This window comes from Myotis lucifugus, unplaced genomic scaffold (genome assembly GCF_000147115.1).
Source record: "Myotis lucifugus unplaced genomic scaffold, Myoluc2.0 scaffold_30, whole genome shotgun sequence".
NCBI lineage: Eukaryota > Metazoa > Chordata > Mammalia > Chiroptera > Vespertilionidae > Myotis > Myotis lucifugus.
The window spans coordinates 7,352,363-7,424,451 of record NW_005871078.1 but is presented as its reverse complement, the minus strand read 5'-3'; positions in this window follow the sequence as shown (position 1 = coordinate 7,424,451).

Below are 72,089 nucleotides of genomic sequence, written 5' to 3'. Positions count from 1 at the left end.
TTTGGCCCAACTTTTGCAGCCCCAGTTGCCCTTTAAAAGCATGACTTACTATACAGTCCCATCTTTCAGTTAAAAAAATAGTAAGAAATATGATCAGAACAAGGTTAATGAATTACAAGATAATTCTGAAATAATTTGTTTCACAGGATAAAACAAATACAGGATGGGGCAAAGTAGGTTTACAGCTGTATGCAAAACAGTTTATTCTTGTATTATTATTTATTAATTATTATATTATTTTCCATACAAACAACCATAAACCTATATTTGCTGACCCTGTAAGTTAAACACATTAGTGCAGATGAGAAAGAGGACTTCCAGCATAGGAAGACAGAGATTATTAACAGCAATAAAGTGGAACCAACCACTAACAAATAAAATGGTATGGCTGAAATTTCAAAAGCGTTATTCAAAGTGATAAAAGATACAGAGTACATTCTGTATCTTCATTGGAGTGGAGTTTACATGGGATTTGCATTTGTCAAAACACTGAACTGTACCTTTTAAGAGGTACATTTTACCATATGTAAACTATACAACAAAAAGTTTAAAAAATATTTACAAAAGAGACTTCATGGTGCTGAAAGATACTATCACTTTATGTTTAGAAACATAGAGGTAGTACTAACTTGTATCTTTAAAATGTTTAAAGTAATCACTGTAGAAAATTTCACATGTGTGTAGTGTGTGTATGTGTAAGTATGTGAGTGTGTGTGTGCACATATGTGTTTCAGTTCATTATTATTCCTGAACTCCAAAACACCCTGTATCTCATTAGTAATTTAAAATGTATTAAGTCAATTAGGGCAATGTGACTGAGGCCACCCATGGCCCTGTCTTGCACTACCTCAGCTTTTGTTATCTGAATGCCTAAACAACTCACATTATCTAAAGATTCATAGCTCAGTAACAGGATATGTTAGTGGAAGCTGCTCTCCTGATTGAGCCCAGGTCCTATCTTGTATGTAGATCAGAGAAACTTACAGTAGCTCGAATAGAACTAGGCACAGGTGACTTTCCACTGTCTTTCTCGTATACCACATGAAAAATAGACCCAGTACATGTGGAAGATATAGGAATACCTCTAATATGTCCAAAAAAGCTGGGAAAGGTTTCTAAGCTTGTCAAGCCCCAAAAACTTCTTTGACACCACACAACTATAGCTGTCCCAACATGTCTCTCAACAGGAGCGATGTGAGTTGTGGCCCACCCTAGGCTGGATTCTAAGCGGCATTGATCTTCCTCATCACTTCCCTTCAAGTGCAGATGCAACGGAGGTTTCAAAAGTAGTAAGAGAGTCCTAGTTCCATTGGAGTATCATTATAAGACAGACATTCTCCTTAGCTTCATATAATAAAAATCATATGTGATGTTTTCCTACTTATTTTAAAGTTTCCACTGAAATCTATGACTGAGAGATTAAAGCAGATAACAGTTACACAGAAGTTTGGCTTTGCTGGAACTGAGATAAGTCGAGAGGACATAACCCAGCCTCATTATAAGCTTGCTCCAGAGGCTCCTAGTGCATACCAGAGGACCAAACAATAACAGTAATAATAACCTCAGTGGAAAGCAGATGGGTTACTTTGCTGGCTTAGTTCCAGTCACTGGGAGAGGCACAAACTTCAGGGTTCTCTTAGATACATCTGGTTTGCTTAGGAAACCTAAAGCTCTCTGAATCTCACCACTCCCCCCACTTTTAACACAGAAAACTTGATCTGAAAGAGAAAGATGAGTGTATTTGAAGCTTAGTTGAAATGTAGCTGCAGGAAAATCATTCAACATAAGAGGAAAAAAGCCTCTAAAACACTGTAAGCTTTCTAATTGTTTCTTAGTGTTAAATTGTAAGCTGTATTTCATTGTTTTCTGAAGCTATACTCATAGTTTGAGTCTTTCAATGTCCTGGATTCTTAAATATTTCAAAAGCAATTTGTTAAATAATTTGATCAATAGAATTTTAGCAGGAATTCTGTATCTGCTGCTCTATGGCTCAATGAACCTGAGCCCACCCCTTGGCCTCCCCAAATGTCAGTGCTTTTATGATTAAGAAATAGGCCTGGCACACTCAGGGGCATGGGACCTGGCTTAAAAACAGCAAACAAAAATATCTAGGCGTTTACCTGCATTATCCCTCTTAATCCTTCAAACAGCTATGAGATAATGCTTAGTAACTCCATTTTTACCTATGAGGAAACTCTGGCATGAAAAGTTAAGTGACTTTCTTGTGGCCACAAAGCTACTAAGAGGAGGGGGAAAGTTGCTATGGAACACAAGCCTGCCTGTTTCCAAAGCCCTTCCCCTTCCCACTTTCTCCTCCTGCCTCTCTCCTCCTCTTTTAATAAGGACAATGAGGCCAGCACACAGTATTTTTCACTTTTCACAGTAGCCTCATATACGTGGTCTCATTTGATCATCACAACTCTTCTAGATGATAGGAAGGGCAGTGATTTTTGTTCAGTAATACAGGTATGGGAACAGGGGCTTAGAAACTTCCCAAGGTCACAACACTAAGAAATGTCAAATTAGGCACTGAATTCAGTCTCCTAATCTCATGTCAGTGTGCTTTTTCATTGTTGCTGTTGTGGTTTTTGTTAATCCTCACCCAAGTATATTTTTTCCATTGATTTTTTACAGAGAGTGGGGGGAGGGAAAGAGGGAGAGGGGGGAGAGAAGGAGAGAAACATCCATGCGAAAGAGACACATTGATTGGTTGCCTTACACATGCACCCTGACGGGGCCAGGGATCGAATCTGCAACCCAGGTACATGCCCTTGACCGGGAATCAAACCCGAGACCCTCAGGTGTGCAGTCTGACGCTCTAACCATTGGTAATACTCGCCAGGGCATTTTAATGTGCTTTTCATTACATCTTATTTTTAAAAATAAAATTAACCCTAAATATATAAAACCTACACATTTCTTATCTATTTCCATAGTCCGTGAATTCTTGAGCCCTGTGTGATCCTTTAGCAAAAATTTGCTTTTCAGTGGCACAGAGATTCTGTGTAGAAGAGTACAAACGTCTTAGCCAAGCACTTCCAACTCAGACATATCAGAGCCAGCTAGGGTTAAGGGCAGTGTGAGTAGTCAAGTCAGAAAGAAATCTGTGGCAAATGTATCTGTACTCACTTTAATGTCTTAAATGGTTGGTTCCCACAGTATTTGTCACTGGGCTTTCTGGTTCTTCCCATTCCTTGCTTTCATTATTCTAGGGAGCAAATCTTTTAGCACATCTGAAGCGTTTCCTTCCCAATGTTTTGGAAGAGAGAACCACAAAATAAAATACAGCCCTTGTTTATGGTGTTAGATTGCATTTCCCAAGACACAGAGGACTGCGGCTACTTATCATTTACGAGAAATTCTAAAAACCCTTCTCTCCTGAGCTCATCAGTAACGCCAAGAGGTAATAGCTCCATCTCCTTCCAGGGTCATTTCCTGTCTCTGTGAAATACAGTAAGTGATTGGGAGGTTCACTTAGGATGCTAGGCGTAAGAAGTAAATAGGAAATACCCAGCCACTCCTGAGTCGTGTCCTAGCCAAACCTTACTAGATGCTTTTAGCAAGGCACTTTTCTTAAAGCTGGGACTGCCATCACTTGCCCCACTGGCAGTGAGGCACATGAAATGGGAGTGGGTATTGAGGGCTTATGAACTGTCAGTGCTTACTATTCATGTGCATCACTTTCGTGATCCTCACTACTTAATCCTCACACTGCATGGTAAGTATTTTTCCTCCACATTTTTCAGATGTTGAAACTGGAGCTTAGAAACATTAAGTAACGGGCTCAAGATCATTCACCTAATATATGATGGGACCACAATTTGAAAAGTAAGCCTGTGATTCCAAAGTTGTTGTTCTAACTATTCTGCAGCTCTGTACTGGACTGGACTACCAGGTTCAAGCCTCGGACTAATGAAAGGACAGGGTCCTCTCATTGCCACGTGCAAGTCCCAGCTGGAAGGGCAGGGCCCTCCCAGCACAATCATAGCCAACGGCTGTGGTTGTAAGCTTGAACCTATGGTCCGAACACGTAGCCCCACGTGCCTTGTGATAGAGTTCGGGTGCATGTAGTTAAGTGAGAATGCTGTAAACAACATGATCACGCCCCTACTATGCCTCGTGGCATCTGCTATAAAATAAAGACACAGCTTGTGGGCGCTGGCGCTGTCACCTCATCAGGGAGCAGCGTCCCACCGAGACCCAGCTTTCATCCTCTTGTCTGTCTTTTCTCAATCCTCTCACCCCATCACTCAGGCTCACTGAACCAGGCTGAGCTGGCATGGCACATAAGGCGCCCTGGGGCTGAGTATGCCATGGCCGTGCCGGCTCCCCACAATTCTGCAGCTCTGTACTGTACTGGAATACTCTAGAATATACCACTCTAATATATACTTTACTATATTACCATATGCTAGGTTCAAGTATGCCCTACTGTACTATATCATATCACACTATGTTATGCTAAACCATAATACACCACTCTAATATATAACATACAATGTAATATACCACAATTATTATCCATACATGGATACACATCCATATAAACTATATGAATACTATAATATGTTACACTATGCTATATTATTTAGCATAAAGTAATTTAACAACTTAATTTAAATTAAATTAAATCAGCATCACTGTAGCTGGAGCATGCGTACATGGAAGAGGTGACTAACATTCCTGAACGGTTTACTGATCACATGGACAAGCCCACAGGATACCTGGATGAGGTGGGAAAGCTGCAGCATCAGAGAGTCTATTACCTGGGAAACTTTTCTTGGTTTTGCTCAGGAAATGCCACCGCATTTGGTTAATTGGAGATCCATTTTCACTTTGGGCTCCAAACTGAAAGATTTGGGAGGAAGATCTTTCCCTAAAGAGATTGTAAACACTCCTAATGTTCATAGTTTTGGAAGAATATATCCTAACATGGAATATATAAGAGCATGCTGTATAAATAACTCTTTTTATAATGTTAAAGAAAATTATTCTAAAATAAAGAATAATTTACTGAGTTATACAACCTTAGAAAATCAAGCTTTTCTTATTTTTTTCCTTTCAACTTGTGTTCAAATGAATATTTTTACATGTTCAAATGATAGCACAGAACTGATTTTATATTCAGCATTCATTACACCAAGCTTTGTTTTTTTTAAGTATTTTAATAGAAGAAGAAAGGTGCTTCAGGGGTCATATCAAAGATGAAAAGGCTGGTGAGGAGGCATGCCCAGAACTTGAACATGTTCAGTACCTAGCAACCTCAAAATACAAAGAAAGGAAAGATCAACCTCATCTAATGGTTTATTTCCTTGTATTTAAGCCACAAATTTAGAACCATGTTTACACTGACAGTGAACGAAAACAAGCAAGTAAAGCCCAGGAAATAATTCCTGTTCTTCTGGCCACGAAACCTTTGGCTTATTCACAGTTAAACGTTAGCCACCTGTGTGGGATTCACAGTCCTTCAATAACCTGCTAATGTTCATAAAATACCCTAGAACTAGCCAAGAAGGTATACTGAAATCAGAAGCTTCTGTCCATAGAAAAGGCACATCAATAGACAAGAGTGAGTGCTGGGAGAGCATAAAAAGCAGAGAGAGTTATAGCTGACAAAAGTGAATGAATGAATGAGGCTGCACTGTGCACTTTGTGGCAGCTAGAATGTCATGATTATGTATGTTGTGCTATGTATCATGTAGCCATCTGTCCCTTCACCCCCACCCCAAATGGAGCTTCTTGGGGAAATGTTAATAGCTATGTTTCCAAAAGTGTTTAAAAATTAGTTAACAAAAAGTGTTAAAACCAGCTTGGGATAATGAAGGCGCATGTATGAGAGTGATGAATGCCTCCCCGAGGAACTCTCAAGGAAGCCAGTGTGGAGTGGCGGGAATTGGTATTAGGTCCAGTCAGAACTTGACATCTTCACTAATGATCTGGAAAAGGGAGTGAATGACTCATTAATAAAATGCGCAGTTGAAGTGAAATGATTGATTGGATGCAAGAAAGCAGAGAAATTAGTGATGTTAGTAAAATGAGATGCAACTAAGGAAAATGCTCACTCATCTATATATACAGAAATCACCATTTGAAACTGAGTTAATGGGACCAATCAGTCTGGAAAGTGCGGCTGCCAGCAGAGGCCTGGAGGTGATGAAGGAAGAGGGTTAGACAGGAGACGGGAGGCCGAGCCAGTACAATCTGAGCTTCTCTCTGGAAAGACCTCATGACAGGTGGCCAGGGTTCACGCGCCTCTCACAGGTCCTGGCCCCAAGCCACTGGTGTCCACTCTGCCTCTGCCTGGTGGCCGCCCTGTCCTCCGACTTCCATCTCTGGCTTGGAAAGATGACCCCGGTTGGGCTTTCCATCACTGCTCTGAACAATGAGAACTTAATGGTGACCAACACTTTGCAGCTTTGGAGCAAGTATCTAGGTCAAGGGCAGAAGTATGGGCCCCAGACCCAGGAATGAAGGTTAGGAGTATTCCTGGGTAGACCTGGGAATTGTGTCTTCATCTGTGGCCTATAGCTTATTACCAGTTATCTAAGGTAAAAGTGGAACCAACCAAGGCCCAAACCACTTTTCATTCCAGCATTCTTAGCAAGTACATCATGGACTATCTGCTGTTTGCTGCTGGGTATCCCATCCATTAGCTTCTAGGCAAACCCAAATTATTCTGATTAAAATTTACATTTGGACTTACACTTGCCTTCAGCTCTATGCTGACCTTATTCCCTTTAGTTCCCCTATTAGTGGCCACTCCTGCTCAGGTCCTGCAGTGATTGCTGCTCATTAGTTAAGAAACAGTCATTTTAGCCATAGGGCAGGAAAGTGGGGAAGGAAACCCCTAGCTCCTCATTAATACGTATACACTCTCTCCCCCCAGTACATGGGTACACGAATCATTGCACTTAACTTTGCCAAATCAAGTCAAATCTGCATGTATTGGGAAGATGTCTAATATCTTAACTGACAAGAAGCTTGAGGGATGGATACAATGCAGGAAAGTTAAAGGGGTGCCTCTGGTCTCAAGTCCATCATGGTTCCCACCAAGAGGGTCACTTGATGTTAAAGCTCAGGTCCTGCCTCAAAGGTAGGTGTCATTGCTATTCACAGTCCTGTTACATATGGCACCCACTGCTTCTGTGACCACATGGCTTGGCTAGTGGTCCTACTAAGACTGAAGTCCTTTAAGGCTGAAGCACCATGAGTTCATGCCCCAGGCATCAATGTCCTGCACCTCCTAGGATTGGGGTAGATAGGTCTCTACCAGTGAACACCTAGGATTAGAAAAAAAAGGAAAAATAATTGGTTTGCCTTCTCTCCTTCACCTTCTTGAGCCTGAGCTTTAAAAAGGTTCCTAACCACCCTACTGGTGTGGCTCAGTGGTTGAGCATTGACCTATGAACCAGGAGGTCACGGTTGGATTCCTGGTAAGAGCACATGCCCAGGTTTTAGGCTCAATCCCCATAGGGGAGCAGCCGATCAATAATTCTCTCTCATCATTGATGTTTCTATCTCTCTCTCCCTCTCCCTTCCTTTCTGAAATCAATAAAAAAATATATTTTTTTTTTAAAAAAGACTCCTAACCTGCCCTGAGACAAGGGAACTTTATGCCTCTAGACCAGCGGTTCTCAACCTGTGGGTCGCGACCCCTTTGGTGGTCGAACGACCCTTTCACAGGGGTTGCCTAAGACCATCCTGCATCAGATATTTACATTATGATTCATAACAGTAGCAACATTACAGTTATGAAGTAGCAACGAAAATAATTTTATGGTTGGGTCACAACATGAGGAACTGTATTTAAAGGGCCAGAAGGTTGAGAACCACTGCTCTAGACCAAGAGCTTGCTCACCCTCTTGAATGGAGAGGGGGTGGGGGGAAATTCCTCCTTTCTCATTGTTGAGTGAATGTTTACATCGTGCTATCATATCATAGGGAAGTCCTTGTGTTATCCTGCCACATCGCTATATATACTGACACTGAGTTTGAGGCTTATGATTTTTACACCCTAAAAATAAAAATAGAAAGTTTCAGAATAAGATCTGGTCCATTATTTAACCAAAATACCATTGAAAGAAAGTATCCTTATTTTCTTAAGTCATCCATACAGTTTATTTTAAATTTATGGTTATTTAACATTTGGAACAGATAAGGAGTAACCGTGTGAACATGAGTATAAAATACTATATGCCAAAGTTTAGTTTGCCAAAGAAGAAATGGTAATGGTAAGCAGAATCGATATAGTTCTATGCATCTTAAATCAGAAAGTACCTGACAGGCTGTGGACTTGGATGGGGCCTTTCAGAGTTAGGGTTAAAATTAATTGGTTACTGGTCCAAAACTGACTTGTGGGACAAAGACCCCCTAGAAGCCCCTCACAGCACTTTAGTCCAGACCGCCTTCTGCTGAGTGCCTCTTTAGGGCACTGTGCCCAGGACACACATCCCTTCTTCTCTTGTAACGTTAAAGGACCCCGTTTGAAGGCCCAGCCCTCTGAGAATGCAGTGTGTGGACAACGCCTGGACCAGCTCTGATGGACTTAACTATGGAGGAGCCTTCTCTAGAGTCATAGTGACTACTGGAGCCAGAAGCATTGCTTTTTAAATCATCACTAGATGCCTCCGTCCAAGGTTTCAGAAGAAAAGACCTGACACTTACCCCTGCAGCCGTGGCTTCCGCTTTCCTGACAGGAAGCCTCCACTGTGGCCAGCCCAGAGCCCAGCTCTTCTGACTCCTGCTCCAGTGGTCCTTCCCTTGGAATCAGTACCGAGGCTGCTGCTGAGAGTACATTGACTGTCACCCTCAATTAACCTGACAGGATACAGTCCTCCCAACCCCTCCTGGGACCGAGAGAAAAGAAGAGGTTTGGGGTGGGAAAGTAAAAAAGGTTTTTATGTTCCTGGCTTTTCTTGCAGGTAAACCTCTTAGATAATTGCTGTCTTTATTGTTTCCAGGCACTTGGCTCATGTTATAGCAACACAAGTCTAGAAGGCTCTGTCAGCCCATTCATCAGCTTTCACGGGATGAGGACCTCTGGGAAACGTGGAAACCACTCAACAAATTGGGAATGTTAATGACAGGGTCCAAGTACACACCACATCGTGCACATTTCCTTCCTGGGCCTCCGCCCTCCCCCGCCCCCCCTGCTTAAAAGGATATGGAACATTATTGAGAAGAAAAGTTTTTTTAAAAGCACGTGTGAGCGTGTGTGCCTGTACCTGTGTTCACGAGCTCAAAGGGGAGGACTCAGCCAAAGCCACGGGGGATTTCTAAAGGAAGTGAGTCTTTCCCAGAGAACCATTTTCCCCTCTGGAAATGGACAATACACCACCCAGAATTATTACAATCTTTCCTGCAGTGATCGGTCATCAGATAGTTCCCCGTATGTAAATGAGTCTTATTACTTAATCACTTACTACTTTTTCTCCACACATCTGAATTTAGCTGAAAGATAAACCCTCTTCTAATTTTAGAATATGTTGAGCATTTTTACAATAAATTTACAATTTATAATTATTTCCCTGACTAATATCAACCATCCCAAGGTAGTGAGTCCAACCAACTTCACCTAACCTGCTCCTGGTGTAAGTTGCACATCAGTAGTCACACAACGCTCCAGCTTGCCATTTAGAAGTTAAACTGAAGGTTGACAAGTAAGTCAATACCTTGGCTTTCAGTGAGGAACACGGCTAGAAAACTTGGGAAAGACTGAATGGTGCCTATGTTGTCATTGTTCTTCCAGGTTGACATAGTCGCTTTTGCTGCTTTTATTCCAATAAACGCAAACTCTAGCCTAATTCTGTAATGATGGGCCTACATGTTTTGTTCCTCTAAGACTCCCTGTCCACAGAAGGCCTCTTACTTGCTCCAACACAGCCACAGTGAGCACACAGTGAGAAAAATATCTGAAACAAGAATTTCATGCAAACATTTGGAATTGACTCCAGCTGTTGTAATTGTGACTAAACACTAGTTGTTTTTAAAAATAAGTTGTCTGCATTAAATAAGTGACATTATTGTTTCGTATATTGTTAAGAAGGGAACCTTGAGTTTAATTTTGAAGTATATATTCTCACTTTTCTTGGGAAGTTTTCAGCAAGTTGTCTGTAGGCCTAAAGAAATTTGATGTTTTATTTACACTCAGAAGTAGAGGGAAAAACATATTTTTTACTCATAAATGATTATTAAAATCAGGTTCTAAGAAGTTCCCGAGGATATTTTACTCAGAATATGTGGGCATATGTGGTAGGAATAAGGAACCACCAAGTGATAAAAACCTAAAAACTATGATAGAAATGGTACTCAAAGATTTTTTTTCACTATCGATTACCCATCAGTAATTTTTAAGAGAGTGGGATACTGTAGTGTAGGGGAATGAATATATCTGTAGTTTGAAAATGTTCTTCCCATTAAGATGCAGATTTTACTGAAGCTGTTGGCAAACATCCTTTTTCAAAATGAATGGAAGTGATTATAAAAGAATATAAAATATCAGTGATTTTTTTATATTGATTACAGGTTGAAATGACATACTGAACATATTGACTTAATTAAAATACATTTTAATATTAATTTTACTACCCTCTTTTTTATTTTTAACATGGTTACTAAAACATTTACAATTACATATGTGACAACATACAATATATTTTTTTTGGACAGTGCTAGTCTAGACTTTGACTTCCAGAGGCAATTTACCAAAAAAGGAGGAATTTGCATAACAGAAGTAAGTGAAGGTACTAGGTAAAGACTGGACTACACATGAAATGCTTTCATGTGTAGACATTAATAGACAATATCTGTTAGGGTATATGTCACCCCACACACACACATCATGCTTTCTATGTGTGTATTTCCCCTCCTGCAAAAACATTGGTTCAGTTGGGAACGTTATGACTTGGTAATTTAATGCAAACTTCAGAAATCTCTTTTTATTGGATCTCTAGCTCAAGAAATGTTTAAAGACATTACATATTGTGCTCCTTTCTTTCTTTATTGGGGGGGAAGGGTAAGGCTGGTTTGACTACTGCAATCTTACAATTCAGGGTCTCAGATGAGTGGGTATTTCTGTAAAAGGGCCTTTCGTGAAAATTCTGAAAGTTCCATGTTTGCTCATTCTATTTATTTCAGCTATAACTGTCAATAAGCTCTCTGATGCCCTGAAGCGTCCTGGTGAGGTGGCAACTAATAGTGCCTCCATATGCATAGTCTGGGAAGTTGGTTCCTGGAGGCACCATGATGGCAAAAAACATTTGTGCCTGTTTTTTCCCAGCTCCGTTATGATCACAAAGGAAATCATCACCAGCAGCTGAGACTCACCTCCAGCTCTGCAGGACTTGCCTTTGGGGCTGTCATTTGCTCAGGAAGAACCGTGCAATGAGAGAGTGGAAGTATTTTGGGTTTGGGTTGCATTACACATGGAGTGATGAGAAAAAAATGGCTCAGCGCCCTTCTTCCTGTTCCTTCCATGACACCCACAATTTTTGAAAATTGGTACCCCGAGGTGTTTGAAGCAGCAAACATCACATGAGGTGCCTAGTAACAGGCTGACTCACTGCTGTGTTTGCAGAGGCCTCCCCACCATTATGGGATACAGAAAAATAATACATACTCAAATTTACAGAATAATTGGATGTTGGGAATAATTTTCACTGACGCATTGAATAGCTTATCTTTATAAATGATTGAGTTTTTCTGCTTTTCTCGTGGCATTTTAATGGTATTTATAATCTCTTTATAGCTAATTCAGATTCTTTATTTGGGGGTGTTTCCCCAGCTAAAAAAATATTTTTTACAAGCATGAACCCATCCTACTTCTATTCAGTAAATATAATTTTACACTGCCTGTGGCTCTTCAGCTGATATATAACTGTGAAAAAGCTGTCAAGAATTGTGAACTTGCTTTTGTTACGTATTGTTTTTCACTGTGCACTCCATTCACACCGAGGAACTCAATGACAGACAAAGCTAAATTGATTTTTTTCTTTCTACTTGAATTCAAATAATAACTGGTGAACCGGAATTAAAAAGCCACTAAAGCATTTTCCCTATCTTTATAAATGATATACCACATACCTGCTTGCAATTTATCTTTGTGAGCACAATTGCCTTTATTGAACATACAAGATGAACAGATCCTTTAAAGTTATTAAACATCATAATCATTACACATATGAATAAAGGCCCACAGTCTTTTATTGCAGAAAATTGGTACCCTAAGGTGTTTTAAGCAGCAAGCATCATTTGAGGTGCCTACTAACAAGCTGACTCACTATTCTTGCTCTAAATTTATATTTTACCTTTTCCTCACCCTGCCTTTCTGTTCATAGTATTTATGATGCAGACTCATGAATGCTGTGAGAGGACTATAAAAAAGTTAGTATGGCAGACAGTGTTACCTAGATATTATATTCCAAGTTACTTTATATAAGAATTCCAGTTCATCTGGGGGAAAAAAATGAAGTTATTTATTTCGAAGGTAGAGAGATTCTGTCTTTAACCTTCTGCTGATGATGCACTGGGATGGAATTGTCTGGCTCCCACCCATATGCCCATCACAAAAACCATAGGCAGTCTACGCTAAGCCAGCTGGGAAAGCTACCTGTGCATCTCAAATGGGACAAAGTCTTCCCTGGGGACACATGGGCATGACACGCTCTAGGAAATCAGTTCCCAGAGCCTTAACTTCCATCTGTACACTTTCTAAAATTGACCAGCCTGAGAACATACCATAGGCATGGCACCACGATGATTCTCTGCTCCCTCTTCCCTGTTCACAGAGAGCTTCATATATATATATATTGATTTCAGAGAGGAAGAGAAAGAGAGAGAGGGAAACATAAGTGATGAGAATCATTGATTGGCTGCCTCTTGCATGCCCCCTACTGGGGATCAAACCCACAACCCAGGCATGTGCCCTGACCAGGAATTGAACCATGATCCCCTTTGTTCATAGGTCAATGCTCAACCACTGAACCACATCGGCCGGGCTAGAGAACTTCTTTTCTTTATAAACATAAGTCAGCATTCTCACTCATCCAGTACTAAGTCCTCTCACTCACCCAGTACTAAGTCCTCACTTACAACTCTGATGCAAAAACCTGAGGCACCAGCAAAAAGACAATTTGAAGTGCTCAGGTCAACACACCAAAGTACACCGCATCTCTTTCTCCCAGTCTCTTTCTCAAAAGGGTAAAGCATGGCATTAGAAATAGGGCTTTTTTGGCCTGTGTTTGGAATGTTCTGAATTCAGACAGGAAATAGTTATCATAAAAATGGGTATCACAGGTTTATTAGAATTAAACATATGAAACTAGACTTAGTGACAGAAAGCACATCTGATTTGCAATTGGTTTCATAATAAAAACTGACTTTATTCATTAAGCTGGTAGATATCCTTCATAAATTGAATGAGTTAAGTCTCCATGTTTTAATGAGAATCTTTAATATTTGTATTATATGAAAATTATAATAAATACTAGGGGCCCAGTGCACAAATTCGTGCATCTTGAAAGGAATTGTGGGCTGTGAGGCTGCGGTGGGCACAGGGGCAGGTCTTGGCCCATCCTCCGTGCCCCAGCCTGGCTCCTCCTGCCACAGCCCCCAGGCCCCTCTCTCCGGCAGCCCTACTACTGCCGCTGCAGCTACCACATGCTGATGGCACCAGCCCCGCTCACACCTGCTGACGGCACAGAGCGATTGGGGCCGGTGCCAGCAGTGGGTGCAAGTGGTGGCTGCTGCCCCAATCGCCCCTCAGGAGCAGGGGGAGGTGGAGAAGCCCTCGGGGTGATCAGGACTGGCAGCCACCACTCGCACCCCCTGACAATGCTGAGCAATCAGGACCAGTGCCAGGCGCTGGCAGCGAGTGTGAGCAGGGCTGGCACTGGCAGTGGGTGCGAGTGAAGCTGTTGCCAGCAGCGGGTGTGAGAGGCAGCTGCCGGCCCTCACACTCCTCAGGTGCAGGGGGAGGTGGAGAAGCCCTGAAGGGCAATTGGGGCCAGCACTGGGTGCTGGCAGCGGGTGCAAATGGGGCTGGCACCAGCAGCAGGTGCAAGCACTGGATAGGACTGAGGCACGTGGGAGCAAAGAATTTTCAGTAACCACCAGAGGCTCTCCCTGATGACAGCAACTGGCGCCCCACCTTGGTCTGGTGCCCCCGCATACCTGCTCCACCATTCTGCCACGGCCGACACCCACCATGTCCCACTCTCTGCCGCCTGCTGCTGAAGCCTGCCATGTTTCGCATACTCCCCTGGTGGTCAGCGCATGTCATAGCAACTGTTTGTTCAGTTGTTCTGTTGTTCGGTCTATTTGCATATTAGGGTTTTATATACATAGATATTTTTAAATGTTTTATTTAAAATATTTTATATTTTTAAAGTATTCTTTTAAAGATGTAGGAAAATAACAGTATTTCCATTTTACAACCCATTCTAAGTTTGATGGATTAATCAAGTTGACTCTAAGTGACAGATATTAGATATAAGTAAAAATTCCTTTGCTAAAGGTAAAGCCTTATGGAATATTTCCCATGAATTGGGCCAATGAATGACTCTAATAACAGTTAGAAATCATTTTGCAACAGGTGGGTTCCACTTATTTGCTTTCAACAAAGGAATTGAGTTGTCAGCTGCTACAACATTAAAAACAATTTTTGATGATAAGCCACTATGTGAATTTTGGAACTTTGAAAGGAGTTCAAAGAACTGAGTCATTGCTAGCTTACAATTCCTCCCATTCTCATGTGCATGAACAATCTGTAAAAAAAAAAAAGGGGGGGGGGAAATTGTTTATACTGCCCACTGTTTTGTTCTGCCAATAGGTAATATTCATCCACAGATAGAAGATCAACAGCCCCAAAAGTGCATCTCTACATTTATATTTCATTATCAAAATGTGTTGTGTGTGTGGTTTGATCAAATATGTATTAATAACAAAGGTAATGACAACTTAAGTCAAATTAAACACTGCTTAAACCATTACAGCCTTACAGCTACAGGAAATTAAAATTGTTAAATTTATATACATATCTATGATAAGAAATAAAGCAATTAATACAAGATTTTTCCAGCATAAATACATAGTCCAATAAGAAAAAGTAGGAATAATAGAACAGAAATATTTCTTTCAAGGGAAAAAGAAGAATGTAAAATATCCCAGCTACTAAGGAAGAGTTTCTTCACATTTGTACAAATGAAAGATGAAGGAGTTTCACATCCCTGTGGCATTTAGATTCCACTGAGTACATTTAACACAGTGATATTAAGGTTTTATTTTAAAATGTCAGATACACAATGAACTGAAAATCCTTTCTATTTAAAAGTATGAGACATATTTAAACATTCATCTAAAAGATGAGAGAGCGTTTTTAAAAATTCTTTTATGAGGCAAAAAGGTAAACTGCTTCTGCTGTAAACTCTATAGAATTTCTGACAAGTGGTTGTTTGTTTGTTTTTTTAGTCAAGTGGAAACTAGTGCTTAGAGTGCCTTAGAACAATTAGTAGGAGAAGGATCAAATGTGTAGGGCAGGTAACCATCTTAGTACAACACTTGCTGAGAGTGCATGAAACTTCAGGTAACCTTGGGCAGAGTGATCTCAAGTTCATAGGGTGTAGGTTGGATTCTAAGGAAAATCCTATTAGTAAAATAGCCTGTTTAAAAGTTTCAGCAGGTTTGGGTGCTAAATGAAAAGAATCTATGGGCATAACAGAAAAGGGGCAAAAGATCCTGGGAGCAAATATTCATTTAGGGAAGGATGTTAGAGAAGGCCATTTGCATTCATAAGACGGGAGACGTGTAAGAAGAAGTCAGAAAATTGTTGGGAGACCAATTACACTGGGAAATTAAAAACAAGAGACTCGTTTTTAAAAAGTAGATCTCAGTTCAGGTTTCTAAAGAGGAAGAGAAAAAAAGGAAGATATGTACTTTGTACAAAACATAAGGATAAATTTTATTTTAAAATGTTTAAATCATGCAGGAATAAAAGGGGTAATGAAAAATAATTTCCCTTTGTTAAATCAGGAACAAAAAAAATAGGCCATAACTGAGAAAAGGAAGGATGGGAAATTTTAAAAAACACACCTTTTTTGGTATTCATCTGGCTTCCTTGGAGTATTTCAACTGCCATATTAATTAGACTCTCAGCAATGATTCAGTAAGTGCCCACTGGGTGCAAGGCGCTCTTTGGGTACCAGGAGGGTATGTAGCAGGCACACACTGGTCCGTGCTCACAAGCTGTTGAGAGTTCACAAAAGCAAAAGAACATAAAAATAACTAAGCTAGCAGATTGCTGTGTACAAACAAGAACCTCAATAGGGAGAGAAATTGATTCCAACTTGGGATGGCAGGGAAGAATCTATTCATTTACTCATTCTTTCCATAAATATTCGTGCACATGCTCCGTGCCAGCAGAGACCGCTCGGCGCTTCAGGGATCCTGTCCCCACCCACACATCAGGCCTGGTGACGCATAGAGGTGTCTCCCGACAGTGCAGAGGGCATGTGAAGTTTGCCCAGCTCCATCCACCTCCCAGGTCATGGCAGCCTGTGTTGCCCATTTGCATGCATTTCTCTTTGACCATGAGTTGACCAATTCCTTTTTTTATTCCTTATAATTTAGCATTTTCTTATAAAAGAATGAAGTCCACTGTCTTACTGTGACATTCAAGGCTTTTCCTATTCGAGCCCCAATTTCACTTCCAGCTTTGCCTCTCATCACTCTTCCTCAATACCTACCCTTTCATTTACTCCAGTGGTTCTCAACCTTGGCTGCACATTAGAATCACCTGGGAATCTTTTTTAAATCCTGATTTCTGGGCCTCATCCTCCAGAAGTTCTGTTTCTTTTTTACTAATGTTGTGGCCCCACCTCTAACAAAGAAACAGAATTTCCGGAGGATGAGGCCCAGAAATCAGGATTTTAAAAAGATTCCCAGGCGATCCTAATGTGCAGCCAAGGTTGAGAACCACTGAGTTACCAGATGCCCTGTGCCTCCCCCTCTGGAAACATGCCATGTTGCTTTAGATCCCTGTTCCTTAGCCACTCTTGTTTCCTCGGCCTGGAATGCATCTTCTTCTTTCTGGCCTTGAACAGACGTTGCCTTCACTTCTGCTTCCTGAAATCCTCCTTGTCTGTCCATTACTCTCAGTTCACAGTCCAGCTCTTACATGAAGCCTTCCCAGATCCTCCAGTCCAAACTACTCCCATTACTTCTTCTGTCTGCCTGTGCCAATCATGTCTTCTCTTGATGGCATGTGCAGTTTCCTGCTATAATATTAATACCTTTTTTTTGAATCCCCTCCAAAGTGCAAATTCCTCGAGACAGGTTGTATCCCTCCCATTGGCATGGTAGCAAATAGGAGGGACATGGGAAAAGTTTGTTTACTGAAATAAAACACTCAATTACTGAACATGGTATGTAGACTGACATTTGTTGATTACCAGCACCTTATCTGTCAGAACCCTAATGTCTCCATCATTACCAGCACCAGCTGGAACATAGGGTAGATGCTCATTAAAGGCTTGGTGCTTGTGTCTGAATGTCAGGTGTGGCTGAAGAGGCCAGATGAACAGCTCCTTCCCAGTATGTTCACTGACATGTAATTGGTTTTAGATCTGGCACCAGTGCTAGCAGCTCTAATGCTATTTTCCTCTCTGGGCCTCTGCTACATGAGACATTACAGTCTTTATGCAGAAAATATTCAACCGGTACTTTCTGCTGCTGCGGCAGCTTCCCAGTAGCTCCTAACTGGACTGTGGGATGAGAAGAAAGTCTCTGGGGCATCATTTAAGCATTTGCCAGGCTTGCCTGATTCGTGATCGCCTCGATCCAAGTAGCTACTCCCTGCAGCATTTGCAGGTCACCATGTTCCCTGTGTTTTGCATGTGTTCATTCATACTGTGATGATGTCACTTTTGGTCAGTGGTTCGCAACCTTGGCTGCACATTAGAATCATCTGGGAATCTTTTTAAAATCCTGATTTCTAGGCCTCATTCCAGAGAAATCAGGATTTTAAAAAGATTCCCAGTTGACTCTAATGTGCAGACAAGGTTGAGAACCACTGCTCTAGGTCAAGGCCCTGGCTTTGCTCCAGGATCTCACTGCTGGTGAGCCTGGTTCTCTGTTTAACCTTCAGGAGGCCCTGCAGGTGATGTGGATCTAAGTACTCAAGGAGCCCCTGTGCATACAGAGCAAATCTGGGCCTCACAGCTGCTCTGCTCACAATCATGGTCTTACAGACTGTGAGTTGGAGCTGGGTCTTGACACCATGGTGACACCACCCTCCCCTGCCCGCCTCCTTTAAATCGTGTTCTAGCAGCAGCACTATAATAGCTTTCAGCTCTTTGCTCCCAGTGAAAATATTTGTCTGTGTTCATGGTATTTTTGGTGTAAGTCAGTAAAGAATTTTTTATGTGACTTGGTGTCAATCTATATGTATGCATATAATTAAATTTATTTTTATTTTATTTATAATAGATTTAGCACACTGTAATAAAGTTAATTTATAGCAACATCCATGTGAAATTTTATTTCCTTTCTAATTATTTTATTGATTGACTTTAGAGAGGTGAAGGAGAGAGAGAGGAAGAGAGAGAGAGAGAGAGAGAGAGAGAGAGAGAGAGAGAGACTTGTTGTTCCACTTATCTATGCATTCATTGGTTGCTTCTTGTATGTGCCCTGACTAGGGATTGAACCCGCAATCTTGATGTATCTGCACTCTAACCAACTGAGCTACCTGGCCAGGGTTTATGTGAGTTTTAAATTAATAACATAATTTCCCAAACACTCAATGAAGCAGAGCCAATGTTTGTGGTCCCACCTCTTTCTATGAAGTGGAAAGGAGAAGAGAGAGATCCATCAAGATTTATGGAGCATCTACTTTGTGTCCGTTCTCTCACTGAATACAACAATCACATGAAGTGGGAGGCGAGAGGTGTTCTGCTCATTTTAAGATGACAAGCTGAGGTTGAGAAAGTTTAAGAAGCCACTTGTACATGGATAACTAGAAGGTAAAGGATTGTGCATTTCAATCTTGGGTGATCTAGCTCTGGCACCCATGCTCATTAAACTTCCTCTCAAAGCGGGTTTATTATGAGGGTTATGACTAACCTATTTCTCAGAAAATTATTATCTGCTCTTAATTGATAATCGATTCCCCACCTGCTCTTTTATCTGCTTTAACTGTGACCCCTGCTCCTTCCCTTAGTGAACTCTGGTTCGCCATTTAAGAGTTCACTCAAAATATGTCTTCATCTTAGAAGCACTGCCTGAACCATATCCCACCTCTGCTTTTAACAGAATTATTCCGTTCATCTGCTATGCACGTCTCTGAAAATGTGCCTTAATTTTAGCAGTGCACTATGCTTAGTCATTCCTGCCTCTCTCTTCTCAACCACTTACTTTAATCACCCTGATATCCCAGGTCCAGCATGATGGCTGCACTCAGCCTTTGCTCAAGAACTGCTTAAGAAAAAAATAGTTGAGTGAATGAATTTTGATCATGCAAATTGACTCTCCATAGAAGGAAGTTGAAAATTAAATTAAGTATTAAAGTCCTGTGCCACCCCTCCTCAACTCCTCCCTCTGTAAAGTCATTGTTAAATCTCTGTGACTATGAGCATCTACCAAGATAGAGGTACAGCTCCTCTGCAGGGAAAAGCTTGGGAGCTTCCCAGGGACCAGGGACAGGACATGAGAACAGATGATGCTGATGTGCTCACTGAAGGGACGCCTCATTCCAGTTTGTGAATTCTGGTCTTTGGCTCAGTTTATTGACCAGCATCTGTACAAGATACTCTCACAAACGATCCAGTGTCTCTGTTTGAGAAACACTACCCTGAACCAGTTTAGACCTTGTGAAAACCCATTATGTTCCTGATTATATGAAGTGGTGCTGTGGAAGTCTTAAAACAAAGTAAACTTAAAGTCCCTGATTAGCCTGGCTGGTATGGCTCAATGGTTGAGCATCGACCTATAAACCAAGAGTTCATAGTTTGATTCCCCATCAACACACATACCCAGGTTGAGGGCTCGATACCCAGTGCGGCGGGGGCGGGGGGGGGGGGTTGCAGGAGACGGCCAATTAATGATTCCCTCTCATCATTGATGTTTCTATCTCTCTCCCCCTCTCCCTTCCTGTCTGAAATCAATAAAAAAAATTAAAAAATTTAAAAAACATTTAAAGTCCCTGATTACAAAAGAGGATCACTTCCCCACTCCTTGGTTTAATCTTGTTCCTTCATGCTTTCCCAGTGGGTAGTTATTATATTGTAGGGGTGTCATGAAGCCTGTATGTTGCCTGCACAATTTTATATGCACTGATATGGAAAGGCCTGAGTTACAAAAAAATAGAGCCAGAATTCTACATGTTTTCATTTGCAGTTCATATAAAGACACTGAGGTTCATTGAGTGTGACTTGAATTAGACAGTGGCCAAGTAGGAATGGATCTCTGTCATTGTGCTTTGAATCCTGGATTCATTGTACCTCTTTATGGCTCCTCCATGTTAATCCTGCCACTTATAGTTTGGTCATTTGTGATGGCCTACTCATCCGGGCCTCTGTGGCTCCTAGTCTGAGCACCCCAAAAACTGCTAGCTGCAGAGTGAGCAGCCTCCTGGTGACGTTGCCAGTGAGCTTGCCCAGGCCCACAGGTGTTGCTAACAGCTGGGTTGCACAAGGTTTAAGCAGAGGAGAAAGAGGTAGTGGGAAAAGAACACTGAGCCAGTCCTATTGACTGGAGCAGTGATCTGGTGTCACGTGAGTGGGCAAGCATGACACCCCAGATCTACCAAGGCCAGTGATACTGATCCCAACAGGTGAATACTGGCCCCAATACCTGATTTTGTGGTAATTCAGCATGAGAAATCGGTATAGCCATGTCTTTCAAAGATCCATCTTGTATCCTTGATTTGACTTCAGGCAAGCAATCGTAGAAGGAAAGCTCTTATGTTGTCTTATGCCATAATTGCAGGGATATATTGTATAGCTGAAGATGAACCAATGAGAAGAAGCCACACATCTTTGGCCCTAAACACCTTTTCCTCATTCCCAGACCTGTGCCCCACCTTACAGCCTCTTAGCCCCTCCTCCTCCTTCCCAGGGTGGAGCCCCTGCTGTGACTAGAAGGCAATGAGGCACATTGTTGTTAATATCAAAGACACCAGGCATTAAGCCTGTTGGAACTCATGACACCAGTAATTAAATTTATTAGAATTCCATAAACCACACAGGAAGATCAGTTGACACTTTTTAGTCACAAGTGATATTCAAATAAGAGCTTTATTTAGTAGTCTATTTTCATTTTTTTAAATTAAGCATATGCATTTTACCTGTTGGTTATTGATGATAAGAACAGCTAAGGCATATTAGAAGTTTCAGCACACACTATGATTTTCTTCCTCTATTAAATCCATAAATAGCAGCCATTTGGCATGCAGACTTTAATAGCAGTAATTATAAGAACTTATCTCTACTGAACTTTTTTTATAGGTGATTTACTCTACTGTCTTGTCAAATAAAAATTTTATCTGAATTATCTGATTTTTAAATTTTTCCTATGTCTTTATTCTCCTTGCCAAGAAGATGACAGAAGTGCTAATGAGTGGCAACAAGCTGAGATGAGAAATTACCTTCTGATCACCTTCCTGCCTGGGCACATGATCACTGGAGACTGTTTAATAGCCTGGGGCTCTATAAATCCCAGGGTGTGAAAAAGAGGCAAGGAGCCCCGTTATCACTTTGACCCAAGCTCATGCCGAGCAGGCATTTTTACTACAGAGACCCAATGTGCCCTGAATGCCCTGAGTCAGAGGGCCTCCCCTTGGCTTAGGTGAGAATGCCTTTCCTTGACTGATGGGAGTAATTGCACTGCCCACCTTACTTTTTAGAGACTGATCCTATAAACCCTACTTGCTTCCCACTTGCTTCCTGCATCCACCTGTCTCTGCCTCCTAACTTCTTTCTGCTCTGCCTCACTGACCACAAAAGGATGTGACAACTGACTGCAGATATGCTCTCTCATTGGTCCAGTCCAGAGCTGTTTGAATGTCCCCATTGAAGTCTTGTCTCCGCTGGTCTCAGGACTCTCCAGCCCACTGTGACCTACACTCCTTTCTCCTCTTTCATCCTGTCTCTGTTGAGCCAGGTCTTTCTCAAAGAAGATAATTTTCTCTTTTGTTCCACTAAAATCCAACTTGACTTTCTTCATAATAAACTCAGAGAAGTCCTATGGAAGGAATGATACCTCTGACATGTAGCTTAGAAGGCCCATTACTCATAATTTCAAATTCTGTGCTTTCCAAAACATTTAACACATCCAGCGACGCTACATACACAAAAGCAGCCATTCACTCAATGTGTGCCCTGTGTGCCTGGAACTCTGCTGGACGTTAAGAGTAAAGCCAAACACAAGCCAGATAAGATTACTGCCCTCTAAGAGCTTAGAGTCTGATGGGAAGGCAGACACCCCATGCTAGCTTCAGTACAATTGATTACAATTGACAAGTGTTACAAAGGGAAAGTTCAGAACACCATGAAAGTGTCTAACAGTGTCTAACTGGCCAATAACAGTGAATGTTTCTTGAGTGCTGACCATCTATCAATCAAGCTTCACACAACCCTACAAGATAAGGGCTGTTACTACTTTCACTTTACAGAGGAAGATATTAAGACTTAAAGGACAATCAGCCTAAAGTGAAACAGCTAATGAGGATGTACTCAGGGTTTGGACCCACGTTTGTGTGACTCTAAAGACAATGTCACTAGTCCACGTGTACCCCTGCCTCCCATGGAAGGAACAGCTATGTTGAGAGAGAGAGATCCTCAGCCTGCCTTAGCTGGTATAGCCAGCCAGCAGCTGGTTGGAAATGCAGGCTCTCAAGACTCAGGCTCCACCGCACATGGGGGATTGGAGTCAAGGCCCCAGCAAGGGTTAGCTCAGTGAGTCAGCTCTTTTCCCATTCTACGTGTGACAGGTCTCCTGTTAAACTCTCAAGGGTGGGATGTTGCAGAGGATCATGTTTGTGTCCACTAACAGCTCCATTTATAGCCTTCTAGGTGGGACATTTTCCTAATACATGAAGCAAAACAAACATCAATAGCTTGCTTTTTCTTTTTAATCTCCAAGCATTGGGCTAATTTGAAGAGTAGCCTGACTGGACAGCATGCCACAGCCCTGCTAAAGTATACCAGATGTTTACCAAGTGAGTGAGGAGGGCAGCTCTCCCTCTTTTGAAAAGAAAGCTATCGCCCAGCTGGTATGGCTCAGTGGCTGAGCATCGACCTATGAACCAGGAGGTCATGGTTCAATATGCCCGAGTTGTGGGCTCAATCCCTAGTAGGGGGTGTGCAGGAGAAGCCTATCAATGATTCTCTCTCATCATTGATGTTTCTCTTTATCCCCCTCCCTTCCTCTCTGAAATCAATAAAAATATATTTTTTTAAAAGGAAGCTATCAATACGAAAATTATTTGGGGAATCTATGCTTGTACTTTTGAAGTAGGACATGGGTTACATAAGCTTAATAAAACTTCTAAGGTATAGGGATATAGTCTATGACTTAAGAACTTGGACTCCATAGTCAGAGGCTCTGGGATTTAAATCCTGCTTTGGCTCTGTCATATATTTGATACTGGGTATTGTAAATAACGGTAGAGCCACATTTTACAAGATGGGAAGGGGGTTAAGTAGAAATTTTGTTGTTATTAACTTTGAGAGTGGTTCATGACAATAAGTTCACATGAATTTGTACTGAGGGCATGGTTAGAAGGCTGAAACAAACCTGCCAACAAATCACAAAACCTAAGGAAAAGTATCTTTTCCTACTGAATATCATTTCCCATTTAGTGATTGTGTTAAAGGAGAAAACTCTTAACACTTGGATTGCGGGAAACGAGTTAAGTCGGCTCGCGTGAATTGCGCGTACTCCGCGGGAGCCGTCTTAACTCGGTTCATATAGATTTGCGGTGGAGTGCGGGAAACGTGTAAACTCGGGCCGATTGTAACTGCGTATTACCAAATATTTGTTTGTTTGCCGTTCACAAAGATACCTACCTGTGTATGCAAACCGTTTCATACCCATTGGGGTAATAGGTATCATAAAAATCCCTTGTAAGTAGAGAACACTTTATGGCGCTGGTCGAGTACAATACCGTTAGGGTACCAATGTATTGTTTTCTCATTTTATAACCGATATCCCTGGATATCTCACCATGCAAAGAGAATAGTTATTGAGAAATACTTCTTGTGTCCGGACGTCTTTAGTTTTGAGTTTTGTGAATATTATTACGTGTTTAAATATTTAAATATATTGTGATAAAGACATTCATATAGAATTTTTTAACCAAATAAAATAAAATCGTTCCGCAAAGTGTTCGCATAATAATTATTTTTTTATATCAGATATCTATCAGGAGTACCGCTATTTTCAGTTAGTATTATTTTTATTTGCTTTAACCTAGAATGTCGCAGCATTCAGACTATAGTGATGATGAGTTTTGTGCAGACAAGTTGTCCAATTATTCTTGTGATAGCGATCTTGAAAATGCGAGTACAAGTGATGAAGATTCTAGTGATGATGAAGTAATGGTGCGTCCCAGGACATTGAGGCGACGAAGAATTTCGAGCTCCAGCTCTGACTCAGAGTCAGATATAGAAGGCGGGAGAGAAGAATGGTCGCATGTTGATAATCCACCGGTCTTAGAAGATTTTTTAGGGCATCAAGGATTAAACACAGATGCTGTTATAAATAATATAGAAGATGCCGTGAAATTATTTATCGGAGATGATTTTTTTGAATTTCTTGTAGAGGAGTCAAACAGGTATTATAATCAAAATAGGAATAATTTCAAACTTTCAAAAAAAAGCCTAAAGTGGAAAGATATAACCCCTCAAGAGATGAAGAAGTTTTTAGGGTTAATTGTTCTCATGGGACAGGTGCGCAAAGATAGAAGAGATGACTATTGGACCACGGAGCCATGGACGGAGACGCCATATTTTGGTAAAACGATGACGAGAGACAGGTTCCGACAGATATGGAAAGCTTGGCACTTCAATAATAATGCGGATATCGTAAATGAATCAGATAGACTTTGCAAAGTGAGACCAGTACTAGATTATTTTGTGCCTAAATTTATAAATATTTACAAACCTCATCAGCAATTATCACTAGATGAAGGGATCGTACCTTGGAGGGGAAGATTATTCTTTAGGGTATATAATGCTGGCAAGATCGTTAAATATGGAATATTGGTTCGTTTGTTGTGCGAAAGTGATACAGGATATATCTGTAACATGGAAATTTATTGCGGCGAAGGAAAGCGATTATTGGAAACGATACAAACAGTAGTGTCTCCATACACTGATTCGTGGTACCATATATATATGGACAATTATTATAATAGCGTCGCAAATTGTGAAGCACTTATGAAAAACAAATTCAGAATATGTGGAACAATCCGGAAAAATCGAGGTATACCTAAAGATTTTCAAACAATTTCTTTGAAAAAAGGTGAAACAAAATTTATAAGGAAAAATGATATATTGTTACAAGTGTGGCAATCAAAAAAGCCTGTATACCTGATTTCTTCGACTCATTCTGCGGAGATGGAAGAAAGTCAGAATATTGACAGAACATCAAAAAAGAAAATTGTCAAACCGAATGCACTCATTGACTACAATAAACATATGAAAGGTGTTGACCGGGCCGACCAATACCTTTCATATTATTCGATATTGCGGAGGACGGTCAAATGGACAAAAAGGTTGGCAATGTATATGATAAATTGCGCATTATTTAATTCTTATGCAGTGTACAAATCAGTGAGGCAAAGAAAAATGGGTTTTAAAATGTTTTTGAAACAAACAGCTATCCACTGGTTGACGGATGATATTCCAGAGGACATGGACATTGTTCCAGACCTTCAACCAGTACCGTCTACTTCTGGAATGCGGGCTAAACCACCTACATCTGATCCACCATGCAGGCTATCGATGGACATGAGAAAGCATACGTTACAGGCAATTGTCGGAAGTGGAAAAAAGAAAAACATTTTGAGAAGGTGTCGCGTATGTTCCGTTCATAAATTGCGCAGTGAGACACGCTACATGTGCAAATTTTGCAATATACCTCTACATAAAGGGGCGTGTTTTGAAAAATATCATACGCTAAAAAACTATTAATTTCTATTTGTTTTGATTTATTATGAAAATTTTATTTTAAACTTTAAAAATATGTGTATATTTTTAGGTAATAAGTATTTTTTGGGTTTTTCGTATTTAGTTTATATATATCGAATTATTTATGTACTGAATAGATAAAAAAATGTCTGTGATTGAATAAATTTTCATTTTTTACACAAGACACCGAAAATTTCATTTCAATCGAACTCATACTTCAAAAGATATAGGCATTTTAAACTAACTCTGATTTTGCGCGGGAAACCTAAATAATTGCCCGCGCCATCTTATATTTTGGCGGGAAATTCACCCGACACCGTAGTGTTAATATATTATGGAAACACTGAACTGAGGATATACATACTGCAATCAGGTAAAATTTAAGTTTACTTTGCCTTTTCACTGTATTGCTCCACATTATACACTCCTTCTTACCCCAAACATCCTACCCCAAACACCAAATTCAAGCCCACAGATTTTCCCTTTTACATTTGAAATCTCAGTAAATTCTATGATGAATCTTATCTTAATTATAAATATATATATTTACTTATAAATAACAAATACATTTATGTATAATTATAACATGATTTGTTATATTATCCTATCTAATAAAAGACAAAGATGCTAATTGACCGTACCTTTGCTATGCCCATCAGCCAATCAGAGCAATATGCAAATTAACCGCCAACAAAGATGGCAGCTAATTTGCATACTGCAGGCAGGGCAGGCCAGCGCAAGCCGCCATCTGGGCCCCCATGTGCGGCCCTGGGCAGCAGGGCTTAGGCGGCGCAATCGCACCGCCTAAGCCCCGTCACCACCTGGGATGCCCATGTGCCACCTAAGCCCCACCGCCAGCCGGGACCCCGTGGCGATCCATGAGCAGGAAAGCGCAGCCCGCAGGCAGCACCCAGGAGGGCCTGCTCCTGGGTCGCCATGGTGACCCACGAGCAGGAAAGTGCGGCCCGCAGGCAGCCCCCAGCAAGGCCTGCTCCCCAGTTGCCGCAGCGATCTGCGAGCAGTAAAGCACACCCGCAGGCAGCCCCCAGGAGGGCCTTCTCCTGGGTCGTGGTGGCGATCCGTGAGCAGGAAAGCACGGCCTGCAGGCAGCACCCCACCCTGGCCACAGCGCAAGAGAGAGAACAACACGCAGTGGAGGCCAGGAGCCTGAGAGATCAACACAGAGGGGCGCCTGCTCCAAGCCTCCATGGTGTGGCTGGGGGCAGGCCCCCAGCAGACACACACACACGCACACACTCACACACAGCGCCTGCTCCGAGCCTCTGACGCGGCTGGGAGCAGGCCCCCCAGCAGACAGATACACACACACACACACACACACACACACACACACACACACATGGGACGCCTGCTCTGAGCCTCTGCTGCCAGACTGTGGCCGTCAGTAGGACATCCACTGAGGGCTCCCCAACTGTGAGAGGGGCAGGCTGGGCTGAGGGACCATGCACCGGGCCTCTAGTATATTATGTTTGATATATAGGTATAACATAACATGCATACTATATATGTTATGTTTAGTATAGTCTCTTGAATTCCCTTTCATTTAATAGTGACCAAAATATGCAATGAGGATAGTTTTTGTCTCAGGAAATTCAAGGACACTTTTTCTCTTCTTTTTTTTTCTGCAGTAGCTCAGCCTGCAGGGTTTTCATGTTCAATCATTTATTCAATAAATATTTATTGAGCACCTACTACATGCTAAGCACTCTTCTAGCAAACCACAAAACAAAACCCTGCCCTCATGGAACTTAGCTGTGACTATGATGTTTTTGCTCAAAATATTCTACCTTTTGTGGATAAGGCATGGCTTAGATGTTCAGTGAATCTTAAAAGTCTTGTAATTGCCTTTACATAGGCAAGTAAATCAAGTAAGACAGGTTTTGGAGTAAAGTTTCATGTTAGGCACTAAATTAAAACCACAAAGTATTAATTTAAGTCCCCTCGTGGGAGCATATAAATATTATGACCTTCACTGTTGGAATGGTTAACCGATCTTTTATGTGTCATTTTAATGTTTCATCTTCACATTGCACTTTCATCTCACAAACTAAGAATCACTGCAAAGAATCCCCAGTCTTAAAAGGAGGCAAATGTAATACTTTAAACAATAAAGAATTTTAAATAAATAAGTAAGTAAGTAAAATAAGTTAATTTGACCAGAAATAATCCTCTGTGTTTAAGGCAACATTTACTAGTGAGATGACCATATGCAATTAACAGAGGGCTTGCATCAATGTACCTTAGAAGTTCTCATGAGGGAGATAAGGCAAAAACAAGGGTAAGCAAGGAGGAAACTAACTTTCATTGAGTACCTATTATATGTCAGACCCTATGTTAGGCCCTTTGCGTTCATTAGCACAATGAATTATTTGCCACAACCTTATGAGTTGAGAAGGAGAAAGCCAACCTTAGGCTCAGAGAGACCAATAGCTTCTCTCAAGTTATAAATTCTGATTCTGTGATCTTGTCTCTTCTAATACACTTCTCAGCTTCAACAATGTACTTGCCTCCATATTTAGTTACTTTAGAATAATGTTGTTAAGAAATTGTGTTCATAATCTTACCTAGATGGCTTTTGCTAGAGAAAATGAATGATTTTTATGAATTTTTCTCTTCTGGAAACTAAATGCTTCTGTAAGTTTAACACAAATGCAACCTTAGAGGAAATAAAAAGTCTGGTCTTCTGATTAAAAAAATATATATATTTCATGGTACTAAGATGGACTTCTGAGTTTTGTGTTGCACACACATTGTGCTCTGAGTAGACCAATTCATCACAATCAACAACAAACCAGTTCTGAGAGAAACTCGCTGAGTTTTTCCACACCTTTCTTATTGATTGGTCTCAGGCCATTCTCAACTTCATTCGGCTGCTGCCTTTGATAAGTAACCAAATGAATCAAATGTGGAGAAAGTGGGACCATCAGTTACAAGTGAAGTTTGTGGGTTCATATTTGTGGAATAGATACCCACACCCCGATCTCCGTCACCTCTGTCTACATAACAAGCCATCCCAGATCTTAGTGGTGTGAAGCAACAACCACTTTATGATGCTCACGGGTTCTGTGGGTTTCGCATTCAGAAAGGGCACAGTGGGGAAGGCTCCCCTCTGCTCCACTGTCTACTGGAACCTCAGCTCAGTGACCTGCAAGGCTAGCGGTGACCCGAGAGACTGGGACTGGGGGATCCACTTCCAAGACGGCTTCTTGGCTCCCATGGTCAGCACTGGGCCTACAGTCCTGAAGGACGGGCTCCACTGGACTGGGAAGCTGACACGTGGTCTCTCTGACATTGCATTATGGAATAGCCAGACTTCTCTCACAGTGGCTCAAGACTCCAAGAGCCAATGTTCCCAGTGAACACAGTGGAAGCTGCAGCCTCAGACTCCCACGGCATCCCCTCAGTGGCACTGCATTGGTTGGAGCAGCCACACATTCACTGAGGGTCAAGGGAAGAAGACAAAGATCCCACCTTTCAATGGAAGATGCTTTGAAAAGTGTTCAGCAATGTTTTAAAACCTCCGCACCCTATCATTTTAAATGTCTTCATGAAAATGTAAAACCTAATGAATGAATAGATGTCAATTATTTAAATATTAATAGACTAGTAGTCCTGCGCCAGTAGCTTGCTGCTGCCCTCCTGTAGCTCCCTTCGTCCCCCCACTTCTCCCCACGCCCACTTCATAGCTTGCTGCACTGCCCCCTCCTATATCTCTAGGGCCTGCTTGTAGCTCGCTGCCGCACCCTCCTGCTGATCCGTAATCCAGTCTTTACGTGGTCGGTCGTTAAGAATCACCATGTAATTACTATTTGCATATTACATCTTTATTATATAGGATGACCAATTATTTACAGATTTTTCTTAACTCAGACTGCATTTCAGGAAAGTGGATATCATTTAACATTTCGTTTTAAAGATTATTTCCAATGTTTATAAGAGTTCCTCATCTTTCCCCCCACTCTGCCTTCAGTTCTTTCTCCTGTGAATTTCCTTTACCTAGTGATGTGCTAGGTCACATAATGTTATGAAATTCTTCCTCTTTCTTGGGTGGTAGAAACACTGCGGTCATCCGTTGATGATGGCTACAGTTAGACCATTGCACCTTGACTTGTGATGATGCTGGAACCTGAGAAACAGAAACTTCCAGTATGTGGTATTAAACCAACAATCATAATTCTTGTAAAACCATTTTTTTATTAAAGCAATTTTATACTTGTTTACACTAATGATCATATACTGAATACACTTCAGATTTTTTCATGCTTTTTTCAGATTTTCAATTCCACATGCACCTAAAGCTTTTATATTATTGATAAAATATATATATTTTTAAATATCGTGACAGAAAAATAGCTTCTGCTACCACTTAGTACTCCCTGGTGTTACTGGAGTGAAGGCACACTTAGTGAGTGTTAAGGCACTGCAGACAGAGGTGAGTAAAGGAAGTATTTTGCTGGGAAGAGTAGGCAGATGGCCTTATTTTGTGATAGGAGAAACAAAAATGGTTTTAAATGTTTTGTTGTAAAACCTTTAATAAAACTGTTTGAATTAGTCTGATGTTGTTAGTGTCCTTAATTATGGTCTGTGTTCCTTGGGGGAGTGGCATTGGGGAACAGGGTTTTATCCTACAGAGCTTTCCTGGTTTTAATGTTCTTTACGTTAATTGATTTTTCCAAGTTGGATTCTCAATTTTCTTTATAATGGCTTCATAGAAATATAGAGATTTCCAGAAAATTATCCCTTTTTGAGGCTAAAGGGCAGGAGAGAGGCTTTTGTTTTTTAGAAGCACTATTAGTAGTTCCTAACCATTAGTGGAGAATGTTGCTATTCATTCTGAGCCCAACCCCAGAGTGTGTAGTAGAAGAGAAATTACCTTGATGAGTTCATCTAAAAGCTCACTGAAAACTGCTTTGGTGCTTAAACTGGGCTCAACATCAAACTGGATCATTACCATCAAACACTTCTTGGAATCTTTCAGAACTTAGCACTAAAAGTTTCTTCCAAATAACTGCATGCCAAGGAAGCAAAATTTTGATTTTAATTTATGGACAGCAGTTGGTGGTCCCCAATTGCTGATGTCCCTGGATCATTTTGCATACTGTTGATTGGGAACTGGTGCTTAGGAGGTCTTCATTTCCCCATGTGAATTTCAGTTAGTGGATAATAAGTTCTTTCCTTTCTCAAGCGTGGTCCATCAGACCCCTGGTTTTTCTCTTCCTTTGGGGCCCATACATGGTAACCCAGTCAGTCCATGAAATCCTAAAATCATGTGTCAATGTAGATCTGCCTAGGAAGACTTCTTTGATCTTGCAAAAAGTTAGAGGTCAGAATGGAATTCATCCCCCTCCAAAGGCAACCTGTTACCCTGATCCAAATGGACTTCCTCCCAGCATCACTTTATCCATGCTTGCACTGAGGATCATTAGTATTAAGAGAGAACCAAATAACATTTTGAGGGTTTTTTAAATGGGACCTGACAAAGTATGGACTCTGAGTGATACTGATGTGTCAATATAGGTGCATCATTTGTGACAAATGTACTAACTTGGTGGAAGATGTTGATAATTGGGGAGGCTAAGCATGTGTGGGGGCAGAGGATATATGGGAAATCTCTGTACCTTCCATTCAATTGTGCTATAGACTTAAAACTGCTCTAAAAATTGTCTATAAAAATGGGGGGACCTTACATATTGTTTTCACACCACCCCTCCCGATTCTGAAAGTCATTTCCTGTATACTCCTGGTGACTTTGAAATGTTATGCGACAATGAATTCCACTTGCACATAATAGGCTATTGTGAAATAGCAGACCAAATGAACATCTTTGTAGAAATAACAAAAACCGTTATGCTAGAGCATCTTGCCTGCACAGGGCATTCAATTAATTATGAGCTTGGAATAAATAAGACTGCTTCTAGTACCTTGACATTTATCTGGGTGCATTGTTTTATAAACAACATTATTCACTCAGAGTCTTTCGGTTCTATCTTTATTGCATGGTGATCCTATAATTCTGAATGATAAATTTCCACATGAAGAACTTGTCAGGTTTACAATTAAGTTTTGTAAAGATTTAAAATTTTACCTCACCTTCTTTGGTTTACCCTTCTCTATTCTCTTTTATCCACTTTTTTACTAAATTGTGGGTTAAATATTCAGTGAACAAGAAAGAATTTTAGTGGAATGTATATAAAGTTTAAAGAATGGCATGCAATGAATACCTTTGTATTGTGTTCCCTTTCCCAATTCTATTCCCTTCTCAAGCTCCATGGTTTAGAATTGAATTAATTATTCTCATTTTCATTTTTATTGTATTACCATGTGTTTGTATCTCTAAACAACATATCTTTTAGTTCTGTTTGTTTTTGAAGTATATATAGATTAAATAATACTATAGGTATTCTTGGAGACTTGCTTTTCTCACTCAACAATATACTCCTGTGATTCCACCATGTTATTCATGTAGCTGAAATTCATTAAGTTCCACTTCTATATAATGTATTCAACAAATGTATGGCTATACCAGTATTTATACCAGTATCTATACCAGTGTTTATTTATAATTATATAAATAAATACTGATCTCCAGGGTTTTTTGCTATCACAGACAATGCTATCACAAATAAGATTTATAAGTCTCTGATGCACAAGACATTTTTTCCGAAAAATTCCTATTCCAGGAGTGGTGTTTCAAGTTACAAGAAATGCATTTCTTCAACATCACTAGGTAAGCCAAAATGTTTTCTAAAATGGTTGTAACAATCTATATTGCATCAGCAGAGATGTGATCAAATGGTGTCAAATTTTAAAATACACCAATTTGGTTGATACAAAGTGGTAAGTATATCAGTGATATTTTAATTTATTTTTTCCTGTATTTTAATGACAATAAGAATATCTATATATATAAAGAGCCAGGGTCCTTAATGTCCACAAGGACCAAAGGCTCCACCGAATACTGGAAGTCAGTGCTGGGTTGCCATGGTGACCCAGCACTGACTATAGCAGGTGCCGGTGCAGCGACCCAGCACTGACTGCCAAGGGGGCTGCGGATTAGGCCCAGAGAGAGGCCTGCAGAGAGAGAGGCAGGGTCTGATCTGCAGCCTCCATGGCAGCTGTTGATCAGCCCTTAATTCTCTCTTTCTCTCTGGGCTTTGCCAGAAGCTGAGCCTCTGTTTCTCTTTTGGCCTCAGTGGGGGCTGCTGATCAGCCCTGCCTCTTTGATCAGGTCCAGAGATAGGCCTGGAGACGCTGACTGGCATAGAAACCGACCAATCAGAACCAAATCTGGGTGAAGTGCGAGGAGCCAATGGCTGCCTAGGAGGCAGAGCTTTTGACACTGACTGGCTAGAAACCAACCAATCAGAACCAAATCTAGGTGAAGTGCCAGGAGACAATGGCTGCATAGGAGGCAGAGCTTCTGACACTGACTGTAATAGAAACCGACCAATCAGAATCTAATCTGAGTAAACTGCAAAGGCAGAAACTAAGGTGGGGGCTGAGGTGGGGTTTAAAGGGCAACAGCTGTTTGGTGTAAGGTATAAGAAAGTGGTTCCATTATTTCATGACCAGTTTGGCAGTATAGTGCACATGGCTGGCTATCAGTCCAGATATAGGGATTATGTGTTCTTGTCTGCCAAGAGCATCTCCTCCTGCTGAAAAAGGCCCCCCTCCCATTTAAGCAATCCTATCCTATATAATCTATCTATAATAATAAAAGGGTAATATGCTAATTAGACCGACTTCCTTTGGACAAAGCCATGCTGGTGGGGGCTGAGGCAGAGGCAGTTAGGGGCGATCAGGCCAGCAGGGGAGGGCAGTTGAGAGTGAGACCAGGCCAGCAGGGGGTTAGTGGCAATCAGGCCAGGAGGAGAGGGCAGTTGGGGGTGAGATCAGGCCAGCAAGGGAGGGCGTTGGGGGCAGATCAGAAAGGCAGGGGAGGGCAGTTGGGGGCAACCAGGGTGGCAGGGGAGGGCCGTTGTGGGCGAGATCAGGCCAGCAGAGGAGGGCATTTGGGGGCAATCAGGCAGGCAGAGTGCTTAGGGGCAATCAGGCAGGCAGGCAGGCAGAGGCAGTTAGGAGCCAGCAGTCCCAGATTGTGAGAGGGATGTCCGACTGTCGGTTTAGGCCCGATCCCTGTGGTATCAGGCCTAAACCGGCAGTCAGACATCCCCAAAGGGATCCCCAATTGGAGAGGGTGCAGGCTGAGCTGAGGGAACCCCCCATCCTGTGCACGAATTTCGTGCACTGGGCCACTAGTTTTCATATGTTTGTCACTGGCCATTTGACTTTCTTTTAAACATGAACTGCCTATTTTTCTATTGAATCATTAAACATGTTTAACAATAACTTTTATTGCATGAAATGCACAACTTGTACAGTTTGATCCATTTTTACAATGTGTACACCACTATAACTACACCACTACAATATGAAGAATATTTTATCACAGTAAAAATTTCCTCTCTTTTTTCTCAGTGAGCTCCCCATCTCAGAAGCAACCACTGATCTGACTGCTATCATCATAGATTAATTTTACCCGTTTGAGAATTTCAAATAAGTGGAATCATTATATGATAGGTACATTTTTATGTTTGGCTTTTTACACTCAGCAAAATGTTTTTGACATTCAATTGTGTTGTTGCACCTCTTCGAGAATCATTCTCTTTTATTACTAGGTAGTCTGTTTATCCATAGTCCTATTAATGGCCATTGCAAAGATTCCAGCTATGGCTATTATGAATAGAGTTGCTAGAACATTCTTATACAAGCTTTTGGTACATAATAAGTGTTTGAATGTCCTCCTCTTCTGATTCTAACATACGTCCTGGGTTAGTTTCCATTGACTGAATAGTCTTCTCATTATGAGTTGTGTTTTCCTGCCTCTTTGCATACTTGGTAATCTTGACTGAATGCCAAACATTACAAACATTACCTTGTTGGGCAATGGAAATGTTTGCATTCTATTGCTTTTCTTGAGCTCATTCTGCTATGCAGTTAAGTTACTTGAAACAGTTTTCTCCTTTTGAGTCTTACTTTATGATTTGATAGGCAGGCCTAGGCTAATTATTTCTCTCTACCTAGGCAAGCTCTGCCTAAGTACTTTACCCAAGGCCCCGTGAATTATGAGTGTTTCTGAGCTGGCAGGTGGAAACAGGCATTGATCCCAGTCTTACATGAGGACCAGTCACTATTCCCTCTAATCCTTTTGCTGGTTCCTTCCCAAAGCTACTGAATCTTGGGTAGTTTCCTCACATATGTGCTGACTACTGGAGTGGAGAGCTCTGTAGACTTCCCAGGACCTGTCTCTGTGCAGCTCTGCCCACTAAATCCCAAATGCCCTGTGTCCCTGGCCTCAGCTCCAGCCTCCCAGCTCAGGGAGTCCACCTCAGTTTCCCCTCCCTGCACCACAGCCTAGCAATTCTTGTGTGTTTCCTATCTCTCAGAGATCACTGTCCTTCATTCCCTAATGTCCAGTGTCTTGAAAACTGTTGTTTCATGTATGTTGTCTTTGGCGAGGGGAAGAGTTGAGGGGAGGGGGGATTCAGTTGGAAGATTAATCTGGTCCCTGTTACTCCACTTTGACCAGTCAACACCAATGTTTACATGATACTTTGAGAGGATGTTACCCTCCAGGGTACGAGGCCATTGTTAAATTCAGGATATATGAAAAGCATGCCTTTCTTTATAATGTGGGAAAAGTGGGCAAGTCGGGGAAGGGATGGAAAGAGAACCAGAATGACACCTGGATGGCACACTCCTCAGGCTACTCAAGGGTGAGGAGCATGGCAGGGGCTGCCTGCTTTCTCTGCCTGAGTCCAGGAAACCTCCCACTCAGCATCTGCCAGCATGAGTCATTGTTCTGGTCCTCGCTGAGGCTGGGGGGCTTTGCGGGTCCATTAGTTAAGAGCAAATATAGTTGGAAAGAGAGAATGTCTCATTAAAGCTGAGCCCATGCTGGGAGTTAAGCTTTCCTGGAGATGTTAACCTATTTGAATAAAAATGTTTACTGGGTGTCTTTATGCAAAAATGGCATGCCCTCCCCTGCTGCCCCCACCCCCCCTCCCCCCCCCGCCCTGTGTTGGTGGTGGTCCCACCTGATGTAAGAAGAAGGGTTGCAGTGAGCAGGCTGGTGAATTGGGGGATTCTCTTCCATGTAGGCTTTCTCGGAGGGTAATCCTTGTTCTGCTGGAGAGAAGTGGCCTCCCAGACAAGCGGCTCAAAGAGGCAGCCCTGTACGTGACTCTAGGCTGTGTGCACACAGAACTCCAGCAGCTCTTTAAATTCTGCCTCAGCTCCAAGTCCATGACTATCCCACATGGCCCCAACTCCTCATCCTCCTCACTCATCTCAGCAATGTTAGAGAAATGCTGCTACTTGCCTTTGACAGCTTGAGTTAAATCAATGACACTAGGATCCTAGTCAGTGTCACTAGCATTTTGTGTTAGAACATAGATGACAGTGCAGACAGTGTCCACATATTTAAGGGGGAAGGCGACCACTGTGCTCACGCACATTCTGGACTCATGGAAACCATTTCATTTTCATGGCTCTGTGTCCCCCTTTCCAATCACCAGGTAAAACTAGTTCCTGTGTAAACACTTTCCCTTCCTACCGTGTAAAAACTTTACCTCTCATGCTTGCTTCTCTAAAAATGGTCTGTGAAGGATTCAGGTAGGTTTTGCCAAGGACATCTGAAGTCCAGGTTGATGGCAAACACTGGACATCAGCGTCATTGGGTGTCTCAGTCACATGCTCCTGAGACATCCCCAAAACAAGAGTGGGTTCCAATGGCTGCAGAGCAAGACCAGCCGGAGCAGAGAAGCCACATGACAACCAGGGACCTGCTGTGTCCTAACAGGCCTAATGTTTTTCTGCAGACCTGGCAAGGCAGTGTGGCTGTGTTTGGAATAGCTCAGTCTGGAAGCCAGTTAGCAGTGTGACAGCTGCTTGATTAAAGAATGAATATTGTTCAGTAGAACTGAGGCATATGAATAAGAAAAAAGCAAAAAACAACTAAATTCTTCTTGCTTCTCTGAAGAGGGGAAAAGAATGTCGTTGATCATTACACCAGTAAGAGGTCTTTCCCATTTGCTGCCAAAGTATCAAAATTTCCTCCCTTTGACTCATCCTAGCCTACTATTGATGCCTCTGGTTGCAGCTTAATCATCACATCTATAGAAGAGGACTGGCCCTCACACTCTGGATTACCTCTCTTCACATCATTTCTTTATGTACATAATGATGGTGAAGCATCTTATATTTTAAATATATCTTATGCTTATTTATACTATATCATTAGAATATCATAGCAACCATAATTAATCTATTTTACAGAAAGGTATACAGTAAAGAATTAAAGTTCAATTACTAAAAATGTTTCATAGCAACATTTTAATTTTGTTATAAAAAGCTATTTAAAAGTTTTTAAATTTCAAACACATTTCAGAAAGCAGATAAATAGCTCTAAAGGTGTCACTACTGTGACTGGCTCCGTTACCGTCTGGTTTTTTAATTTCTCTAAAAGGAAGGACCGAGAACAAATAAACAGGCTCAGGCCAACGGTGAACTGCTCTGGTTTCTTTTCTAGGTTGTATTTTTCTGTTTCTTTTGGAAGTATGTGAAATTTTCTCTTAGAACTTTTTGTCCCTATCTACTTTATTTTACTTGCACATGAAAACATATTGTCCTGTTCTTTCTTATCTGCCTCTCATGAGAAAATACTTTTTCTTTTTCCTTTGGGTTCTCTTGCTCAGTTCTTAATGTGCCAGATATAGCACTAAGCACTTTACATGGATGCTTTTCTTTAATTTACATGCCTATCAAGTAAGTATTATTATCTCAGTTTTACAGAAGACAAAACTGATGTTACAAGAACTCCAGTGCCATGGGCACAGGGTCATACAGGGTGAAATCTTCATTTGAAACTCAGAAGTCTGACTCCAAAGTTCATATTTTTTAAATGGAATACTATAAATTTTGGAGATTAAACCCTTATCAGAGATAACATTGGCAAATATGTTCTCCCATGCAGTGGGCTTTCTTGTTTTCTTCATGGTTTTCAGAAGCCTTTTATTTTGATGTAGTCCCATTTGTTTATTTTCTCCTTAGTTTCCATTTCCCTAGGAGCTGTATCAGTAAAGATATTACTACAACAAATGTCTGCTATGGCTTCTTCTAAGATTTTTGTTGCCTATGGCTTCTTCTAAGATTTTTATGTTTTCCCATCTTATGTTTAAGTCTTTTATCCATTTTGAGTTTATTTTTGTGTATGATGTAAGTTGGTGGTCTAGTTTCTTTCTTTATTTTTTTCCGTGTATCTGTCCAATTTTTGCAACACCATTTATTGAAGAGACTCTTGACTTGATTGTATGCTCTTGCCTCGTTTGTCAAATATTAATTGAGCATAATGGATTGGGTCAATTTCTGGGTTCTCTGTTCTGTTCCACTGGTCTATATGTCTGTTCTTGTGCCAGTACCAGGCAGTTTTGAGAACAGTGGCTTTGTAATATAGCTTGATATCTGGTATTGTGATCCCTCCAACTTTGTTCTTTTTTCTCAAGATTGCTGCAGCTATTTGGGATCTTTTTTTTATTCCAGATGAATTTTTGGAGAGTTTGTTCTAGGTCTTTGAAGTGTGCTATTTGTATTTTAATGGGGATTGCATTGAATTTATAGATTGCTTTGGGTAGTATGGACATTTTAATGATGTTGATTCTACCAATCCATGAACATGGTATATTCTTCCATTTGTTTATGGCTTCCTCTATCTCTCTTTTCAGCATCCTATAATTTTCTGAGTACAGGTCCTTTACCTCCTTGTTTAAATTTCTTCCTAGGTTTCTTTAATTTTTTTCTTGCAATAGTAATTTTTTTTTAGTTTCTCTTTATGTAATAGGGAACTCATACAACTTAACAAAAGGAAGATAAACAATCCAATAAAAAAAAATGGAGAGATATATGAAAATCATGAGATATATGAAAAAAATCAAGAGATATATGAAAACATGCTCAAAGTCACTAATCATCTGAGAGATGCAAATCCAAACAACAATGAGATACCATCTCACACCTGTCAGAATGGCTATCATCAACAAATCAACAAATGACAAGTGCTGGCAAGGTTGCGGAGAAAAAGCAACCTTCTTGCACTGCTGGTGGGAATACAGACTAGTGCAGCCACTGTGGAAAACAGTATGGCATTTCCTCAAAAAACTAAAAATGGAACTTCCTTTTGACCCAGTAATCCTACTTCTAGGAATATATCCTAAGAAAACAGAAACACCAATCAGAAAGGATATATGCACCCCTAAGTTCATAGCAGCACAATGTACAATAGCTAAGATCTGGAAACAGCCTAAGTTCCCATCAGCAGATGAGTGGATTAGAAAACTGTGGTACATCTACACAATGGAATACTATGCTGCTATAAAAAAGAAGGAATTCTTACCATTTGCAACAGCATTGATGGAATGTGAGATCATTATGCTAAGCAAAATAAGCCAGTCAGAGAAAGATAAATATCACATGATCTCACTCATTTGCGGGAAGCCACTGCTTTCCCAATACTGTCATAAGAGTGCACCAAGGAACACGAAAGGCCAATGGACCTTGGGCATTAGCAGGTTGACACTAAGTACCAATTGTTTCGTGTTGAGATAATGGTGGCTTGAAGCAATTTCCTGACCTAGTAGCCTCAAAGTAAATGTTTACTGGACCTTACTGATCTTTACTGATCTTTATTGACCTTAGAGATGGTCTGTCTGCTACCTGTTTACCATACTTTACTGAAGGCAAGATGTGTATCTAAAACTGAATAAAAAGCGGATAAGGCCAGGTTTCGGTGTGCCTCTCCAAGAGAGAGGTCTCCACCTGCCCCCCATGCCTTCTATATTCATATTTCTTGTCTAGTGTTTTCATTTGTGCATTGGCCCTTCCTTCCGATCCTGAACCCCTGCCCCAAAAGGTTGTGGCACTCATTTGTGGAATATAATGAACATCATAAATTGATGAACAAAAATACAGGGACAAAGAAGCATCGAACAGACTGTCAAACTTCAGTGGGAAAGTATGGGAGGGTTGAGGGCATGTAAGAGATCAACCACAGGACTTGTATGCATGCATATAAGCATAACCAATGAACACAGACACTAGGGGGGTGAAGGCATGTTCTGGGGGTTGGGGGGGCCGGGGGGAGGTCAATGGGGGGAAAAGGAGACATATGTACTACTATTTGTAATACTTTAAACAATAAAAAATTTTAATGGCATATTTTTCTGCAAGTGTTGAAACTTATTTCCTCCTTCATACCTGAATTTTGTATTTGTTATAGAAAATTGTATTCCCATTACATAGTGAAAAAAGAATAAATGCTAATTTTAAAATCTTTTCTCCTGTGTTTCAACACTTGTTCTGTATGCTCTTGAATTCATGTATTTCTCAGTTGCAGAACTAGACTGAAAAATATGCTTTGAGCAGAACAGCCATTTTGGTCTTAGTCTTGTGTTTCTGTTTACAACAAAAAGAATCTTAGCTCACTTACTCAGGGAGAAATCTAGATAAGGTTTTGTTGTAATATTAGTACTGATTTACAATTCTAGTGTCATTTACAAATATCCAAACACCTTGGATCTGTCTGGCTTTAGAAACAATTTCTTTTATGCATCTCCTGGAAAACATACCAGTCTAAGGCTCAAGAGAGTACATTCTGGATTTTGTTCCATTTCTTTCACATTGAATGTATCTTGTCTTTGGAATTTATTGAACACAACTAAGTATTTCAAGGACTGCCACACTTGGTAAGCTGGAGCTCTGTTTGGAAAATTCCACTGCAGTTCTGACTCTAAGTAGGCATTATGGCATTAGGGATCATTGACTGGCATCCATGGCCCCTAGTGGGTCCCATTTCAATTGTCTACATTTGTTTAATAGAATTCTAGAAGGATTCCCTACAAGGTTATTACCCACTGCTTGGATGACTTCTAAAGTCTCTTCTAACAAAACCATTTGCTTATATAATTTTCTTTACTTACTAATTTTCTCTCTATATTTTGTATGCATCTATTTAGTTGAAAAGTGCATTAAATTTGTGGGAACATTCTTATAGTTTAAGTCTTCATCTTTATCAATTAACTTAAAAATTCTTACTCTGCTAGATAAGACCAAAGAAAGCAAGACCACATCCTCTCATATTAAATCAGGGTACTTTATTGTGTATCACTATAGCATCCTATGCTTTTCCATTATAACATGCATCACACTTTGCAGTTATAAACAATTAAGACAATAGATTTGAGATCTCAGTTTATTTCTAGGAGCAGTTGGATAGAAAGAGAAATACAACATGATCTCCATCCTCAGTATAGAAAGAAGAAAAATCATTTTTGAAACCACTCAGTTAAATATTGTGAGAAATAAAGAGAAGGAAAGGGAGATTGGGCAGCAGGAAAGGAAGACTCTCAGTGGACACTGGACTTGGGGGAAGATAAGTGGTGAGAAAGAAATGGGAAGAGAACCTGTCAAGGTCAGTTGAAGAGCAGGATCAGCAAGGAAGACAAGGAAGAAAGACCACATGATGCAGAGATCAATCCAAAGATAGCATAAAAGTGGAGATTTTTTCCAGTTGTAGTCCTGTTTTCCTCTGCCTCTCTCCTAGAGAAACAAAAACAAGTGCTTTGCCTAATGTCAGGAATTGGGTGGAAGGAAAGTTAGAGCTGGTGCCAGGACCAGAAGGATGTTGGTTGGATGTGTCTTGGCTCTAGAACAGGACAGATCCACGCAGCCAAGATTTATGATGAATAGGGGTTTTTTAAAAAGAGAAAGAGCAGCTCTCAGATCCATAACAGCCTCTGAAACATAGCCTTTGAGCATGAGATGCCCAGGGGTTGAAAAGCACAGGAGGACTAGACTTGTGCAGGGCCTAAGGATAAGATTCTAAAAAGAATTGCTCAGCAATTGCTAAGCAAACCTTCTACTAGATGGAGATACAGAACATCTGTCAATCACTGTATCCACACTTCTGAGACCTTCGGAGAACCAAAATGAGGATGATCCAGTGCAGAAGCAGGGCCAAGAAAGATGCACAGATGAGGGTTCGTAAAGAATGTTGCTAAAACCAAGAGATCATGTCATTTAAAATTGAAGGACAGATAAAGAGCTTCCCAGACAAAAAAGGCTAAAGAAGTTCATCACCACCAAACCATATTATATGAAATGTTCAACAGTGTTTGTTAAGAAAAAAAAAGGTAAAAAAATGTGAACAATATGGCAACAAATACATACCTATCAACAATTGAATCTAAAAAACAAACTAAACAAGCAGAACAAAAACAGACTCATAGATACAGAAAATATTTTGCCAGTTGCCAGATGGGAGGGGAATTGAGGGGATGGCTGAAAAAGGTGAAAGGATTAAGAAGTCAAATTGGTAGTTACAAAATAGTTATGGGAAAATAAAGTACAACATAGGGAATATAGTCAATAATATTTTAATAACTATGTATGGTGTCAGATGGGTGAGAGATTATGGGGTTGATCACTTAGTAAGTTATATAATATCTAATCACTGGAGTATATACATGAAACTAGTATAATATTGTATGTCAACTATAATTGAAAAATAGAAAATGATTCTTAAAAAAGTAATACACAAGTCATGAGTTACAAAGATAATATGTTAGTTTCTGATTGGAGCTGGTTTTACTAGCTCCTTCCTCCCAAATGTAATTAGTTTTGGAGTGATTCCAAATGGCTTCCTTTCTGCTTAAAAAATGCTATGCTTTGCCAGCTTTTCAAATACTATGTAGACAGTTTACTCTCAATATTGGCTTGAATTCAAATGAATGAAAAGGTAAAGGGTGTCTATCAGTTTCCATTTGGAATGAATATGTTTGAAGAGGAGACAATCTTTTGGGTAATCATGACTCTAGTATTAAGGATGTTCCTTTTAATTTTATTTTTACTTTCTTTTTAAATCCTTTTGGTGTTGCAGAAGCAGCTGTTTAAAAACCTCACAATGCATATATTTTATTTAAAATGTCTATCGAAATAATTTCATTGAGATTGTAACTTTAAAAAACACTATATTTGTATATTTGCCTTTTTTAATAAGATAATGTAAATTTAAAATGCCAACAGAGGCCAAAGATAGCACACATGGCAAGACCAAAAGAGAGCTTAAAATCAAAATGAATAGTGTTGTACACCTATAAATATCCCATGGCTCAAGCTGCAGCCAGATACAAAACAAGCAAATGTTTCTGTTGCAATTCTGTTTTCCAGGTCCCCTGATTTTTTTAAGTGTTTATTATAGGAAAACATCCAATCCATACAAAGGTAGAGAGAACAGCATACTGAACCCATGTACACAGCACCCAGCTTCAACAATCAACACATACACAGCCTTGTTTCATCTGTGTTCTACCATCTCACCTCACTCCCCCAGGATTATTTTGAAGCAAATCCCAGAGGTCATATCATTTTATAAATATTGTGTGTGTTATTATGTATTTCTACTACACTAGAACCCTTTTAAAAAGCATAACCTCAATACAAATATCACTTTTAAAAATTAACAATTTCTTAATATCATTATATATCCAATCAATGTTTAATTTGCTCTGATAATTATTTTATAAATGATTTTCAGTAGTTGTTTGGTTCAAATCGGGATCTAAACAAAATCAACATGTTTCAGTTGTTTGAGAAGTCTTTTAAGTTATCTTAAATCTATAGTTCCTCTTCTTTTTTCCTTGCAATGCATTCATTGATGAAACTGGGTCATTTGTTTTGTAGTTTTTCACATTCTAGATTGTGCTGATTATATCCCCGGGTTATCAGTTGACTTATACTTTTGTTTCCCGTATTTGCTTGTAAACTGGTAGCTGGACCTAAAGGCTTGTTCAAATCAACCTCTGATTGCTTTTTTGACATGAATATGTCCTAGATTTTTTTTTGTCTTTCCATCAGAAGAATGTCTGGTTTTCTGCTCTATGGTGCTAAATTTAATTAATCAGTTCTGGTATTGTCAGCCTGAACCATTTCCATCAGCTTTCAATCTAGTATTTTTAGCAGCCATTGCTGATCATTGGCCTAGATCCAGCATTGCAATAGGAAGAGACTGGAATGTTTTTAGATATTTTTTTAAGATCCAGGAGGAAGGTGTGATGAGTGAAAAAGCTGTGCCATCTTTCTGCAAAGTTTGATCAGCATCAGAGTCATCACTAAGTTAGTAGATACATAGCATCAGCCTGGACCCTGTAAGCCAGCCTTACTATGGAAGGATGCAAGGACAATTAAGGTTCAAGCCCCAAAGAAAAAAGCAACAGTCAAGCCTTCAACATTTGTAATCTAACATTTTACAAACAACATTTGAAGAGGAAAGACTAAAGAAACACCACTGAAATATGCCCATTCTCATTTTCACTTTTTCCAGCCCATTTATCCATTGAGGCTTGAGAGTAGGAAGAATGAATATTTGTTCTCATTTACCTTCAACCTGATCATTATTGATTATTTTCTGCTTCTAACCAATAGGAGAAAAGGGGCAGAAATCAAGTGGAAAGAGCTGGGAAGGTGTTCCAGACCAATAGCTACTGGTACATTTTGTTCAATTGGATTTTAGTTGCCAAAATATTATTAACCAAACTATATACAACTTATAAAAAGAACTAACTCAACAGCATCATAAAATGTTGGAAATGGATATGAATTCTTAGAATCTGGCCTTAGCTCATGGTGTGGCATGACTGCTATATTATAATTGATCTTTGGGAGCAAATGTAATGGAGCACTGGGTTGGTAAGGATTTTTCTTGACTCCATCCCAACTAATTAAGGAGAGTGCCGAGTCCCCACAGGTTGTCATCTCAGTCAGGTATGTTAAATATGAACTTTTGTAATGGCAGCCGACGCCACACACAGGCAAGCCTGTCTCTCCCCAGAGTGTTTTTGATAAAGTGATGAATGAGTGAAATTTCCTCCTTGGAAGGTCATTAGCCTTTTTTTTCATGTGGAAATTGTTTCAAAGATTTTTAAGGCAGCATGGAAAAAATCAAGAAAGCATTCCAGCTGGATTAATAGAAAGATTTAGCCCTTCTGTGGTAGCTTTTATTTTGAAAATTCCTTTCAAATATTAACTAATCCATCTGGCAATCCTTTGAGGCCACTTACACTCCCTATATTTTGCTCTTTTGGAGTTTATGAAAAGGGATTTGGCTTCTACATCATATTTTTATGCCTTGGCCTCTCTCTCTTTTCCTGGTTTGTTTACACACTGGAATTTTGAGAAGTCAGATTCTCCCACTAATTACCAACCTCTCAAGGCAGAGACAGCTATTTGTTCTGTGTGATGATTAGTTACAAAGACATGATCTTGAGGGGGCTGATTCTGGGGCATCTCAACAGTGAAAGTAAACATTTATGAAAATAGAAACTGATTTATGAGCATTTTTCTGTAGCAAAAATGAACAATGGATGAGGTGCATGCAAAAATACCAATACGGTAATTACAACTATGTTGGCCTAGAATGTTTTCCTTGAAGTGGTTTTATAGTCCTTGAATTTTTATCCTTAAAGTTATGTCCTTTAAATTTTTGAAAGAGTATGTAAATAGAGCTGGTTACTAGAAAAAAATTATGAATGAGCAAGCATACACACAGAGATATACACAGAGTTTAAAGAATAATATAAAATAATTATTTTATTTTCTCCTAGAGTAGACTCTCAGTTGCACCTAATTCACCTTGGCTGATAGGGGGATTCTGTTCTCTGTTGTCTTACTCTTCCTTTCTACCTGTCACTCAGTAGGGATTGAATGCTTATAATGAGCTACACATTTTTCCAATTGATGAGACCACAGCAGTAAACAAAAGAAAAGGCCAGCTCTTACTGAGCTTATATTGAAATAATAAATGATTATAAAAACCTGTGTAAATATATATATATGTATATTGTTAAGTGCATTTATAACATGCATTTATCTAAGTAAATATTAATTTATGTCTTTACATATACTTACATGATGTACGAATGTGTGTCAGGTGTTGATAAGTGCTGTAAAGAGAACAGGGAAAGCCTCAAAAACATGATATTGGAGCAATGATACAAGAGTAAAGGAGTGAGCCATGTATCTATTTGAGGAAAATATTCCAGACAGGAAAAAATCAAGTGCCAAGGCCCTGGGGTAGAAAAGTATGAGTGCTCACAGACCAGCAAGGAAGCTGAAGTAGAGCCATATAAAGTCATATCAGAGAGGGGAGGTGGTGGGGGTGGTGGTGGTGGTGGTGGTGGTGGTGGTGTGGGTGGGTGAGTGTGGGTGAGTATATGTGTGTGTGTGCGCACGTGTGTGCGTGTGTGTGTGTGTGTGTGTGTGTGTGTGTGTGTTACAGAATCAAGCCTCCATCTTTTTAAGCCTCATTTTCTCTCCCCTCTCCTGCCATGCTTTTTCCACTTGGCCTGTGACTGTGGACAGTCAGGTGGTTGTGTCTGCTTTTCTTCTTGATGGAGCCAGGCCATGGGTGGTGGGGGACAAGACTAGGGAGAAAAATATTTAGGTTCTGTAGATCCTTCTCTGTGTATTTGTAAAAGTTGGGGTGAATATTAAGGGGAGAAATAACCTCAGTCAGTAAAGAGCCTATGAGACATACATATCTTTCTTTTGCTAATTCTAGCTGCCTTTAAATGCCGTGTTTTGGTGCATATTTATGTTTGCAATCTTTGTCTCTTCTCCACATTACCAAATACCTTCTTCTGCCAGCCCACCTTACTATCAGTCAGGGAGGTGAGGGGCTGGTAGAATGTGCTGTTACAATTATCTTTATTATTTTATTTCTTTACTTATATTTAAACTACATTTTTAAGAGCTACAGAGCAAGACATGTGAGAAATAAAACAGCAATTAAAATAAAATACCAGCTTCATTATCTCCCCTTCCCTAAACCTTACCCTCCAGAGGCCAGTATAGAACATTTGCTCTAGTACATGTTTACCCTTACTGAAAACGAACACATACTCTATATGTTTGAGAAGTAATTTGAATTAGACACCATTCCACATTGCAGAATATTCTAGGTTGCTTCAACATCGGGTTGGAGGATTCATGTAGCTAGATGATACAAAGCATACACAGATTTTTGCCAAAGTTTTGTCGAGAGTTGAGAAGAGTCAAGATTCAGAATGAAGCTTTTGTTATTCAGAATAAATAATTACAAGATGAAATTAGTGATTGATTCTAGTTTTCTATTTTTTCATAGCCTAAGAAACTTCGAATGGAGTGGTAATTTATTATTTGCCAGAAAAAGATATCTGTTTGTACTTCAGAGGAATGCAGCCCTTATTACTGTGAGAACAAGAACACCATAGAATTTGGTCCCTCCTGCTTCTTTCCATCATTTCCTCCTAATACTCACACCCCACAGGGCTGGATTAAATCTTACTTATGTAGAGATCAATTTAGAAATTCAGTATTGGATTAAGTCCTTTGTCAATAATGATTTTTAAATGAACTAATTTGCTCTCGACATTGTGATTAAGATAATCATTCCATTGGAATGTAGGTACAGCAGAGATAAAGGGTATTGAAGCACTGAAGGCTGATTATTCCATTCTCTTCCATGAGTAGTTAATGCTTGTACCCCAGGAGGACCATAGACTGAAAATGCACTTGGATTTTCCTTTATGATTCTTGTACATTCAAGCTGGACAAAGCATGTGGGTTTGCAATAAATAGAGACATAAATCAGGAAAATTGCCAGTCTAATTTTGACTGTTTAAGAAAATTAATTCCCTTGATCTGTTTTTATAGTTCTCTATTTCTAATGTCTTCTAATGCGGTCTTCCTGCACAAAAAGAAGAAACATCACTGAATTTTATTTATGAGTAATTTATTCTGTAATGGTTTTTCATTATGATCTCACAGGGTGCCTTGAGATTTGGGGTTACTTTTATAATTATTTTAGTCATGTGTCATACTTGTAAATGGAAAACCTTGGGCGGGGTTGAGGGTGTGAGAGACCTGACTTGCCTAACAATGAGAACAATGAGATGTCCTTCGTGCATGAATATGAAGCAGTGGAGTTCTCCTCAGCAGAGTGACTTGAAGACTTTTTCTTTTCCATAGAGGAAATCATCTGTCCCAATCTATCCACATACCCATCCATCTGTTCCCACATCAATCCTATGATAACCAACACAAATCATAGCCCATTGCTCCTAGGACCTGGAAAACAAGCCAAATTCTCAGGTCCACCTGGGGACAAGTCTGCAGCCTGACCATCAGAGGTGATGACCAGTGACAACTGGGTGAAAATGGAGGGGAGGGTGAGTGAAGTGGTACTAATGCATCGCCTCACTTTGGGAGGTTGTTGCACTTATCTAAGGGAAGAGATGCCTGTTCTCAGCCTTACTTTTAATTATTATCCACATTCATTTGTATCCCAGCCCCCATCAACCTAGAAATACACAGATATCACACACACACACCCCAAAAAAAACACAAAAAACAGATTTTCAATTAAAACACTCTCTCTCTCTCTCTCTCTCTCTCTCTCTCTCTCTCTCTCTCTCTCTCCTCACATCCCCAATAAGAAAGGAAAAATAGAATGTAGGCCACTTTATCTATTACTATGTGACAAATTACCACAAACTTAACAAGTTAAAACACCCCACATTATTATCTCACAGTGTCTGTAGGTTAGGAGTCCAGGTATGGCTTAGCTGGGTCCTCTACAAGGCTACAATCAAGATGATGGTCAGAGCTAGCTTCTCATCTGAAGGCTTGACTGGGAATGAATTCATGTCCAAACTCACTCAGCTCTTGGCAGAATTCATCTTGTAACTGTGAGGCTAAGGTCCCTAGATTCTTGTTAGCTAGTGGCTGGGAATCACTCTCAGTTACTAGAGGAACTATACATCACATGCCCTCTCCAGAGGCTTGCTCACAACATGCAGGTTACTTCTTCAAAGCTTCGAGGGAGAACATCTCTAGCATCAGTCAACAAGCAAGATAGAGACATATAATATCTTGTAATCACCTTTGCCATAGCCTAATGGCTAGAAGCAAGTTCAGCTCAAAGGGAGGGGATTGCACAAAAACATGAACAATAGGAGGCAGGAATCAAGGAGCCACCTTAGAGCCTGTCTACCACATTACCATGCAATAATTATTTGCTCATTATACCTCATCTCATTCCTTAAAAGATGTGGAGTAGATTATGGGTATAAGTACTATATGACAAGCCATTGCCCTGACATAGATATATACAGTATACTAAGTAGTAAACTGAACTAGAGAAATAACATTCCAATTGGGAAAAAGAAAGTGAGCAAAGGCATAATAAAATTAAGAAGCTGGTTTACTCAGGGGGCTTTATATATGGAAGTGAGAGATGATAGAGTCAGAAAGATGGGGAACATGACTAAAAGGGTAAGGAGTTGGGATTTCTCCTCTAATAGGATACTATTCAAAAGGGAAAGAGATTCCATTGCACATCGCACTCACCTTAAGCTCTGCACTTCCCCTCTATCATATAAAAGTGATAGGAATTGAGGGTCCCATACATATGTAAACTTAAATAATATCTGACTCCTCCACCAGAATGCAAACTTCCCTAACCGTGGAACCAAGTCTTGTCAGTAGATTGGTTGGTTTGTTTGTTTGTTTGTTTGTTTGTTTGTTTGTTTTGCAACCCTGCCTGGCATAGTAACAACACTCAGTAAGTGCTCAGTATGTGTTAGTTGAATAAATGGAAGGATGAATGAATGACTCTCAGTAAGTGTTGCAAGTGAAAACTCTTTGCTTGCAGAATACCTTTTTTTATTTAAAATACATTAGAAAAGCCCTGGCTGGTATGGCTCAGTTGTTGGAGCCTTGTCCAGTACACCGAAGGGTGGAGGATTCAATTCCCGTTCAGAGCACATAACCAGGTTGTGGGTTTGATCCCCAGTCAGGGTGCATGCAACCAATCAATGTTTCTCTCTCAATTATATATCCTATCCTATCCTCTTCCCTCTTTGCCCTTCTCCTCCCCTCCCCTCCCCTTTCCTCTTTCTCTCTCTCTCTCTCCCTCTCTCCACTCCCTTCCTCTCTTTCAGAAATCAATTAAAGTATGTTCTCAGGTGAGAGTTTTTTAAAAAAGAAAAAAAGCAGTAATAAAGTTGAGATACTTTTCAAATCAGCAATAACAAGACTCACAGGCTACCTAGCGGATAGGTGTAAAACAGTTCTTTCAAGTCTTCAGAGATGGACCCTCAGAGCCCGATTAACGTTAATTACCCATCTGGATGGTGACTGTGACTTCTGTTTCAGCTTCTTTAGAAGTAATGGGAGGATGAAGTTTCGGCAGAAGAAAAGTGGGAGAGGGAATTTCCCAAGGACCACATGAAGACATTTTTTTAAATATATTTTATTGATTTTTTACAGAGAGGAAGGGAGAGGGATAGAGAGTTAGAAACATTGATGAGAGAGAAACATCAAACAGCTGCCTCCTGCACACCCCCCACTGGGGATGTGCCTGCAACCAAGGTACGTGCCCTTGACTGGAACCGAACCTGGGACCCTTGAACCGCAGGCCGATGCTCTATCCACTGAGCCAAACCAGTTAGGGCAAGACATTTTTTGATGAATCTGAGGAATCAGGTGAGAAGGTGAAACCCAACATGAGTGCCTATACACCAGGGAACACGACAGGCCACCCCTTACTCTGTACTGAGTGAAGCTCAGAGGCAGAGCTTGGGAAAGTATCCACTGACTTTTCTGCAAGTTCTCCTTAGTCATCTGACGGCTCTGGGCACATTCATCATCATCTTCCCTCCCACTGATGGCCATTACCGTTCTCCACAGAGTGATTCATTGCCAGGGTGAAAATCTTAGGAAATTGCCTTCGCACAAAAAATATGCTCCATGGCTCCAAACAGTCAATAACTCTGCCCCACGAGACACATGTTTTTTCTCCTAATCTTCGTCTTTTTTTTAGTGATTTGTCTGGTCGTATACTAGTACTATAAGTTATCTCAGAGTCTCTGCTGTAGTCTTCAACGTAAGGATTATTGAATGGTTTTCCCCTCAACCTTCCTGTGAAAAAACCTTGTAACTCAATCTCATTCTCTAAACATTACATTTGAATACTTAATAGCATTTAACTATTTGTTCTTTCTCCTCCTTTACTTTTATTGAGGGAGTGCATATTGCTAAGAAAGTTCTAGAAATCTCCCCTCCATCCAATTCAAACATTTCTTGACGCTATCACTTTACTGTTGGGTTTCCTAAAGAGGCTCTGAGTAGGCCACACAGGTGGTGCTCAAGTCCTGAGATGAACACTCTGGGATGGAAGGGGGATGCCCAGGGTCTATGGGCAGGGTTAGTCACGTCCATGGGAAGAAGATGGTAGAGAAAAGGGGGGATAGAATTCTGGGATTGGGTATGTCAGGAAGTGGGGGTGGGGTGAACAAATCCTGGTAGTGACTAAAGGGAGGAGAATTTGTATGAATCACAAAGAGTTACACAATCTGACTTGACTCCAGATGGCACTCTTAAAAATAAATTTCTATGTGTTCCATGAAAGTTTTTAATCTAAGATAGACAAAAGTAAAAAGATATAGAATATATGCATGGAATGCCTCACAGCTGTTAAAATGAATGCATCAACATGTATGCATGATGAAAACATGTTGAGTGGAAAAGAGGTTACAAAACAATATGTACAATATGACACCATTTGCATAGAATTTCAAACATACAAAAACCACAAATTAAAAATAATTTAAAAAACAGGAGATTTCAAAGAATTTATAAACTCATAGAAGAATTTTTTTTAATTGGAGGAAGAAAACTTAACTAATATCCATTCCACTGGGTCCCTGTGCTTCTTCCAGGCCTCTTTTTGCACATCTCCTCACCTCAAGGACCCTGACTTGTCGCTTCTATTCTTCCCATCCCAGTGGGATGTTTAACTTTGGGCAAGTCATTTCACCTGTGAGGTTTCCCATTTCCTCAGCTATAAAATAGGGGGAATGAATGATTGCTGGTGCAAGTCCTTTGTTGTTTCTCAGTAAATTGATTTTATTACGACTGATACCCCTGTCAGATCCCCAGAATGCTAGATTTCATGCCCCTGATTCTCTGATGATATTCAAGAGTCGATTTCCCCTACATGTCAGAGGCAGCCCACATGTGCATGTGGAGGGGCACTGCCCAAAGTTCCAGATCAAGAGTCCTGAGGCTGGAGGAGGGGAGGCTGTGGGGTAGAGTGATTAGCACTGAGCTGAGGCTGAGGCTGAGGTTGAGGCCAGGCTCTGCCACTGACCCTCTGTGAGTCACCTCCTTCAGCCTTGTTCCTGCACCAGAGTGTAGGGTCATTGTGAGGCTGAGCCAGGGTGAGCCATGGAGGACACTGGGCCCAGTGGCCGGTATCTGGGAGCATTGAGAGCATGTCAACTGTCTTTATAGTCTTTGTTGTCATCATAATCATCACCATCATCATGAAATTGTCTAAGCCTAAATCCAGGAGCACAATAAGGCTCATGTGTCTATTTTGTAGAAATAACCAGACTTTTTTTAAAAGAAAAAAGTTGACTGCCTCTTTGGAGTCTCTGTATGTTAAGGTCCAGGCATGCTTCCATGATCAGAATCTGTGTCTGATGCCATGGTTGCCAAAGAAAATTATTCCTCCCTCTCCCCACCTCCTTCATCCTCCACCTCATCTGACAGGGAGCTTCTTTAAATTCTTGTCATAAGAGCTAAGGATAGTAACATACTTTCAGGTTCTTAATACTTAAGCAGAGTTTGGGAAGTCAGTATATTCAAATGCAACAGAAGGGCAGACTCATCACATAAAACTACTCTATTAGTTAAAAATGAATGTTTGCCCTGGCCGGTTTGGCTCAGTTGGTTGAGCATTGTCCCGTGCACCACAAGTTTGCCAGTTTGATTCCTACTCAGGGCACATGTCCGGGGTTGTGGACTCAATCCCTAGGGAGCGTACAGGAGGCAGCCCATAAATGTTTTGCTCTCACGTCGATGTTTCTCTCTCTCCCTCTCCCTTGCTCTCTCTCTCTAAAAATCAATAATTTTAAAAAATGAATGTTTATCAAGGAAAGCAAAGAATGGGAAAATTCAGTGGTTTATTTATAAACGAGCATTTCAGTCATCACCTAAGTATGCAAACTACAAAAGGAAAACAATAGAGACATTTTTAAGGAGTTTGGAAATTTAGCAAACATGTCAGGAAATAAGAAATGAATCCCTTTGTTGTGTTGCTGTTCATAAACCTCCTTCTACTATTGCTGATTTCTTCATTCCTCTCTAGGGTGGTAAATGGAACAAAATGGACACTAAAAATGCAACTATTTCTTGTGCTATCTGAAAGCCAGAGGCCCTTGAACAAAGTCTTTCCCAAGACATTCCTTTGTGTCAGTTACTCGTCTGTCACCTCTGAAGTTATTCTCCTTATTCTGGGCTGAATTTTATGCAAATCCCTTTTCCTATGATTATATGTAAGACAACAGACCATGGTACCCGAAGTGTTGTACCTGCTTGTCTTTTGACCTGGGTCTGGCAGTTTTCCCACCTCCTTGAATAATTTAACCCTTTTTATTTGTCTTCACAGGATAAATATATTTTCATGAGTCAAAGCGTTTAATAACAAAATGACTTACTAGGGTTCCTCTCACGTTTATTCTTATTCCTTAAAGAACCCCTAAAGTTCTGGTGGAAAAATTGAATAACTATGTTATGGAAAGAGTAGAGAACACCACCAGCTTTTGCTCTTTTTCTTGATTTAAATTTTTTTAATTTTCACTCTTTGTGATTCTCACCAAGATTTTATAATTGGTATTATTATTTCAGTGTGCCAAAAATATTGCTATTTGTAATGGTAAAGTCCGTTTCTTAAGCCTAATTTACTTTTCTTAACTTAATGCTCCAAAATCTTATAATAGGAACTCATTACCACTTAGTCCTGCCATACTTCTGAATTTTTGAAAACTGTTTTAAAGGTCAAGAGTCATTTTTATAAACTGGAGTCATCCTGTCCTTCCTATTTCTGTTCAGGATATGAGATGCTATTTAAAGGAACGCATCCTTTCCTACCCTAAGAAAATCATGGAAGGTATAATTAGGGATAAAAGCAGCTAAAGCAAGTGCACTACACAGAAAGCCTGCTGGACATTTTTTAATGCACTGGATGATGACCTGACTGATCACCAGATTCTGACAGTGTTTTGATTTAGTCTTAAATATACTGTCTAAAGTGTCTATGAAAGTGAGGCAAACATGATGGGCACACCTTCTGGGGAGAAAACACTGCCAACAACCAATCTCCAGAAATCACTGATAAGATGCAGTTGCCTAATAGAGGGTTGGTGCTTTGTCCCTGAAACTTTGTAATTATATAACTTTTATATGTTACTTTCCACACTCTGACGTTTTGATGATTACGTGGTCTTCTCTTTCATCTTGAAATGTTATGAGTTAGTATACATGAGGGACCTGGGGTATTCAGAAATAAAGGTGCAATGAAAACGCATCTCTACTTAAATATCAGACACATCACAGCCATCAACACAGTGCTCCTGGTCTCCCGTCACAGCCTGACCCCCGGCCACAGTCTCCTCCTTCTTGGTGATGGGGAAGCCATATTACCAGCTGATCAGACCAAAATGTTTGGCATCCCTCTTTCTCTTAAGTTCATCACTAAATATTTTTGGTCCCTCCATGAAAATATATTCAAAATCTGCTCACTTAGTATCACCCTGGTTCAAGTTACCACACTCTCTACTAACTTATCTCCTTGCTTCTAAACTTGCATTCTCTCCCAGTCTGTTCTTAGTAAAGCAACCAAAATAACACATCGGATCATGTCACTCCTTTGCTTCAAACCTTCCGCAGCTTCCCATCTTACTCTGAGTAAAAACTTACAAAAACATACAAGCTCTGACCTGGTCTGAGCCCAACTTCCCCATGCTATTACTTTTCCTACCACCGCCCTGATATCATCTCTGCTCACTTCACACCAGCTACACTGTCCTCCTCGCTGTTCCACGAATATAGCATACGCAGTCCCACCTAGGGCCTTTGCCTGGACCCTTTGCCAGGAACACTGCACCCTGGAGTTCCTCCTTCATGTCCCTGCTGAGTTGTCCTCTTCCCAATGAGGCCTTCCCTTAACACCCTTGTGTAGGTTTGCAACCAACCCCCACCCACCCGAAAGCTCTGCATTCCAGGTACCCTATGTCTGCTTCCCCTCCCCACCCCATAAAACTTATCATATTTTAATGTGCTACATAATTTACTTATGTGTTTGTCGTGTCTTGAAACCACACTCTCCATCCCAATTAGAATATCAGCTCCATAAATGAAAGAAAAGTTTCTCTGTGGGGCTCAATGATGTTTCCCAGGGAACCTAGAATCGTGTCTGGCACATGTGAGGCACTGCATCCAACTTTGTTGAATGAAAGAATAGTGAGTGGCCCTGCATCACTAGGAGAACCATTGCCGAGGATGGGGAAAAGGACCTTTAAGATGATTAAGTGAATTTTGTCCAATTATGATACTTAACATAGCCTTACTTGGATTGTAGCTTTATGTGCTCTTGCCTACATCAATTTGGAAGTCTTTGGGAGCAGAGTGATGCTGTATTCATCTTTTTGCCCAACAGTCCCTTCACTCTTTGCATATGGTGGGTATTTGCTGAACGTTAATTAAAGTAACACAAAAGTTTTATGGAAATGAAATAAAACAAAATTTAACAAATTTACCATATATGTATGTGTATATATATTGAAATTTAAAATATAAGTATGTATGCATTTACATGTATATCTATATATAAATATGTATAGGAGCATATATTTATCTTTTGAATTTGAATAAAAATTATATTGCCTAGGTATATGTACACAAATCCTTTATACTAGATCAGTAAAAATTTTAAAAAGCAACAGGCGAGAGGAAGAGAGAGAGCAACTTAAGTAGTGCAGGTAAATTTGTGGCTATTGTCTTCAGGAAGTGTAGTTCCAGGAGAGATCAGATGAGAGGGATGAATGTGTCCTTCTCTCAGGTGATCTCAGTTCCTGTGAGCCCTCATGGTGTGAGAATCTTGCTGTGAAGAATGGGATGCTCATATTTAAAGATATGCATTTTTCATATAACATGACATCTTTACACGAGTCTTACTTTAGTGTTCAATCAAAGAACTGGGCATTTGTTTGGAGTCTTGAGCTTATGGTACGTCATTCTCCAACATGGAGCCTTTCTACAAGATTTTCAAAGTAATTTTGACTATTGAGTGATTTTTGCTTTATATGCTTTCTTTGACTCTGTAGCAGTCACTAAGCACCATGGCATCCCAAGTAGAGCCACAAGATGATTATTCCTTGTTAGAGATTAAAACCTAAGATTAATTTAATAAATTGGACTCTTGGCTGTTGCAGCCAAGGAAGTCAGTGAACATCTCTAAATAATGATTTCTTACCATGAAAATGGTGACCTGCTGCTCTCACCTCCACTGAGAACAGAAGAGCAGGAAATAGGTTTGAAAATTGCAAAAAGGAAGTATTTTAGATAGGTTTGCCAGATACTGAGATGCTTTCTTGAGAAAGCTTTATGTGGAGACCTCTTCTTCAGTGGAAACTTTTCTTTTAAACTCATGCTGTCTGGGATAAGTCATTGCCAGCTGCTCTCAAAGTGTGTTCTGGCATTACACAGGGCACTGAGAAGCTTGATTCAAAGTAGAGATTCTGTCATAAGATACTTTTCAGATCATTTGAAAAGTGTTGGTTTAGACATATAAAAGTGGGTGGGTCAATTGTACAGACCTGTAATGGCCCCTTCAGTACACTATTTAAAATTTTTCTAACCTGTTTTATCTCTACCTTCAAGAATAATAACAACCGAGAAACCATCAACAAATCAAGAGAGACCACTGCATGGGAGAACATATTTGCCAATGTTACATCTGATAAGGGTTTAATTTCCAAAATTTACAGGGAACTCATACAACTTAACCAAAGGAAGATAAACAATCCAATCAAAAAAATGGGTAAAGGACTTAAATAGACATTTTTCAAAGTGGACATACAGAAGGCCAAGAGACATATGAAAACATGCTCAAAGTCACTAATCATCCAAGACATGCAAATCAAAACAACAGTGAGGTAACCTGTCAGAATGGCTATCGTCAACAAATCAACAAATGACAAGTGCTGGCGAGGTTGCGAGGAAAAGGGAACCTTCTTGCACTGCTGGTGGGAATGCAAACTGGTGCAGCCACTGTGGAAAACAGTATGACGTTTCCTCAAAAAAATTAAAAATGAAACTCCCATTTGTTATTAAATATATTTTATTGATTTTTTTACATAGAGGAAGGGAGAGGGATAGAGAGTTAGAAACATCGATGAGAGAGAAACATCGATCAGCTGCCTCCTGCACACCCCCTATTGGGGATGTGCCCGCAACCAAGGTACATGCCCTTGACTGGAATCAAACCTGGGACCCTTGAGTCCGCAGGCCAAGGCTCTATCCACTGAGCCAAACCAGTTAGGGCTGGAACTCCCATTTGACCCAGTAATCCCACTTCTAGGACTATATCCCAAGAAACCAGAAACACCAATCAGAAAGAATAGATGCACCCCTATGTTCATAGCAGCACAATTTACAATAGCTAAGCTTTGGAAACAGCCTACGTGCCCATCAGCAGATGAGTGGATCAGAAAACTATGGTACATCTACACAATGGAATACTATGCTGCTGCAAAAAAGAAGGAACTCTTACCATTTGCAACAGCCTGGATGGACATGAAGAGCATTATGCTAAGCAAAATAAGCCAGTCAGAGAAAGATAAATATCACATGATCTCACTCATTTGTGGAATATAATGAACAACATAAACTGATGAACAAAAATAGATTCAGAGTCATAGAAGCATCGAACAGACTGCCCAACCTCAGAGGGAAGCCAGGGAGGATGGAAGGGGGCAAGAGATAAACCAAAGGACTTGTATGCATGCATATAAAAGCATGACCAATGGACATAGAGAGTCGGGGGATGAGGGCATGTGCTGGGGCGGGAGCAGGTGGGAAGAGGTCAATGGGGAAAAAGGGAGACGTATGTAATACAACAGTAAAGAATTTAAATTAAATTAAATAAAGAATAATCACCACCAAACAGATCTTCACAGAGTTATCCTTTAACAATACTACCTAAATAAAAATCCCTTTGGAACCATTTGTTTTAAAGTTATAGCACATTTCTAACCAGTCAACAGTAAGTGTAAAATGTCGTGGGAAGAAATTCACCTGTTCACCTGGTTGACTATTGATTTTAAAAGAGGCACACACGTATATAGAGAAGGACAAAACCATAGAATGAGGCATTAGAATGTCTGTGTGACAATTCACTTTAAAAATGCACCTATGCCAACATTGTGCTGCCTCAATGTTGTGAGATTCACTTTAATGTTTGTTTCAGAGGTAGTTGGTTAGCATGTAAAGTACTGTACTCTGGAGTCCATATTTTGGGGGGGACTCCACCTGCTCTTCCACCATTGTTGTCAAAATCCATGCCAGATGTTTATTCTTCAGTATAGGTTGTTAGAAAACAATTTTATTCTGGTGAAGCGAGTGGTGGACACGATGAGTGGCTGGAAAGAGTGTACAGGCACCATCACCACTGAATGATAAAGGTCTAAGACTGGTACTCCCAGCAGCCTTAGGGAGCTAGAACCCAGGGTCTGTTTGGTCCTGTGTCCCCCACTCCAAGAAGGCTCTTAGCCTGACCTTACTGGAAGGTGGGCTGCTCTGCCTCAGATGATTCTCACATTGTCCTCAGAGAAAGTTTTCCCTGTAAGATGATGTAGGAAACCATAAGACTGAGTGGGGACTTCCCTGAGCTCACAAGAGCAGATGGCAGAAAACTCTTTTTGTACTTGCTTGCTGATAAATGTTTGTCTTTCCGGCTGCACTTTATCCAAGACCTGCTGTCAGTGTTACATCCCATCTGGCTGTAAACACCAAGGACAACCAGTATTTACAAAGAACCTGACAATCTTGAAGCAGCCAAATTGGCTTAGGTTAATTTCCAACACCAGAGCTCTGGTATTTGGTATTAAAAAGCGACCCAATGAGAGAATAATTTTCATGCCAGCCTTCTGGAGTCACTAGAAAATTCTAGTCATTCAAATCTATCACAATCCTTTTTGACATTAGTAACTTTGACCCATGGATTCTAATTGTCTACAATGTAGACTCTACATCCAGATACTATATATACAGACAGACTTAAGACCTTATTTAACAAGGTCCTTTTTGGTAACAATTTAATGACAAATGTTGCTAGAAAACCATTTTAGCCAAACATTTGTTCTTATCGTCTTGAAGGAATTTTCTAGGAAAATAATAACTCCCAATTAGTGATCGTTGGGTTGAGTTCTTACCGTGGCTTTGCCACATTTTTTAAGCCTCATGTGGATCATTTACAAACTTTATACTGTTCTCTCTCTTGAATAGACTTTAAAGATTTAGGTTGATAGCACTTGTTGGAACACAGTCCCTGTATGGATGCATCTTCCATGTGTTGACGAATATGTATGTGAATGACTGCTGAGCTCTCAGAGATACAGGTGTCTGGTGCCATTTTTAAACTGGGCTTCCTTTTTTATCCATTGCTACATTTCATTAGTCCATTACCATTGCCCTTTTAAATTATGGAGGCAGGCTGTTTGAAAGTACATTTAATTAGGGGGGAAGTGAACTAGTCTTTTAAGTGAGTTATCTGTGAAAGGAGCTTTTTAAACACCTCTTAAAACGCCAAATAATCCATCACGCTTTTATCACCATCTGCCTCAGAAAGAGGAAATTGGGTTCTGTCCAAAGAAGATAGAAGATATTTTGCTTTGCATAAATGCAGCAAGGGTAGCAGAAATCAAATCTGTATTAATAGGAGCTCCTCCAGAAGCTGTTATGCAAGTAAATCTCTCTTTTATGTTTAGCTGCTAACGTAGAAGCTTACTGGATTTACTGTTACTTTTATATATCATGACGGGAGCCAGAAGACTCTCACCATATTTGCTTGACAAAGTATGATGAACGTCTGACTGCCTTCAGGACCTACAGCTCTAAAATATTTGAATCTTCACCAAGTGAGTGAACCTCTGGAGATTAGAATGGGTTTCTTTGCCTTATTGATCTCAGATTACAGTGCAAAGGCACCATTTTCTAGGTGACAATCAATAATAAGTGATAGAAGAATGGGAGGTTATGTCTTGTAATTTTATAAATACATGGGTTTTCATCTGCCTTCACTGGTCTATCATTGGGAAGAAAGTTTGGCCTTGAACAAGTTTGGAATGAATTGGGAGAAGAATGGAGTGTATAAATCTACTTTTGTCTCCCAGCTATTTCCTCTTCATTCACATCTATCAGTGAATTTCAGAGCTTATGAAAGTCATGGAATGAATCACCGCCTGAGCTGCGTGGAGTGTGGTCTGGCAGCCAGGCTGCTGAGATCCTGAAACAACCCTTTTCTGTCCCAGGTCAGCTTTGTCTTGTTGCTTTCAGAGGAAAGAAAAAGCGAAGTGTGTTGTCTGTGTATGTCTGCATCGGAGATACAGAGCCCTGTGCTCATGTCACAGACCTTTCCCGCTGTAGCAAGGTGTTGTGGCCGTCTCATCCGAAATCAGAGACACAGACGAATGCAAAGTCCTTAAGAGATACGTCAGAAATGATTTGGCTTCTCAGAATCAGCTATTAATTTTTCTTACCCTAAGACTGTCCCCAGCCCTGGCCGGTGTGACTCGGTTGGTTGAGCATCGCTCCAAGCACCCCATGCACCGAGCTCACCGTTCAATTCCTGGTCAGGGCACATGCAGGGGTTGCGAGCTCAATCCGCAGTAGGGGGCGTGCAGGAGGCAGCCAATCAGTGTTTCTCATTGATGTTTCTCTCTCTCTCTCTGTCCCTCTCCTTTCCTCTCCCTCTAAAATTAATAAAAAAGACATTTAAAATAAAAAAGACTGCGACCAGATTTTCTTGCCCATATCCTGGTGTGGGTCTATGTGTCTGTGTCCGCCATATGTGTGTGTCTCTGTTTCCCCCAGCTCGGCCCCATGTTCTGAAAGCTGATCTAGGAATAAAAAGAGCAAGGGACACCCGGGAGCTTCCATTACACTTCTGTCCGGAGCTGAAATTCATCTGTGATAATTCATAGCATTGAACAAAAACTGGCTGTGCTGGTAGTGGCTGAGTGACAGTCTGGCCTCTATTCAGTCACCTTGGAGACTCTTTGAGGAGTGTTAAGAGAAAGAATTTCTCTTTGCAGCTCAGAAGGAGACTTCCTTGTATCCTCCAAGCCAGAAAAGGAAAATGAAGCCGAGGAAATGCTGCCCCGGGAAATATACTAATATTTCACCTCTGGTTTTCACAAGTCTGTTATGAGATAGGATAGGTCAGATAGCAACACCTTTATTTTTGACTGATCAAAAATAAAGCTCAAAAAAGTAATTTCCCGGAAGTCATATAGTTGATCATGGATAAAATATGTGTGCTGTTGGTGACTATATTATTAGGTGCTTTAATTCTAATCTCTATTTCTTTTCCTCTGGTAATTAGGAAGAAGTCAGTTTCCATTGCACTCTTTTTCTAAAAATTAAATTAGACTTTTTAAAAATCAAAGCATTTCCTTTGGAAAATGCCCCAAAGTCCCTCTAATTCCTTAGACTTTCTGAGTTTCATCCAAACCTATCAGGCTAAAATAAATAAACATCATTTAAAAAATTTTGTCAGGTCTGTGATCTCCAAGATCCAGAATTGGGCTGTCCCCACAGTTTTTCTTATCCTTGGAAATTTAGCCATGTCCTAGTGAAAATTTTTTACCTAACTTCCCAATTTTCTGCTTGGCATGCTCATATGTATTTTAAAGAAATGTCTTAAAATACCTTAAATCCAAGCTAATTGGAGGAGAGGAAAGACAAAAAGTATGGACAATTTAAGTTTAGGTTGAAGAATCATTGGTGAATATTATTCATTTTCAAAATTACCTTCATAGAAATTAGATGGTTTGCACTGGTCTTAAGTGCAAATTGACCCCACGGGAGTTCAACTGGGAGACTAATCGCTCACTATGACGTGCGCTGATCAGCAGGGGGTGGCACAGAATGAAGAAAGGACCTGGTTGGCAGCTGGCAGCCAGGGAAGGGAGGCCCAGCCAGCAGCCGGAAGGCCCCGATTGGCCCTGATCACCGGCCAGGCCTAGGGACCCTACCTGTCACGAATTTCATGCACCGGGCCTCTAGTTTTAAAATAAAGAGAAACATGGGCCTGTTTCCTACCTTTTCAGATCAGCACTCCCCACTAAGAACATAATGTGATGGCCTTCACATGTCCAAGCTCCCATTATGGAATCTCCACGTTCTCCTCACCAGCCCCCCAGTGGCCTCACATCACAGGGTAACAATTTATAACACTGACTTTTAGAACTAGAGTGACCTTTGGAACCTGTGGGGAAGCACAGGAATTGGTTGGAAAGTCTGTAAGGAGGATTCTCCGAAAGGTCAGGGGCCTCTAAGGGACCTTGCTGAAGACAGACCCTGCCTTGATTTTTCCAAACAAGTCTGAGCCCCTGTGTGTTTTACTGGAATCTTTATATTTAGACTTCAAAATGTCCTTGTTTTAAAGACACCACAGATACATGTGTTTTCTCAAGGATGCTTACCCTGCTGATAGTATCTAATAGTTAATTTTATTTCAAGCTGTTGTTACAATAAAAGCCTAAGGAGGCAGGCAAATGGAGCTGTTTGGTTCCTATAGCCAAGCAGTCCCTTAGCCCTCTCTTTCACAAAAACATGTGTCAGAATAATTACTCATCTGTCGCTCAGGGTCTGCCAGTCAGTCCCGGCAGGAACCCAGCCCCACTGGGCTGAGCTCTGAGCCCACTTGTCTCCTTTTAAAGTTGAGGCACTTGAAAATGGAAAGATGAAGTTTCTCCTGCCCACATTGGTCTAATCTTTTCATTCCTTCAATGAGAGCTTGAAAATGAAAGAGATGAGTAAATAACAACGGAAGTGGATTTAGTCCAAAATTAATTTGTCCTTCACTATTGTGTGGAGCACAAGGAAGTTTTGGTGGGCTTGTTGTTCCTGGTTTTCCCGTTCATCCCAGCCAGCAATCTTTTCTTCAGGGTGGGTTTTGTGATGGCCGAGAGAGTCCTTTACATGCCCAGGTAATTACTGCTCATGATTTCATCCTTATGAGGCCTGCCCTCTGTCACCAACACCAACAGGTCCAGAGAGACAGTCCTTTCGTGTATAACAAATAGATCCTTGTGAAGCTAAGGTGTTCATTACCTCAGCTTCAGAAACAGCCACAGAGCAGGTTGGATTAGCTCACGTTTGTACTCACTCACTCTATTTACAGTGGCTTCCCTCCAATTGGAAGCTTGACAGTTAAATGGGAAAGAGTGGCTGGAGTGTATTCAGGATTTTAGCAGCAATCATTCGCCACCACATCTTTGTGAAAACTGCAGAAATCCAGGGCAATGATAGTGCTTGAGACAGACCTCTTACTCTGCTCTGCAATAATGAAGAACTAGCTAACACTCTAGTGCAGCCTTTTAGAGAACTAATACGTGAATGTTTCTCAGGAAAAGAATGAGCTCTCTATGAAAGTTAGTTATATGGATTACAATTTTCAGGGGGATATCATTGCACCCCCAAAGTAGCCCTGTTTCCCCACCCTGTTTCCCAGCACAGGCAAAACATCCTTTTTGTACATGCACTTGACTAAATTCATGTGGGGCCTCCACACTGACTGTGTTCACTGTTATACAGGATGACATTTGGCGTCAAGAGAGTCCCTATTCAGGTATGATTAGATGGGTCAAAGGTTCCAAAAGAAGGCCCAAGGCCCCACAGCAGCTTGCATTGCTTCACAGCTGGGCCTCATCTGGGCACCTCCAAACCCCAAACAAAGAAGAGGAATCTGCAGATCTCTCCTTAGCTCCTGCTGGGTAGCCTCAGGCAGAGGCTAAATTAGCACCTCCTTAGAGATCCAAGATGTCTCTCTGGAGCTGTTGGTGTTGGTGACAGACCTGTTCCCATTTATTTCTTTGTTGACATGTATCTATTTCCAAACAAATGAGGTAGTGTGGGTCTGGTAATATTTGTTAATCAAGAAAATTTAGTTTAGTAGAGCTCTGAATGGAAGATATAATATAATTGAGGTCTTAACTTTAGTTTTTTCAAATGATATTATATGAAATCTAACATGGGCTTTATGAAGAAAAGGCTTATAGGAACATTTCAGTCTGTGAATTCAGATGAAAACAGTATTGATGATGAGCTGGGCTACAAAATCAGCTATGAACAGAATGAAACAGATAAGTCTTATTTCATTGTTCAGCCAAGCAATTGGCAAAGGAGTTCACACAGAGAGAAGAAACAACAACACGTTTTTAAAGAGTATTCTAGGATGTTAGCCGAGTTCCTGGGGTTTCTGCTTCACCGCTTTTCCAGCAACAGGGACCTTCACCTGGTGTCTGCTTACACCATTTGAACTCCTCCCAGCTGCAGCGGGCTGCCAATCTATTCCCTATTCCAGGCGTTTATCCTGCTAAATTAACTGTCTGTGCTCATGAAGCCCAAATTGGCCAATTCTATCAACCTGGCTTTTCTTGCGTCCCTTTCCAGCTGGTACCCAGTGGTTGGTCATTTCAGATGTGTGCCCAGTATTCCATCTGTTACCCTTTACCTGCCTCTCTTGGTTTTCCTTGTGCTTAATTCACTAATTCCCAACCTTGAAAAGAATCCTCTAAAACAGCGGTTCTCAAGCTGTGGGTCGCGACTCCTTTGGGGGTGGAACGACCTTTCACGGGGTCACTTAAGACCATCCTGCATATCAGATATTTACATTACAATTCATAACAGTAACAACATTACTGTTATGAAGTAGCAATGAAAATAATTTTATGATTGGGTCACAACATGAGGAACTGTATTTAAAGGGCCAGAAGGTTGAGAACCACTGCTCTAAACTATGTTCTTTTTTCTATTAAAAAGGCACAACATTTGCTGGCTAATGTCTTAAAAATAGGCTGTTTCCCCATGAATTTGTTCTCTTTGCCCTCAACTGTGTGGTGACTGAAACTTGCTCATTTCTAGTCCATGGCTCACGGCATGTCCCTGTTCCCCCAGTGCTCACTGCAAAGTTGTTCCTCTTCCCCCATCACCTCACTCTGTGGGTGACTGATTCCTCAATGAAATAAGCATGTGAGGTCCCTAAAGTCAGGGAGTAGGGTTCACAGGTGCCATCTCCATTCTGCTAAGAAGGCAGAGGTCATGGGGAATGAGTACCCTCAGGGTCTCTCTGTTCACAAGCTCTATTTCATTTTCTTCCTTCCCTATTGCCTCAGAGAAAGAGCTGTGTCTATTACAAAGTGTGTAAAATGTCATTTGATTATTCCTGGCAGCTTTCATCACTTATACAGATAAATGACAAAATTAATTCATAAGTGGAAGTTCTGAAGACTAAAATGTTGTTGGTAATTCCAGTCACAAGTCTCTCATCAGTTCATCCCAATCATTCTAGTCCCGCCGTGTCTCTCTCACCAGCTGCCACTAAAGGGAGATTTTAATTCAACAAACTTTAGACAAGAGAAAAATGTTCTGAAAGACTGAAGCTTTCTATGTCAAACTGCTCCACCACATACCGGTTTACATAATCCCATGGGAGTGTCTGCCAGTCTACGCTACATTGGGTTTGCATTAGTGGCAATAGTGGCAATAATAAAACACTGACTTTGGATAACTTAAATAAGAATAAAGATAGAGAGAAACCAAGATGGCAGCACCTGAAATTGCTGCCTTGCACAACCACTTCAAAAATACAACTAAAAGACAAAACGGACATCATCCAGAACCACAGGAAGGCTGGCTGAGTGGAAATTCTACAGCTAGAAGGAAAGAGAAAAGCACACTGAGACGCAGAGGAGGTGCGGAAGTAAAGTGCAGAGGTACAGAGGCACACTTGGAAAAGGCTAGCATCTGAGGACACAGTTGTCTTTTTCAATCGGAGGGAGATACAAGCTCCCGACAGCTCTGAAATCCAGTTCAGGGCAAGTCTTTGGGGACCCAGACACATACGGGAAGAAACTGGACTGTCTGGAATCTGGCGGAACTCGAGGGTGGCTTTCTCTCAGAGGTGCTTGCAGAGATTACCGCGGGACACTGAGACCCGGGGCCTCTTAGGTCAGGGCTGAGGATCAGCCATAGCTGTTTGCTCCGCCCTGTTGATTCCCTGAGACCCCGCCCCACCCAAGCTGTGTGCAGATGCTTTTGCATATGAATGGCCTGGCCCTTTGCAATCTAAAATTACCTAACAAACTGCAGCTAGGTCAGAGAGACTCAGAACATCCAAAAGAAGACCCAAGGCCCCACAACAGCTTGCATTGCTTCACAGCTGGGCCTCATCTGGGCACCTCCAAACCCCAAACAAAGAAGAGGAATCTGCAGATCTCTCTGTAGCTTCTGCTGGGTAGTCTCAGGCAGAGGCTAAATTAGCAGCTCCTTAGAGATCCAAGAGCCAGTGTACCCAGTGGTCAGAGTGGGACCATCAAAATTACAACTCCTCAGATCCATAAGGGACACACTCAGGGGGCAGACTCAGTGAGCACCAAAGCCCCACTGAAGCAAGTCTTGCCCCATAAGGGTGTCTCCAGCACAGAAGTTCTCCCACCATAGATACAGCTGATTCTCACAGCCGATTGGCCTGGAGGTCAATTCCTCCCAGTGATACCTACAACAATCAAGGCTTAACTACAACAAGACTGTGCACAAAGCACACAAAGGGGTGCACCAAGAGTGTCCACCTCAGGTAATTGGGGAGGCTGAGCCACTGGGCCCTATAGGACACCTAGCACACAGAGCCACTCTGTCAACACAGGGAAGCAGCCAAAATGCGGAGACAAAGAAACAGGTCACAAATGACAGAAGTGGAGGAAAGTAAAATACTGGATATAGAGTTCAAAACCACACTTTTAAGGTTTTTCAAGAATTTTCTAGAAACTGCAGATAAATCTAGTGAGACCCTCGAGGATATGAAAAAGGACCAACTAGAAATTAAGCATACACTGACTGAAATAAAGAATATTATACAGACTCCCAACAGCAGACTAGAGGATCGCAAGATACAAGTCAAAGATTTGAAATACGAAGAAGTAAAAAACACCCAACTGGAAAAGAAAAAAGAAAAAAGAATCCAAAAATATGAATATAGTGTAAGGAGCCTCTGGGACAGCTTCAAGAGTACCAACATCCGAATTATGGGGGTGCCAGAAGAAGAGAGAGAGCAAGATATTGAAAACCTATTTGAAGAAATAATGACAGAAAACTTCCCCTACCTGGTGAAAGAAATAGACTTACAAGTCCAGGAAGCACAGAGAACCCCAAACAAAAGGAATCCAAAGAGGACCACACCAAGACACATCATAATTAAAATGCCAAGAGCAAAAGACAAAGAGAGAATCTTAAAAGCAGCAAGAGAAAAACAGTCAGTTACCTACAAGGGAGTACCCATATGACTATCAGCTGATTTCTCAATAGAAACTATGCAGGCCAGAAGGGAGTGGCAAGAAATATTCAAAGTGATGAATAGCAAGAACCTACAACCAAGATTACTTTACCCAGCAAAGCTATCATTCAGAATTGAAGGTCAGATAAAGAGCTTCACAGATAAGAAAAAGCTAAAGGAGTTCATCACCACCAAACCAGTATTATATGAAATGCTGAAAGGTATCCTTTAAGAAGAGGAAGAAGAAGAAAAGATACAAATTATGAACAACAAATACACATCTATCAACAAGTGAATCTAAAAATCAAGTGAATAATAATCTGATGAACAGAATAAACTGGTGAATATAATAGAATCAGGGGCATAGAAAGGGAGTGGACTGACAATTCTCAGGGAAGAAAGGGGTGCGGGAAGAGAGTGGACAAAAATTGTACACCTATGGATGAGGACAGTGTGGCGGGGCGGTAAGGGCAGAGGGTGGGGTGGGAACCGGGTGGAGGGGAGCTATGGGGGGAAAAAAGAGGAACAACTGTAATAATCTGAATAATAAAGATTTAATTTTAAAAAAGAATAAGGATATACTGCAAGGGTTGGGGGAGCTCACAGAATTTAAGGGGATGTTGAGCTGCCTTGTAGAAAACAAGAAATGAGAGATGTTATGGGCTAAATTGTGTTCCCAAAAAACTCATAATGTTGAAGTCCTAACCCCAGCACCTTAGAATGTGACTGTGTTTGGGTTTTCTAAGAGGTGATTAGGTTAAAATGAAGATATTATGGAAACCTTAATCCAATCTAAGAGTATCCTTATAAGAAGAGGAGATTAGGACACACAGAAGGACATCAGGGATGCACATGCATAGAAGAAGGATCATATGAGTACACAATGAGAAGGTGGCCAACTGCAAGCGTGGGAGAGAGGCCTCAGAAGAAACCAAATCTGCCAGCACCTTGACATGGACTTCCAGCCTCTAGAACTGTGAGAAAATAAACGTCTATTGTTCAAGCCACTCAGTCTGTGATATTGTGTTACAGCAGGAGCTTAGCAGTAAGCTCTGAGCATCGTGACTAAGCATAGTCACTGAAAAAAATGGGTAAACTCCTACCACTATTGTCTCTCCTCACATCGAAGTGCTGGTAGAGGGAATCTCATTAGCTGAGGTTGAATGCAGCCCACATCCCCTCATCCCTACCAGCCGAGTGAAATGACTGGCTTGTTCTCCTAGAGCAGTGGTCGGCAAACTGCGGCTCGCGAGCCACATGCGGCTCTTTGGCCCCTTGAGTCTGGCCACGAAGTTTCATTTGCACTATATGTGCGCGCCCACACGTGGTATTTTGTGGAAGAGCCACACTCAAGGGGCCGCAGTTTGCCGACCACTGTCCTAGAGGACTCCATGATGGAGAGAGCAGAGAACCTACACAGGTTGACTCTGCTGGTAAGAGTGGCTACAAAGTGGGAATAGGTTCTGGGGTGCCAAAAAATGACAACTATTATTTATACTCTATTCTGCTAAACCATCCTATATAATAAAGAGGTAATATGCAAATTGACCATCACTCTAAGATGGCTGCCCCCATGTGGTCAAAGATGGCCACCACAAGATGACCGGCAGGGGAGGGCAGTTGTGGGCAATCAGGCCAGCAGGGGAGGGCAGTTGGGGGGGACCAGGCTGGCATGGGAGGGCAGTTAGGGGCGACCCAGGCTGGCAGGGGAGGGCAGTTAGGGGGAAAACAGGCTGGAAAGGGAGGGTAGTTAGGGGCAACCAGGCTGGCATGGGAGGGCAGTTAGGGGTGACCAGGCTGGCAGGGGAGGGCAGTTAGGGGCAATCGGGCTGGCAGGGGAGCAGTTAGGGGCAATCAGGCTGGCAGGGGAGTGGTTAGGGAGTGATCAGGCTGGCAGGCAGGCAGGCAGGCAGGCGAGCGGGTTGTGGGAAACTCAAAGAACAGTCGGTCAAAAGCACAGGTAACAACTTGGACTTGAGATTGGCTTCTGAAGCGGGTGGTGGTACAGTAGAAGTGCCAATTTCAACATAATCCACTTCACAAAATTAGAAGAAATGTCAACTGTTTGGGTAAAGATGATGTTTTGACACAGCCCCTGTTGCAGTTTTCTCCTCTATTCCAAATTATAAACCCACTTGACCATCCCTAGGATGTATGGCTTCACTGAGACCTTGGCAACACTAGAAACAAATCTACAAATACTTTAGCATAGGTCTTAGTCTTAGAGAAAATCCAAATTCTGGTCAAGGTCCCACCTTTTCTAAATGAGTGTCTTTGCACAAAAAGAGATCCCACTAACTGATATCAGGATGAAACAGATGACAGCTCTCCGCCACCCACCCCACCCCCCATAGTTTTCAATGGCAAGAACCTTACACATGAGAACCCAGAACTCTGTGTCCTAATACCAGTAATGAGGGCTTCCCTTTACTGGAATGGTGTGTTCAATGGCTTGCACATTTTAACTCAATCTTTGCAATCCCATTTTGCAGTAAGGACCCTGAGGCCTGGCAAGAGTGACTAACCGGCACAGGTCGACTCTGCCGGTAAGAGGAGAGGCAGAATTTGAACATGTGATTTAAAAGCCAAAGAATATACAATCTTTTGTTTTTATATTTTTTCAACCTAAACCAGACTCAGTGAAAGAAAGAAAAATTCACAATTGTGCTGCAAGGACTTTGCTTTCATTCCTATTAGAAAGAAGCCATCTGATGTTCAAACATGAAGACATCTCACCTGGGTAAAGCCCATGCCTAACAGTTGTTTGGATTAAGACAACTACTGACATAACTTTTAAACTGATCAATTTTTCCTCCAGAGTCTTCACCCCACAGAAAAAGACATAATAAAATAACTTTTCTTTGAATTCTCTTCAACTTGCTTAAGTGTGTCCGTGGGCCACAGTTAAGAACCCATGGCCTCAATCAGGAGGAGAGACTACGGTTGGGACATATTCCCACACAGGATGCCCAGTTTTCCATTTTACTGGGAGAAAGTTGATGGGCTCCTAAAGAACTTGATCTCACTATAACTTAAAAATTAACACTCCAGCCAGGGGTCAGCCAACTACAGCCCTCCACCTATTTCTGTAAGTAAAGTTATTTTTGTAAGTAAAGTTCTATAGGAACATAGCCATTCCCACTTGTTTATGTATTCTCTATAGCTGCTTCCATACTACAACAGCGATCATATGACTCCCCCCCAAAATATTTACTCTCTGGCCCTTTACAGAAAATTTTCCAACTCCTCTGTTTAAAACATTCCACTGACTCATACTGCACCTCACATGAATCCCAAAGCCTCCAGTGTGACCCCCAGGTCCTCTCAGGTCTCTTCACCCCCAGACTCAGCCTTCTAAGATCCAGCCATGCTGAATTTCTTACAGTCCCTCAAAGGCCCTACACTCTCCTTTCTACTTGTACTCTGCACCCCCCACCCCTTCCCCTCTAGAAGCTAATTTCAATCTATTCTTAAAGTCCCAGTTTAGCTGTCCCTGGCTCCCAGAAGCTTCCCTTGGCCCCCTGGTCTGGGTTAAGCCTCCTCTTCTCAGCTCCCAGGGCTCCCTGTTACCACTCTAATAACCCATTTAGTAATTGCCCAGATTTCCAGCCCTTCTGACTGTGCCCAACCCCTAGCACGGTGCTTAGCACATAGTGAACCCTGCGTATATATTGAATTACTCCGATTTTCAAATGCTTGCAAATTCATTTGTCCAAACCATGTCACGTCTGAAATTTTCCCCTATTAACGATTCTGCTCTGGGCTGAACACGCCTTTCGACCTTTTCCTTTCTTTGTTCACTTGGAAGTCCAAGTGCATTTTGAACACAGAGTACATTCTGGCCTGGCCAGCATGTGATAATTACCTCTAACAAGCACAACTTTACTACCCACCACTATTGGGTAATTAAGGAACTTCCAGTCCCATGCACACTCCTGGGCCTGGAATGTGTTTTCCTTCCAACAGACACCCTGAGAACTGTGCGTGTGAAGGAGGATGGGGTAACCCTGCAGGCAGGGAGGGGGTGGGAGAGTCTTGCGCACACACCGGTGGCAGGGGTCCCCACACTGAAGGCAGCCAGAATGGTGGGGAAGAACAAAGGGAAAGAAGGCAGAGAACAAAGGGGCACCGCACAGTAGATCCGATCTTTTACAGAGGAGGTTGTGGTTTGGGGTTATTCTCCTTTTATGAAAACCATTTAATCTTTTCCTGCTTTGGTTCTCTTTTGAGCTTATAGATTAAAAAGTCTGCCCCCTTTTAGATGGATAGACATCAAAGGAAAAAAGGTTTGCCTAATGCCTGCCTCCTTCCAGGAGGAGGAGTGTCTGTGATTGGCCCCT